Source organism: Cannabis sativa, chromosome 1 (assembly GCF_029168945.1).
Source record: "Cannabis sativa cultivar Pink pepper isolate KNU-18-1 chromosome 1, ASM2916894v1, whole genome shotgun sequence".
In the NCBI taxonomy this organism is placed as follows: Eukaryota; Viridiplantae; Streptophyta; class Magnoliopsida; order Rosales; family Cannabaceae; genus Cannabis; species Cannabis sativa.
Window position 1 is genome coordinate 539,864 of NC_083601.1, and position 60,511 is coordinate 600,374.

The 60,511-nt window shown below is 31.9% G+C and overlaps 6 protein-coding genes across 8 annotated transcripts; 2 read left to right on the forward strand and 4 right to left on the reverse strand.

Moving 5' to 3' along the window:
- Positions 1-3,460: 3,460 nt before the first annotated feature.
- LOC133029947 (uncharacterized) lies at positions 3,461-4,614 on the reverse strand. The gene is made up of 4 exons (XM_061101952.1): positions 4,252-4,614; positions 3,844-4,164; positions 3,651-3,734; positions 3,461-3,556 (listed from the first exon to the last, which is right to left on the reverse strand). Exons 1-4 carry the CDS (start codon positions 4,327-4,329, stop codon positions 3,461-3,463), a joined length of 579 nt encoding a protein of 192 aa, XP_060957935.1. The 5' UTR covers positions 4,330-4,614.
- A 422-nt stretch (positions 4,615-5,036) lies between these two features.
- LOC115708185 (uncharacterized) lies at positions 5,037-8,277 on the reverse strand. Its single transcript, XM_061101953.1, has 6 exons — positions 7,955-8,277; positions 7,270-7,859; positions 5,846-7,139; positions 5,659-5,749; positions 5,490-5,583; positions 5,037-5,332 (listed from the first exon to the last, which is right to left on the reverse strand). Exons 1-6 carry the CDS (start codon positions 8,275-8,277, stop codon positions 5,037-5,039), a joined length of 2,688 nt encoding a protein of 895 aa, XP_060957936.1.
- Positions 8,278-16,005: 7,728 nt separating this feature from the next.
- On the forward strand, positions 16,006-17,721 carry LOC115706609 (two-component response regulator ARR17). 2 transcript variants are annotated; one of them, XM_030634318.2, is made up of 6 exons: positions 16,006-16,154; positions 16,587-16,778; positions 16,909-16,991; positions 17,112-17,189; positions 17,293-17,363; positions 17,473-17,721. In XM_030634318.2, exons 2-6 carry the CDS (start codon positions 16,631-16,633, stop codon positions 17,567-17,569), a joined length of 477 nt encoding a protein of 158 aa, XP_030490178.1. In that variant the 5' UTR covers positions 16,006-16,154; positions 16,587-16,630; the 3' UTR covers positions 17,570-17,721. The 2 variants fall into 2 exon arrangements, with proteins under 2 accessions (XP_030490178.1, XP_030490177.1); XM_030634317.2 differs by having other exon boundaries at positions 16,017-16,778.
- Positions 17,722-27,664: 9,943 nt separating this feature from the next.
- LOC115705473 (glycerol-3-phosphate dehydrogenase [NAD(+)] 2, chloroplastic) lies at positions 27,665-32,676 on the forward strand. 2 transcript variants are annotated; one of them, XM_030632811.2, is made up of 9 exons: positions 27,667-28,207; positions 28,473-28,609; positions 28,711-28,816; positions 29,041-29,242; positions 29,379-29,466; positions 29,663-29,810; positions 30,058-30,207; positions 30,306-30,455; positions 30,562-32,676. In XM_030632811.2, exons 1-9 carry the CDS (start codon positions 27,869-27,871, stop codon positions 30,574-30,576), a joined length of 1,335 nt encoding a protein of 444 aa, XP_030488671.1. In that variant the 5' UTR covers positions 27,667-27,868; the 3' UTR covers positions 30,577-32,676. The 2 variants fall into 2 exon arrangements, with proteins under 2 accessions (XP_060958046.1, XP_030488671.1); XM_061102063.1 differs by having other exon boundaries at positions 27,665-28,207; positions 30,306-32,676.
- LOC115705474 (F-box protein CPR1) lies at positions 31,002-32,487 on the reverse strand. The gene has a single exon (XM_030632812.2). It carries the CDS (start codon positions 32,485-32,487, stop codon positions 31,252-31,254), a length of 1,236 nt encoding a protein of 411 aa, XP_030488672.2. The 3' UTR covers positions 31,002-31,251.
- Positions 32,677-39,107: 6,431 nt separating the features above from the next.
- On the reverse strand, positions 39,108-43,476 carry LOC115705457 (uncharacterized). Its single transcript, XM_030632795.2, has 5 exons — positions 43,099-43,476; positions 41,740-42,673; positions 41,239-41,334; positions 40,740-40,876; positions 39,108-39,609 (listed from the first exon to the last, which is right to left on the reverse strand). Exons 1-5 carry the CDS (start codon positions 43,368-43,370, stop codon positions 39,420-39,422), a joined length of 1,629 nt encoding a protein of 542 aa, XP_030488655.2. The 5' UTR covers positions 43,371-43,476; the 3' UTR covers positions 39,108-39,419.
- Positions 43,477-60,511: the final 17,035 nt, after the last annotated feature.

The following is a 60,511-nucleotide window of genomic DNA, read 5'->3' on the forward strand; positions in this document are numbered from 1 at the left end:
AAAAAGGAAGTTTTACCTATTGGTAACCTGATATTATAGGTAAAAGAAAAATATAACCACGATACAATAAAAATATAACCATGATGGTTACAATAAAAATATAACCATTAAATAGTTACCCATATATATATATATATTTATCGTAATCTTTTACTATGTATTGCTTCCGCACACAATATGTATATACTACAATATTTAAGTAACTGAATGTCACTAATTTTTAACTGAAATTTACAAATTTATAATTATACTAGAAGAAAGTTACGTGCAATGCACGTATATTTAGTTTTATGTTAGATGTTTTATAATTTAATTGAGAATGGTTCAATAATCATTAGGGTGTGTTTAGAAGTAACTGTGTAATTACTAGGTAAGGTAATTACTAGGGTGGTAATTACACAGTTTAGTAATTACAATATATTTTAAAATGCAAGTTGTGTTTGGATATGAGGTGGTAATTACATATGAATTTCTAATATCTTGTTTGGCAAAATAGTTAGTAATTACATGAGAAAACAATATTTTTTAGTAGGTAATGTTTAATATGAAAAGTTTTTTAGTAATTACACAGTGTAATTACATTCAATTCTCATGGAGGGCCATGAGAATTGGAGAGTGTAATTGGAACCCCTCAATTACTTCTAATTACACAGTTACAGTGTAATTACATGGTCAGACAAACATGCCAAATTGTGTAATTACCTCAAATTACACACAAATCCAATTACATTGTGGCTTTCCAAGCGCACCCTTAGTTTAAGAAAGAGATTTTGCTCTCAAGTCGATTCGGGTAGGGTTGTTCTTTGAAGAATGGCTACCTGTTCACCTTAATTGCATACAAAACTGATAATTTGCACATCGATGTCCTCTCTCTTTCAAAAAAGAGAATAATTTAATAAATAATTATATAATTTAATTTATAATCATAGTCTAATTGAATTGTTTTTATGAAGTGATTTATTCAAGAAAACAAATTTTTATTATTGTGTGGAGTTATTTTTATGTAAATTAAAGTAATTAAAATAATGTTGTTATAAATGTAGATATTGATTCTAATATGATAGTTCTAATGATTTAATATAACAATTAAAATATAAACATACATAAACATGTTTCTAAAATATAAATTGTGAAGAGGAAGAAGAAGAAGCAAATACAAATAATATCACACCTGCCAGTGATGATCCTTGCTTCTTAAGTTTTCTATCATCCAAGCAAGTTTTCTCTTTCATCTCTTTATTATTAATGTGATTGGTGCAATGTGGTGCTTCAAATTTCTTACTCATCCTTAGTGATTCCCTCAGGCTTTCTCAACTAAATTGGTTTTTGCTTATTGATGAGTTGCCACTCATGGCTAACTAACCTCCTTAACTTTCTTCTTCTTTTAATTCGAATCCTTTTCTTTCTCTTCGTCAACTTCCTCAATATCACCCTCCTCTTCTTTCTTCGTTCATTCATCCTCATCATCACTAATCTCCTTCTCGGTGGTCTTCTTAGTCCAAAGGTAAATTGGATAGCTGATGAATTCTAAATGCTTCTTCACGAGGTCATTAATTCTCCTCTCTTCCAAGTACTCTAACTGGAATAAGACAAACGACAATTTGGTTATATACTCCGTATAACATTGAACCAATTCAACAATCCAATAAATACCAAATCAACAAATCTTACCTGATCTTCCTTAAGAAAGAGAGTGATTTTGGTTCCTATGCCCAACTGCTCACCGTCGATCCCTGGTAACAGTGAAAGAGCCACCAGCCTGAGACTCTCAAATTTATTGCTCGTCGTTATTGTGCTGGTTGTCACAATGACTTTCTCAGCAACCAGGTAAGCCGAGTAAAACCAAACACCAAATTATCTGATCATGCTCACGTCAGCCCCGACTTGCAATGCCTCCACAAATTCTTTCGTCCCAAACCTTGCAATAGTTCCCAAATCCAATAAAAAAAGACGCCAACAGAAATAGTTAAATAACAATTTAAAAAAAATAAAAAATCCAATAAATCGTTCCTTAAAACAGAGAGTGTGGTTACATACCAGCTTTTGTCATCCTAATATCACTGTCAATAATTGAAAGGGTCTTGTTTGCCTTATCACGAACAAGCCTAATGAATAGTTCAATTTGCGCATCAAGCTTGCTCTTATCTGTTAAGCACCCAAACACTACAACATTCAGGAGCAATAGCGGCGGGCCCCTCGGCCGCTATTGCTCCAGATTTTGGCCGCTAAAGGGCAATAGCGGCGGACCTCGGCCGCTATTGGTCCGCCGCTATTGCTTGGCCGCTATTAATAGTATTAGCGGCCAAAAACTGGTTCCGCCGCTAATACTATTAATAGCGGCGGAGCAATAGCGGCGGGACCCCGCCGCTATTGCTTTGTGTCAGTTTCGTGTTTCGAGACTGACACAGGGCAATAGCGGCGGGGTCCCGCCGATATTGCTCCGCCGCTACAACTCCGTATAATAAAAAAAAAATATTAATTATTTTTAAAAATTTATTTATATTATATATAAATAAATAATTAAATATTTAATAAATAAATCTAATTAATATAATTAAAACAATTTAATTAAATATTTAATAAATAAATCTAATTAATATAATTAAAACAATTTAATAAAATTTATTAATAATTTAAAATTGTCTCCAAAGTAATTAACTTTAACATATTAATCCTAATAAACTATTGTCTCAAAATTAAACTAAATTATTACAAAACATAAATAAATTATTCATTAACATCTTCATTCAAGTCTCTAATTATGAAGTCTTGATCTGGATTATTTTCGGTACGAGTCCCCGAAGCCCGTGGCGGAGAAGGCACATACGCTTGGTCTGATGATAAACCCAGCGTCAAATTACCGAGCTCAGCTTGGTTGAAAATGGGAGTTGAAAAAAATTGGTTCTCCTGCGATGAACTCCCAAATAATCCAAAATCAGCAAAGTTTGAGCCGAGCGGAGGAGACTCTGACGGTGTTCGGTATAAGAACTGATTTCCCATTGGCGGAGCAGACTGTTGTTGCTGCTGAGGAAATTGCTGAGGAAAAGATTGGGGTTGCTGCTGCAAAAAATTTTCAAATTGCTGCTGTGACAAATTTTGGAATTGTTGTTGCGAGGAAGGCTGAAATTGTGGTTGCGTAGGAGGTTGTTGTTGCTGTTCCGGAGGAGCGGCATGACTCTGAGAAGACGAACCACCAGGCGACTGCGATTGACTATACGTTTGAACGAAATTGTCAAAGCGTGGGTTAAATATTAGGGCACGTTGTTCAGGCGTCAAATTACCCCCCCAAGTGGCACGCATAGCTGAGAATATATCTGCCATGGTGCTCATCATTTCAGTAGTTGGTTGGGGAGGCACCGTTGATTGAGTTTGAGGGATTGGTTTCTTTCCTTTGCCCTTGAGCCTTTTACCCACGCCTCTTTGATAGTCAGATCTTTGGCCTAGAACTGTTTCCATTACGTCAAACTGATAACCGCATCGTATTCGGATTCGGTCCAGTATCGCTCTGGGATTGTCGTTCCAGTCGCTTCCTATCAAGCTCCTTGATCAGTTCCTCCTATTTAAATCAAAATTATTAGAATATGTAATTAATATAAAATATAAATTTTAATAATAAATCATTTTAATCACTTACATAATCTTTTGCAAACTAATTCATTAACGAAAGTTCCAGACGGTTTTTTCACATGGATCTCCTTCCATGCGTCAACTACATGCTCTCCAGGAGTACCCCCCTATACAAATATAAACAATTAAATTAGTTTATTATAAGAAAAAAATATTATTAACTATTAAAGAATTTTTTTGTATGAAACATTTAACAATTAAAGAATTAATACATACCATTCCGTGGCGTATGGACGCCAACGATTTTGTGCCTTGCGTTGTTGGATATTTCATTAGTTGCCGATTCGATTTATTTTTAGTTGAACGATTCAAAAATGCCTCGCTAACGAACAATTCGCAAACCGGTTTCCAAGTCTCGGTATTCAAGTAGTCAGGGGGGAATTTGAGAACTGTGTCCCAATCTTCTGGTTTTTTGTAATGTTGTTTGAAATGCTTGTGTCTGAGCGTCTTTCGCTCACTATACCGCTCCGCCATCACCGAATATAAAGTCCCCATAAGTAGGTCTCGGTGGGGATTCCCATCGATATCAAAGTAGTACTATGTAATAAAATAATTTAAAATTATGTTAATTTGTAAATGAGGACATAAAATTATTACAACCTTTAATAATTAAAAATCACTCACTCTGATTCGATTGAGCACTTGATCCTTGTATTGTTGGGGTACATCGGAAAAATTTAGATGACCACCCGGGCACAACATGCTCACTTGTTGGCCAAGAAATCGAACATAATTGCTGGCTTCAGTGCCAACTACTTTGCCGGTTTCAAGATCTACCTCCACCGGTAAGGGCTTACCAGCTTCTCTCCTTTTTTTTTCGAGATTAGCGTTTGCGGCAACCCCACGAACCTTTCTGACCGGAGGTGGAACTATATATATTCGAGGGAAAAATTATTTTATTAGTAAATCATACATTCACTATCTATTTTCAGAACAATTGTAGATTTGAAAAAATATGAAAACCTGCTTCGCAAGACGACGGTACCCTAGAAGGATCGTGGGATCCCTGCCATCACCATCCCCACCGTGGTATGTCGCTAACGTAGCTGACATTTTACTTTACTTTGAAGACGGAAAAAAACGTAAGAATTCACAAATGTGAAACACATAATTGAAATATAAGTATTTAAAATGTCAATACGAAAGAAATTAAATATTCCTTTAATTGTAAAAAATTTTAGTAACGAATGTTTACAAAATAAAAGTTACACTGAAGAATCACTATCATTTCCATCATTCACTAAGTTTACATTTTCATCCTCTACATGTTCAACTAGTAAATCATCTACTTCTTCAAAGAACATAATTCTCATCCAGTTCATTATTCTCTATCTCAGAATCCACTAACTGATCGGACGATTCAACAATTACCTGGAGGTTCATTCGATTGCATAATCAACTCTCCAAGATCAACTCGTCAACACAAAATTGGCGTAGTTAGAATCACTAACAACATCTACATCGATCTCATCTTCGTTGTCAGTAATGTCCCAAATTTGTCGATGGCTAATATCTTCAACAACCTTCCAATCGCGACCTCTGAGTGGATCTTCAAGATAGAAAACTTGCTTTGCCTGGTTGGCAAGGATGTACGGTTCATCTTGATACCAATGTCCACGAGTATTTATACTAGTTATATTATTTTCAGTGATTGTCTTCTTTCTTAATGGATTAGTGTTATACCATTTACATTCAAACAATGACACTGTAAATGCACCAGTATAAGATATAGTGATTACATCTTCAAGTGTGCCGTAATAATTAAACCCTTCGTTCCAAAGAACAAGTAACACCACTATTTTGTGTCTTCCGCTTTTGGTCTCGCTTTGATGCAATAAACCGAACACCATTCACTACACAACCTTCGTAAAATGTTGCTAAGTAATCGGACCCGGAAGCGAGAGCGAGTAACTCATCACCATTTTGTAAAGTTCCAAGCTTGTGCAGCTCATATATCTAAATACATAAAATGTATTAATATGAGAGGAATATAAATGATTGAATTAAAACTTAACAATTTTGTCGTTATACCTTCTTGTGAAACCACGGACGGAAAGTTTGCCTATGCAATGCATCGTGATTACCATTCGGATTTTCATGCTTGATCTTGTCCAAATGTTCACTGTGAAGTATGATAATGTCAAGATACGATAGAAGGAGATAGAAAATAAAAACTAAAAATTTAATAAAATAATTTATAAAAATGTAACAAACTTACTCTAAGTAAGCTTGGATTTCAGGAGAATTTTGAAGAATGTACCACTCAGCTTTTTCACGACTGGTATGATCAAGAGGCTTGATAAGTCCGCTAGTTAAAGGACGAGATTGAGAATTAAAAACTGAGAGATAGCGACAAACGTAAGGCGCATCTTCATTTCGATCAAGCCGATTAAATCTTGTTTCACACCCTTTAAAGTACATTGAACAAAAGGTTACTGCCTCATCAGCAACATAACCTTCTGCAATTGACCCTTCAGGACGTGCTTTATTTCCCACATAATTTTTCAATTTTTTCATGTACCTTTCAAAAGGATACATCCATCTCATAAAGACCGGGCCACCCAATATCGCTTCTTCAGGCAAATGCAATACCAAGTGTATCATAATGTCAAAAAAAGCTGGAGGAAAAATCAATTCCATCTTGCACAATAACAGAATTAAATTATTTTGAGCATCCTCCATATCTTTTACATTTAGAGTTCTAGAGCATAACTGTCGAAAAAAATTACACAACTGAGTAATAGTTGTTGCAGTGTCACGAGGTAGAAATTTACGGACACCAACCGCTAATACTCGCTGCATAATGACATGACAATCGTGGGATTTTAACCCAATAATGTTAGACTCATCTGGAGAAACTTTGCTCTTTAAATTTGAACAGAAGCCATCGGGAAACTTTATTCCTTTAACAAACTGACAAAAAAGTTGTCTTTTCTCACGAGTCAAAACATAAGGAGCATGCGGTTTCATTTGCCTCCCATTTACATCTTCATAAATCCACAACGATTCCCTAATACCCATCTTCTTTAAATCATGGCGCGCATTGGTTGTGTCCTTTGATTTATCATTATCCAAGATGGTTCCTAGGAGACTATCACACACATTTTTCTCAACATGCATGACATCAATGTTGTGTTTTAAAATATTCGTGCTCCAATACTCCAACTCGTAGAAAATACTTTTTTTCCTCCAATTATAATTTTCTGCAACTCTTCTACGTTTCACGCCCCCAAAATTTTCATGATGTCCGGGAATTTGGGGTTCGAGAGCATTAACTTGTGATAATATTTCTTCACAAGTAAATCGTCTTGGAGGAGGTCTTCTTTCAACTTTACCATCAAATCGAGTATCCCTTCTCATTGCATGGTTACTTGGCAAGAACCTTCGATGACCAACATATGATGTCTTCCCGATCACTCGAATGGACGTCGTGTCTTCATTACAAGTAGGGCAAGCTTTATAACCTTGACCACTCCACCCAGACAAGCTACTACGAGCAGGAAAATCATTCACTGTCCACAAAAGCGCAAAGACGCATGGTGAACATTGAGTTGGTCGAACTATCTCTCGTTGCTACCCCATTATTCCACAACTCCTTTAATTCATCCACCAAAGGTCTTAAAAATATATCCATGTCTTTACCAGGAGATTTTGCACCAGGAATTAGGGTAGATAGCAAGAAATAATTATCTTTCATACATAACCAAGGTGGTAGATTATAGTTAGCCAACACCACTGGCCACATGCTGTATGCAAGACTCATGTTGCCAAATGGATTAAATCCATCAGCAGCTAACCCAAGTCGAACATTTCTTGGGTCCCTTGCAAAATCGGGATGTTTTGCATCAAAGTCTTTCCAAGCTAAACCATCGACCGGGTGTCGCAACACCCCATCATCTTTTGATTTTCCAGTATGATGCCATATCATGCTTTTCGCTGTAATCCTCGAACTATATAATCTTTTAAGTCGAGGTGTCAACGGAAAGTATCGCATGACTTTGCAAGGAACTTTTTTTCCTTTCCCGTTCTCGGAAGTAACCCAACGACTAGTTCCGCAAACTGGACAAGCCTCCTTGGATGCATTCTCCTTATAAAATAAGCAACAATTATACAAACAGACATCGATATTATCATAACCCAAGCCTAATTTCTTCAATCTCTTTTTTGCCTCGTAGTAAGTTGATGGAATATTATTTTCCTTCGAAACGCAAACTTTAAAAGCTTCAATAATTCTTCAAAGATGTTATTAGGAATTTTTCCCCTAACTTTTAAATGCAATAGCTTTGCTAAAAAGTTAAGAGATGAAATCCAATCACAACCGGGATACAATTCAGCTTCAATTTCCTCAAATAAGTCATCAAATTGTGGGTTTGTGGTTGGTTGTTCATCTTCTCCTTGTGCCTCAGTTGTCGAGGGAAAGAAATCTTCCAAAATAGGAATCATTTCATCCTCTGATTCAACATCGGCAACTGCTACATCAACGACGGCATCCTCAGGCTCCCCGTGATAAATCCACTTGTCATATCCTTGCATAAAACCTCGATCAAATACGTGTGCTCTAACCCTATCTATTTTTTCAAACCTACTATTTATACATCTCACACAAGGACATCGTATTCGTCCATCACAATCCTTATGTTCTGATGCCATTGCTAAAAAGGCTTGTAGACCATTCCAAAATTCATGGCAACCACGATTTCTGATTTTGGTCCAAGACTTATCAATTGTCGCCATCTACAATTTAGACGACAAATGAAGTATTAAATATTTAAATTTTTGTAAAGTTTTATGAAATTTTATGAGTACGAATTTTATGATATATTTTTAAATATAATTATTATTGTTCTTTATTGTTAATTTTTAAATTTTTGTAAAGTTTTATGAAATTTTATAAGTACAAAAGTTATGATATATTTTTAAATATAATTATAAATATGAATTTTGTAAAGTATTATGAAATTTTATGAATATAAATTTTATGATATATTTTTAAATATAATTATAAATATGAATTGTTATTGTTATTTATTATTAATTTTTAAATTTTTGTAAAGTCTTATGAAATTTTATGAGTACAAAATTTATGATATATTTTTAATTTATTTATAAATATGAATTATTATTGTTCTTTATTATTAATTTTTAATTTTTTGTGTTATTTTTATTATTTATAAAAAAATAAATTTATTTTCAAAATTTAAATAAATATCAAATAATTAAATTTTAAATGAATTATTATTTTTTGAAACTTAAAATTAGTTATAAAAAGTTAAACTAATTATATTATAAAAAAATTCATTTTACATATTACACTATAAAAATCCATTAAATTACTAAATTTTAAATTTTTAATTTTTAAATTTTTGAATTATTTATCATTTATATAAAAAAAATTTATTTTCTAAATTAAAATAAATATAAAATAACTAATTTTTACCACCATAAAAATACAAAAAAAATTATTTTTTAAAATTCAAATAAAAGTTAATCCATTTAATTTAAATTTTAATAAAAATTAAAAAATAAATCAAATCTTCTAATTAATCTTTTTAACTTTTAATATTTATATTATTTATTAAGTTAATAAAAAATTGAAATATTATTATTTAAAAAAATCTTTTTATGTATATATTAAGCTACAAACTAATATTTTTTTTTTCTAATTTTTTAAATTTTTTTCAATATTCTAAATTTGCTAAATTTACTTCTCAAATTTTAGCAAACTTAACAACAAATCAATTTAATATCAATAAAATCTAACATAAAATAAACAAATACAAACAATTACAAATTACTAATTACTAAAATTAATTAAAAAACCTACAAATAACAACAATACAATATACAATATTGTTACAATATATAAATTATATATACATTAACATATAATCTATATTTTCTTTAAAAAAAAACCCAATACTAAATATTTTATATACACAAATATATAAATAAAAAAAATAATATATACAAAATATACAATACACAAATATATACACTATTATATTACAATATACAAAATATACAATATACAATAATAAAAATAATATAATAGTGTATATACACAAATATATACACTATTACATTACAAAAATAATATATACAAAATATATAATATATATATATATAATGTATAATTTTTATACTTTACATAATAATACAATACAATATATATACTACACTACGATATACATATATATATAAACTGTTATATACAAATATATATATAATATACCTGCATTATATATATACCCAAAATATATATATACACAGATTTATATGTAAATATATATATACACAGATTTATATATATATTTATATGTAAATATAACCAATTTTATATACAAAAATATATATATACACAGATTTTTCTATATAAAAACCTACATTTATAAAAACCTACACAGATTATAAAAACCTACATTTTTCTATATACACAGATTTTTCTATATAAAAACCTACACAGATTATTTCAAACTTTAAATATATAACATTCAAAATTTAAATATACATTATATAAACCAATGTAAAACCTAAAACTATATAATAACAAATCTAAAATAATAAAAAAAAAATACAATACTTACCTAAAATAACCGGTGGTGCGTCGGGGTGGTGGTGCGTCGGGGTGGTGGTGCGTCGGGGTGGTGGTGCGTCGGAGATGGAGGCGGTGGAAATTTCAGAAATGGGAGAAGGGGAAAGGAGGAGCGGTTTGGGGAATTTTTTGAAAGAAAATGGAAAAATGGGGATGAGGGGTCTGATGGGGTATATATAGTGTTATTAGCGGCGGGGCAATAGCGGCGGACCCCGCCGCTAATAACATTTTATTAATATTTTTATTTTTTATTTTTTAAAATAAAATACTATTAGCGGCGGGGTCCGCCGCTAATACCCCGCCGCTAATAGTTTGAATCAAAATGGGCGGGATTTTTCCCGCCCACCTATTAGCGGCGGGGTATTAGCGGCGGACCCCGCCGCTAATAGTAATAGCGGCGGGCATTAGCGGCGGACAGCCCGCCGCTATTAATATTTTAAAAAAAAAATTAACTCAGCCTAGCAATAGCGGCGGGGGAGGGCCTCCGCCGCTAATACCCCCATTATTAGCGGCGGAGGAGCTCCGCCGCTAATACCCCCGCCGCTATTGCTAGGATTTCTTGTAGTGAAACCTGATCTTGTCCAATGCCTATAAAATCAAAGTGAACACTTAAATATCCGTTCGAGTTATCTAATCCAAATTATACAGATAGCTTCCATAAACATTATATGTAAATACATATATACACACATTTACAAACTTCAATTCTAATTTTAAGCACAAATTTTTAATTAGATAACCCTAATCTCAGTCACAGTTTGTGTTGGGTTTTATGCCCTAAATAAAACTTCATTTCAATGTAATCCAATTTTTATTCAATATCAATAAAGAAACAGAAGTATTTTTCATTCATTTATATGTTTTGGTTCATGTTATCAATTGCTTGTCTATTTGATTTATAAATTCATCTGAAACTCTTTTCACATACTTGATCCTGTTTATTGTGTTGTCAACACAGTGGAAAGGAAACATGACTATGTGAATAAAGATTCCTAGATTTATCAGACACGGGGTTTTACTGATATGATAATCTACAACAGAGTTTACTTGCATTTGGTATAATGCTATGTTCTTTCCAGAGCATTGGTTAAAGTAAAGCTCAGGTTGGGTGCATGAAGTATGCATCGGAAGGGACCGATATTGAACTTTAACATAGATTTCATTAAACTTACCGTAATATTTATTCAAGTAAATATCGCCTAGTTGATCCTAGATCAAATGATCTTAATCCTGATATGATTAGGCTCAATCTCAAGAGTGTTATTCGTGTTCTTTGATTTGTTAGTTAAGCCTACTTTTGGGTCAGGGTGATACGTACATTTTGGGAACACGGTAGTGCAATTGAGTGGGAGCGCTAACATAAATATGGAATCTATAGCTTCTATCTGGCGAATAGAAAGTAAAGGATGATTTCCTTCGAGCTTGACCAAACGAAAATAAATGGTGGAGTACTCATTTCACATAGCTGAAATATCATTTATACGGGGTTAAGTGTTTTAAGGATAAGATACATTGTAGGGTGTCACGGTAATCTAATACAGTGTAAATCATCCATATAGAGGATCATTGATCAAATTAGGGTTATAACAATGGATAACTAATGACGTGTCTATATGGTGGAACATATAGAGCGTTCTATATACTGAGAGTGCAATTTTAAGTTCTATGCGTGGATTCAACAAATAATTAATAAGTCAGTAAATTTAGGTTATAAATTCTTGATCTGCTTATTGGAAGCTCGGTTATATAGACCCATGGTCCCCCCACTAGTTGAGACAATATTACTTGTAAGACTCATTTAATTGGTTTTGATTAATCAATTATAATTCTCAAATTAGACTATGTCTATTTGTGAATTTTTCACTAAGTAAGGGCGAAATTGTAAAGAAAAAGGTTTTAGGGCATATTTGTTAATTAAGATACTTTGTATGGTCCAATTAATAAATATGATAAATGACAATATTATTTAATAATTATTTATAGTTATTAAATAGTTAGATTGGCATTTAAATGGTTAAATTTAAAAATTAGCGTTTTTGAGAAAATGAGATGCAGATATGATAAAACAGCAAAATTGCAAAAGTGAGGCCCAAATCCAATATGCCATGGCCGACCACTTTAATAGGGTTTATCATCTGATATTTTCATTATTTTAATGCCAAATAATTCAAACCTAACCCTATGTGGTATGCTATAAATAGATAGTGAAGGCTTCAGGAAAAATAGACTTTTTCACATCTTGTTTCCTTCAGAGAAAAACCTGAGCCTTCTCTCTCTATACCTAGCCGCCACCTTCACCTTCTTCTTCTTCCTTGAATAATTTCGAACCTCTAAGTGATAGAGTAGTGCCCACACACAACAAGTAATACCTCATTCATAGTGAGAAAGATCGTGAAGAAAGACATTCAACAAGAAGGAGATTCAACACTAAAGAAAGGAGAGAAAGAGATCCAGGTTCAGATCTTGATAATACTCTGCGGCAGAAAGGATACAAGGGTTAGAGATCTGAACGGAAGGAGACATTTTATTCCGCTGCACCCAATGTAAGGTTTCTCATACTTTATATGTGTTTAATTTTATAATCGTTTTAGAAGTTTATATTTAGGGTGTTAATCAACATACTTGTGAGTAGATCTAAGATCCTGGTAAAATAATTTCCAACAGTTTGTTCATCTGATAAATAATTCACAATCATCTAACATACAAACAAAGATATAATTTAAAATCAAACAATTTACATTTTAAATATATGAGTGCATGTAAATTAACATCAAAGTCATATATAAACTGTATGTGCGAGTGTGTCTGTGTGATTATAAATAAACAAACAAATATTAGAGCATCAGTAATAAAAGGAGAGAGAAAACGTACATCAGAGGAGTTGCTAATGAGCTCTCTTAGGAAAATCTCCTTATTGCTGTAGAAAGTGGGCAGATTAATCGATATAGGTTAGGAAAAAGTGAATGAAGGGAGGAACACGTTAATCGTAAGGAACAGTTATACAATGGTTAACATTCACGTTAACCTTCCGTTTATTTTTTTTATTAAAAGAAAAAGAAAATGTTAAATAATATTTAACAAGTTAAACCAAGAATTCTGTTACAGCCATATAGAATAGATTTGAAATATTTTAAAAGTGTTAAAAAAAATCACTCAATAATTTCTCATAAACCAAAAAATTCTGTGTTTGTAACCATTATTATTAAAAAAGAAAACTAAGGGTCTGTTTGGAAACAATTGTGTAATTACTAGGGTAGTAATTACACTGTATAGTAATTACATTGTATTTTAAAATACAATGTGTGTTTGGATGTCAAGTGGTAATTACATGTAAATTCCTAATATCATGTTTGGCATGATAGTTAGTAATTACACATTAAATTAATATTATAATATTTAAAAATAAATTTCATCAATTAATAATTTATAAATAAATAATAATCTCTTCATAAAATAAAGTCAAAACTATAACAATTTAGTAGCAAATATTTAAAATAATTTTTTAAGACTATCTAATTGGTCTTGCGTTCCATATATTTTGAGCTATTATATCTCTAAAATTAAACATATATTGCTTGTCAACATCTGTTGGCCCGTCACCAAGTTCTTCATCTGAATCTAAATCAAAATCAATATTGTTCAAACTTTCACAATTTCCTAGCTATTTCATTTTCCATGTCCTCTTCGAAAAATTCATCATCCCAATTCCACTTGCGAATAAAGTTGTGAAGTACACAACATGCTAATACAATCCAACCATATTTTTTGATGATTGATAGAAAAAGGGAAAGTCCGTACATTAAAAATAATTAAAATATCATATCAATTAATTAAAAATATCATATTAATTAATTAAAATAATTTGAATTTATTTTTGGTATGTAATTACACAGTGTAATTACACCCAATTCTCATGGGGGTATGAGAATTGGAAAGAGTAATTGATGCCTCCCAATTACCTCTAATTACACAGTTACTATGTAATTACGTGGCCACATAAACACGTTAAACTGTGTAATTACCTCCAATTACATCCAATTCTAATTCCCAGGTAGCTTTCCAAACGCGCCCTAAATAAAAATTGTTATAAAATATTGCAAACAGTTATCCTTTTTTTTTTAATTAATTGCCTTTATTGTCAATTACCTCTTCTAAAAAAGAAGTGTATTAATTTTTTCTTTATTTTTACATGTCACACCCTATAAAAAAAGTATAAATAGATTTTGATTAAATAATAAAAATACTTAATTGGTTGAACAAACGATAGATTTACTAAAAATAATGTAATATATTCCTAATAATTAATATTAAATAAAATTACAGAATGAAATCATATATATACTCGATCATAAAACTAATAATATTCTCTTAAAATCAAATATATATATATATATAAATCAAATCGAAATAAGTATCCACACTATCCACCGGAATAGTTTCTTTTTAAGGATCGATACCACTGCATAATCTCCCTGTATAATATATATATATATTTATATATCTGATCTTCTGAGATTCATGAGGTAGAGGCGGATCACAATTATTAGAAAGCAATTAATGGACTGTGATCATGATTCTCTTAATACGAATTGAACCTTCTATTAAAGTTCCGTACACCTTATATATACATGCAATGCATGATCATCCTATTCCTATATATTAAATTAATAGAAGAAACAAAAGTCAGACCATAAATAATTATAGTAGCAGTAAGTACCTACAAAACAAATTATCAATAATTATATATATATAATATCCCTATTATTTTTTTAATAAGAACAAGGGATTTTGTTTCCTAAACATGGTTTGTGTTTCTGCAACAAAGCCCAAGGGAGTGACGATAGCAAATCTAGTAGATTCTCATTCTGTACAGTTAGGCAATAAATTATAAGAAGATCAGGAGGAAGAGATTGTGAAAATTGTGGAGATAATATTGACAGATCTTTTTATTTCTTTAAAATATATAGAAATAATTAAGTTTTGGTCTTTTTTGACCAAGCTAAACCTTGGAACTAGTACTAGTACTAACTACTACCTCTACATATATAAGACAAATTTCATCTCACACATCTTTCCAACCACAAATCCTTCCACTCCTTTCCCGCCCTATGCTTTTTTTTTTTAATTTATTTTTACGGTACCTCTTAGAATTTTTGATACTTGCATGGATGGTTATAATTTTAATTTTTTCATTATGGCATATAAATTCTTCATTCTTCGTATGAATATACATTATATTTATCAATGGAAAAAATCCATTAATAATTACATATATTCTTCTACTTATTCAGTTGCCCATGTATGTAATATATTTTAATCGCCGTCTTATATTCCGATTTGATATTTGATTTTGATGCCTATACTTCTTTTAAATATAAATAATAATAAAAGGTCAAACCCTATCTCTACAAATAAATATTATCGGATATCGATATTTTCAAAAAACAAAGGTATGAATTGTTTCCCATTTTCAAAAATATAAAAGGATCTCTTAATTTTTTGTTTTTTTGAAAGAAAAAATTTGATTTTTATTGAGATATATAAAACAAAAAAGGGTTTTGGTATAGACATACAATACAAGTGTTGTTTAGTGCGTCACGAGATGTCTAAAAAGAGAAATAACAGATACTGATACTTACAAATATATTTGATTGTTTTGATATTTGATTCCACAAAGAGACAGAGATTTGATACGGCTGAAATAATAATATTAATATTCATAACAATAATAATAATAAAAATAATAATAATTGGACTGAATCAAATCCAAAGGGAAACCCAAAAATGATCACGAAATGTCTGTGAATTGGATATTTATTATCTTACTCAATTTTCTCTCTCTCTCTCTCTTTCTTTTTCTTTAATATGCATTTACTTACTTACTAGTCTTAATGTATAAAAACGAAAGACAGAGCAGAGCAGACCACATTATAAGGTTCATACATATCATGTGAGCTTTTCATTTTTAGGGTGTGCTTAAATTTTGTTGTCAGACCAAAAAAAAAAATTAAAAGAAAAAGGAAAAGGTTTTTTGGTCTGTTGGGTTTCTTCTATCTATTGTTTTACTGTGCTTTAGTATATAGTAGCTTTGTGTAGTAATATTAGTAATAAATTCGATTTGGCTGTAGTCCACTCTCTTTTTTTATATAAATATATATATAGAACAGTTATATAGCGTTTATGAATATATGTATAAAGCTTTTTTTCTGTTCTGGTTCTCCTCTTACGTGTTTAGCTTGCTTTCTTATTAATTGTTAATAATTAGAGGAGAGTTCGTTAGAGTAGTGGTGGGTCAAGTGTTGTTGAGTTTATTCTTCTTCTTCTTCTTCTTATCATTACTATATATACAAATTTAATTTCTTGGTAGGGCTTTTCTTAAAGGGGGTGTACATATATATATATTATATATATATGGGTAGTGGTGGTTTTTCTTCTGGTTCTTCTTCAATGGCGTCTTTAATGGAAAATGGAGACCACGTGCCTCACGTGTTGGCCGTAGATGACAATATTATTGACCGCAAACTCATTGAAAAGCTTCTCCAGAAATCCTCTTGCAAAGGTTTTTCCCCATTCCTATCTTGAGTTTGTTTTTGTGGAGTTTATTTTTATTTATTTATTTTTTTGGTGGAGAACAAAAAAAAAAAAAGATTAAATAAATAAAAAGTTGGATCTGTTTATGGATGATGCAGTAACAACTGCAGAAAATGGGCCTAGGGCTTTGGAGTTCTTGGGCCTAGGAGATCATGATAGACTAAACTCCCTGGAAGGCAATGTGAGTAAAAGTGAAAGATAATATTATTATTATGGTATAGAAAAAAAGAAAAAAGAAAATGCTAATTATTACATCAACAAAACATAAAATTAGTAATTAATTGGTAATTTCTGTTTGCAGATCTCAAAGGTGAACTTGATAATTACAGATTATTGTATGCCAGGAATGACCGGATACGACTTACTTAAGAAAATCAAGGTATTATATATCATATTTTCCAGGAATAATTACTATGTGGAAAGTTATTTATTTTTTTTATATTGAGCTCAATATGTGGCTATATTATTTTGGAGAATTACAGGAATCGTCAGTGATGAAGGAGGTGCCTGTGGTTATTATGTCATCTGAAAATGTCCCAACTCGTATTAACAAGTAAGTAGATAATTTTGTTTAGTAGTATATTCTTACAATATTAGAATAATGGTGTTAATTAATTTGGTTGGTTAGTTTAATTAAATAATAACTTGAACAAAACAAACAGGTGCTTAGAGGAAGGAGCTCAAATGTTCATGTTAAAGCCCCTAAAGCAATCTGACATAAAGAGACTGAGATGTCATTTGGTGAATTCCAGAGGCTAAAATTGAACCACCTCACAAACTGGAAACCATAGGAATTTGCTTTACGTTCTCATTATCTTTCTGCTAGACTTTTTAATTTTAGACTTTTTACCTCAAACTTTTTATGTGTATTAAGAATTTAATTATTAATCTCACACATTTTTTTTTTGCCATGTTTCTGTTGATTATTATGCGCTTGATTTATTTTTGTTAACTGTTTTCAGCCCCAATTTTTTTTTTTTTTTTTTTTTTGAAAATTTGGAACTTGAATTTTTGGGAGGGAAAATTTGATTTTTTTAAAAAAATTATTTTTCATTATTTTTTTGTAGAAACAAATTGTTATATAATATTGATACATTATTCATTACAGAATGGGCGAAGGAAAAATATTCCAACGAAAATCAATCATCATCCACCATTAAAATATTTGCACATTAGTCCAATGCCTTAAGGAAATTGGATACAAGATTTCAAAAGGGAAGAAACTCAGAAGACTTCAACAACCTTAAAAAACTTTACATCAATGCAATCTGAAATTGTTGCACATCTATCGAACAACCATTTTAGAAATAAAAAGATAATGAAAGCATTAATTAATTTCTTGTAGTTGAAATAGCCTTGAGCAATGATGGATATTAGCCACAATTTCTCTAGTAGAGTTTTCACAATTGTTACAATACTGACTATTTGAATCAGGAATACAATTTTGCATCTATCCTCTATTTCAGCCATCCTAAAGGTGGGTTAAACTATTTTTTTTTTTTTTTTGAGAAAATAGGCTCTTGCAATGATGCAAATGGGATTTTGTTGGTTGTTTCTTGAGCCCAAAAAATGTAAATAATGAGATCATTGAAGTATTCTGTTGAATAAGTGTATGAGAGAAGATGTGAATTGCAAAACTGCCACAATTCGCAATAAATTACCATTTTGTATAACCACAACAACTAAAATAATTTAAAAAAAGTGGAGTTCTATTAGACATCACCACCACACACCCAAAAACATCCTCACCAATGACAACTTTCGAAGGATTTTTACTTGGGTTACATCAATTTTAATATATATCTATATATATAAAAAGTAATTTGCGGCATAAATAGTCGTATTTTTGGCGGTAAAAATACCTTCCGTCACTAGTGTGGAACTTCCGTAGGTATCTGACCATTATGTGCCAGATTAGTGTCCACGTGTCACTATGTGATTAGTCCAGATCATTTAATTTTTAACTTTTATTTGTAAATCAATTTAAAATTAAAAATAAAACAAAAATAATTTAAAATCAAAATAAAATAATAAATATTTAATATTTATATTTTAATTAAATTAAAATAAAATAAATCATTAATTAAAACCCAAAAACTAAAACTAACAAAAGAAAATTGGAATTCATCCTCTTCATCGTCCTCTTCTTCTTCCTGCCATTCTTCTTCTTGCTGAAACCCTAATTCTAGTCTAATCTTGTCTACATCTCTATCTCATTTCTCTATCAAAAACCCTAATTTATTTTTCCCATTTTTCACAAAAATCAGACCAAGAAAAGAAATTTACTTCAATCATGGGTCAGTTTAACTCTTCCCTGGACATCCTTCATCGGAGGTTAATGGTTCTCCCTGCTCAGAGCCGGACGGAGCAACTTCGACCGCCTATGGCTCCAACAGACTTCACCACCTCGAAAACCCTTAGATCTGTATCTCTCACGCTCTTTTCTCTCTCCCTGCGGTATCCTTCTCTCTATTTCTCTCTATGCGAAATGTGAGGGAGATATGGGTGAGTTCGACAGAACACTTGGGTTTGGCGGAGATCTAGTCATCGACGGGAGCATTATGGTCTGATTTTTTTTACTGGATGTTCTACGCGGTTGGGTACTCAAACAATAAATTCTCTTCCAGAGACCTTTCGTAACAGAAGTGGCAAAGATGGGAGTTAGGACATGGAGGCTGGTGAAGTTAAACCTAAAAGTTTCTCCCATGAGAACAAGTGGAGAAACTTTCAAAGCAGAAAGCATATGTATGGGCTTTTTAGTAATTTATGGGCTGCCTATGGAGTTAAGGTTGCTAGAAATTACACCAAGAGATTAAAAGATGGAGAAGAACAAATGGAATCTCCATCATCCACTGAAGCTTTAAATGAGGCGCAGGTACTGATATTGATTTTACAGTGCATATGATTATTATGTATAACAACGTGATGGCAAATGTTGATCCTCACAAATAAATCAAATATCATATAGAGAACATGATAGGGTGTGATGGAAATTCCCCCAATTCATTAGGATTTTTTAGGAATGTTTATATTATTTTTTCTGGGTTTTTTTCATTATTATTCAAGTTTTTCTGGGTTTTCTTGGTGATCCGATTTTTTATGTCAATTTGATTTTGCTAGATAAAAGTTGGTGAGTGATGAGGTTTTCGACCGCATTTGATGTTGCTACAGGTTGAAGTGGGATTTGAGTAAAAAAATTTGGGGAAGAACATTGGATGAATTTGAATTGAGGTTAGAAATTTTCTGGGTTCGGAAGCAATGGATGAATTTGAATGAATATATTAAATGTGTTTAATTTTATTTTAAGTATGTCATTTAGTTTTTTTGATAAATTATGTTTAATTGTAATATAATTTTTACATTTTTGAATGATTTTTTTTAATTTTAAAATGCTTTTTAAATGTTTAAATTAATTTTTTAAATAAAATATATAAATTAAATGACGTGGACTAATCACATAGTGACAAGTGGACACTAACCTGGCAAATAACGGCCAGGTACCTACGGAAGTTCCACACTAGTGACAGAAGGTATTTTTACCGCCAAAAATATGGCTTAGGTATTTATCTGCTACTCGGCATAAAACTTAGGTATTTATACTGCAAATTACTCATATATATATCAAAATAATTTTGTTTGAAAACAATTCATGGGTTGAATAACATGAAAACATTTGTGGTCACTTTAAAAATGATAGTTCTCTGATAGCATCTCAACATACCGGTCCAATTTAACCTTTGATAATGAACTATGACAGTCATAATGTTTTTAACTCAACAAAAGACATTCATAATCACAAATACCAAAGTATTAAATCGGCATGGTCAATAAGTCTAGTAGTGTGGCAAGGAATTATGTTCAACATGTGATCAATTTAAAATAACATAATATCCTTATCAGTCCTCAATTTCACTGATATCGTGATGCTTAATGAATAAGCCAGTGAAATTAACCACACACTACTTAATTAATAAGTCAGTGTCACTAAATTTGCTTAAAAAATTAAGCCAACAAAATATCATTGTCATTAAGTAAATATACTTAAAATACAATAATCACAACAAGATATGAACTATATGCTTTCAATTCAATCCTTCTCGAGAATATAACAAAATATAATTGAAAACATAAACATCCAATAATTAAAATTATTGGCCCACAAAGTAGTTCATAACATCAACAAGTAAATTACATATAAATGTAATCTCAAATGATAAAATAAGAACTCCCACTAACCCAAAGGTGCAAAAGATTATAAAATACTCATATCAACAACATGTTTATTAAACAAAACGATACTTAATCATTTGGTTAGAGGATCTATTAACATCGACTTAGTCTTGCAATATTCTATCACAATGTCTCCTTTCTTGACCAAGTCTCTAACAGTGAGATACTTTATTTCCATATGTTTGGAAGCACTACTAATCTCATTATTCTTTGAAAAGAATACAACAATTTTATTATCACTAGGGGTGGGCATCATCCAATCCAATCCAATTGAACCGAACCGATCCAATCCAATTGGATGTCAATCTCAAAATCCAATTTAAAACCGATCCAATCCAATTACATTTATATATATTAAAAAAATATTTATATAATAAAAAATATTAAAAAATATAATATATATTTATTATATTTTATTAGATTTTTTTTGTATGTTGAATTTGTAACACTTGATTGTTTTGTGTATTTATTTTTATGATGTTTTGATCTATTTTATTACTTAAAAATGTTGTTGTTTTAATTATTTAAAACTTTTAGCTACATTACACTTGTAAAAATAGTATATTTATGAAGTATTAAACTTAAATAAAAGGTAATACTTAGTTTTTACGTATTTTTCTTCATATTTTTAAGTTAATATTGAAATTTAGCTGTGTAATTGGATATCCAATTAAAAAACTGATCCAATCCAATTAGTAATTGTATTGGATTGGATTAGATTTTGAGGTGTAATTGGATTGGATCATATCATGATTTTCTAAATCCAATTACTAATTGGATTGGATCGGATGAGGAAAAAAAAGGTTGGATTGGATCGGATGCCCACCCCTAATTATCACAATAGATTAGCATAGAATAGGAAATAGAATCAACTAGTCGTATCTTTAAAATCAAAATTCTTTAACTATAAAGCTTGCAAAGATGTCCCATAACATACGATAAACTCAACAACATATAGTAAATGATGTGATTAAAGTCTATTTAACACTTTTCCAAGAAATAATTGCATCAGCCAAAGTGAAAATACATCAAAAAATTGAATTAAAATCATTTACATAACCACCAAAATCTGAATCTGAATAACCAACAACTTGAAGATTGTCGACATGTTTATACACAAGCATAAAACTCTTCGTTCTTTGCAAATATCTCAAAACTTTCTTGGCTGCAACTCAATGATCATGGCCAAGATAAGATAAATATCTCCTAAGAACATCGACAATGAAAGCAATGTCAGGTCTAGTACAAACCTAAGCACACATCAAACTCCCTACTACACTTGGATATGAAATATTCTTCATTGCTTCTCTTTTTAAGTTGTTCTTAGGACATTGTTGCTTAGTGAACTTGTCCCCTTTTAGAATAGGAACAGAACCAACTTTACATAAATCCATGTTGAATATTTTGAGCACACGATTAATGTAAGCTTCTTGAGATAAGCCAAGAACGTTTCGATTCCTGTCACGATATATCTCAATCCCCAAAACATAAGATGCCTCTACAAGATCTTTCATATCAAAGTTGGTAAACAAAAATTTTTTGGTCTCATTTAGTAATGACAAATCACTGCTGGCAAGTAAAATGTCGTCCACATAAAGAATAAAAAAAATATGATGACTCCCACTAATCTTCAGGTAAATATACTGGTTAAACTTGTTCTCGATGAAACCAAACAATGTCACAATCTTGTCAAACTTCAAGTACCATTGGCGAGATGCATATTTAAGACCATAAATAGAACATTTCTGAAAAACCGTGTTTTTTGCAAATGTCAGTTGTATATAAGAAAATATAAAAACTGTAAGCGTTTGCAGCAGCAGAAAGTAATTCTGCTACAAAGAAACCGAACAAAAGTGTAATATAAAATATTTGCAGAAAAATAAATAACTTGACACAAGAGATTTATACGTGGTATCAGTGTTCTCACGAACACTCCTAGTCCACGGGGCCACGCCCAGAGAATGAAATCAATTAATAAAGTATCAAAATTACAAAGACAATTGACTTAAACAAGTTTAGACTCCCTCTAAAGTATTGCCGCAATCCTTTGTAATCCACTTTATGAATCTGACTTCTTGAAACACCTTCAAGCCCGAACTCCCTTCGTCTTTGAAGTGTGAGTGCTTACATCCTCCCGAAGTAAGGCTTTAGCAAGTCTTCTCCCGAAGACCAAGTGCTTACTTCCTCCCGAAGTAAGGCTTTATCAAGTCTTCTCCCGAAGACCAATCTCTTGTTCAGTCAAGTAGTTCTTCACAACTTCTAGGATAGAGTAAGAACAGAAATAGAACAACTAGAACCTAGGTGAACAACTAGGCTCTCACAAAACAAAGAAACACTCTCTTCTCACAAAAGATAAATGCAAAATATGAATAATGGAAGAGGTAATTCGAATGGTTGCTCTCTAGGCTCTATTTATAGATCATAGAAACCAAAGAGGCAACCACAAGATCGAATTAGCAGCTGAACAAAGACTTTCCAAAAACAAACACGATCTGCTACATCAGATTCGGTTGCTGACGAAGCAGATCTGCCCAGAAATGGGAAACTTGCTAAAATCGGGTCCGATCTTCTTTCAAAGCTTGATTCCTGCCAAAAACAGATTAGATATTCTGATTGTATCAAGATACAATCGAAATTAATAAGGAAAAGGCAATAATCAAAGTTTCCCTTAAAAGGACAACTTTCCAAAAGAGAATTTCTTCTCTTTTGAGAAGTTTTCAACAAAGGAAAGTTCAGCTGAAAGTGCAACTTTCCAAACAAGGAAAATGGCAACTTATAACCGAATAAAAGAGGTAAGATTTCGAAAATAAATGCATAGCAATCTTACCATAAAAAGGAAAAATTATTTTGTCACCTAACTTGCCAAAAAAGGACTTTACAATTTCAATTTGTATTATTTTGCAGTCGTTGTGCGACCTGGTTATGTATTTTGTATAAAAGTTTAGAAACGGGATCCCAGTGTTTGTAAGTGATTATGTAAACTATAAAGTTTAATATTTATTATAAAAGTTTTAATTTGACACGTTTTTCGAGAAAATTCTTTGATTAGCAAAGATAGCACTGTAATTGAAAAAGTACTGTAGCGTGCCTTAGCATTAGGACATTACATTGGTAGTGGTTGCTCAACACCCATTTTAACTTCAAAGGGTGTTGGCCATTATCAATCTTGCTCTTGAAGTAGAGGGTTCTGGAGGATCTTTCTCGGGACCTTAGTCCTTTGATTGATCACTCTCACTAATCAAGGCATTTTTTAAAAAAATTGCATTCTTTGATTCCACAATTCTTGTGCTATGAGATGGACAATAAAACTTGTAACCTTTAGACTTTTTAGCATACCCTATAAAGAATCTGCTTATGGTCCTTTAGTCCAATTTCTTCTCTTGTGGATTATATTGTCCAACTTCATATGGACATCCCCAAATGTGTACATGATTTAAACTTGTTTTCCAACCTTTCCATAATTCAAAATGAGTTTTTGAGAGTGCCTTTGTTGTAACTCAATTTAATATGTACATTGATGTCCTTAGAGCTTTAGTCCACAATGATTTAGAAAGATTAGAGTTGTTGTTAAGCATACTCCGAACATGTCCATTAATATTCAGTTTCTTCTTTCTGCAATACCATTTTTCTTGGCTGTACTAGGCATGGTGTAATGGCCAACAATCCCATTTTCTTCAAGAAACTTCGCAAATGGACCGAGTGCTTGTCCATCTTTTGTGTCAACCATAATTCTCTCCACCTCTATCTGATCTCACTATCTTGATTTACTTGTTGTATTGTTTTTCCACTTCTGCTACCTAATGGTTCACTTTTGTTATGAACTAAATAGAGAAACATGTAGTGTGAGTAATTATCTATGAAGGAGATGAAATATTTTTGATCATGTGAATCTATATTTGGACTACATATATCGGTATGTATGATTATTAATATTTCAGAAATCCTATGATTATTAATTTGAGAGAAAATTAAAAAATTATGCAAATGAAGAAAATGAAAAAGAACTCAAATATAGTGTCAATTTATCATGTTTATACTCTCCTATATATATATTGATTGATATTGATATAGATTGATAGATTATATATATAGGTGTTTTATTAAATAATAAAAAGTTGGAAACAATAAAAAAGGTAAAAAAAAAAGAAGAGTAAGAGATTATTATTATTAATTTAAAAGAGAAAGATAGATAAATATATATATATTGTTGAATAATGATAATAATAATAATAATAAGGTGTTATAAATGATGTGAGTTATAAAAATGAGAACACACTATAATTTAATGATACAAAAATACGTGGTTTGTATAATTAAAATGAGAGAAATAAGACAAAAAAATAATTAAATTAGAAAAAATGAGAAGAAAGATTAAGATAAAAAGATCATTTAGGATGCCACATGGAATGTTTTAAACCTTCCTTTATGTTGATATTGATTGATATGTATATTATAACTAAACTATAATGCATGTTTTTTTTTTTTGGGGGAATTACTTTTATATTATTTTTAACTTTTTTTTTTCTTTAAATTTACAGTTTGAATTGTATTGGTAGTTTCTTCAGTAGTTTTTATGTGAATTACTATGTAGATTTTAATTACGATTTAAGTTGCTCCGTTAATTACTATAAAAAATTTTGTGTGAAATTTTGTAAAAAAAAAACTATTTTAAAGTAAAAAAATCTTACATCTTACATATATAAAAAGAGCCAATATATTTACTATTCATTGAAAACGTCAACCAAAACGGTGCGTTTTTAGTTTTGAAGTATAAAAGCTAAATGGGCTTAACTGGGTTTGGTCAAACTTACCTGGCCCATACCACAAAAATTAAAAAATATATATATATATATATCTTGGAAGAATATTCTAACATGTAACCACTCACGGAAAAACCATGATTAACACCATGCATTAAACTAAATACAATGCATGCGGACCCAATTTTCGATGTTTAAGCATCTTAATCATAACAAAAACAAACAATAATAACTGTTGTAACTTGTAAGTTTGAGGTTGTACCTTGCTTGGTTGGTTTCTATAACTTTTGAGCATTTTGATGGTTACAGAAGACGATTCATATTCCATCTCAGACGACAATAAAAATTCAAATTTCAAATCTTGCTAATGCTCCAAAAATCTAATTTGGTAATAAGATGTTTGAGATTTTGCTGGGAATGGTTTATGAATTAAAGTCATTATTTGTGTTTTAGTAAAGTCTTATAATATTGGGTCTCTTTGTTATCATTGTTGTGACAGCCGCCGGTGATGGTGATTTGGTTCATGGGGCTTTTCATGTTGTCATTTTCGATCAAATTTGTAACCATTGTATCTTTTCTCTCGACAAGTTTGAGTAAGTTTAGCTTAGTTTAATTCATGTGATATTGTATATTCTCTTGAATATTGTTTTATTAAGAATAAAACAAAATAAAAGAAGAAAATTTGCTTAAAGAAAATAATTAAGTTTTAAATTTTTTTTACTTTTTCTATTGTATATTTGTCTTGAACTAGAAAGCTTATTTGGGATTCCCTCTTTCACTATATTTATATTAATTAGAATTATGTTTTATTTGAATTTCTTTTTAATGATGTTTGTTATTAAGAACATAGAAAAGCAGAGAGAATTACTTGAAATCTCTCGCTCTCTCTCTCTCTCTCTCAAAATTCTGTAGAAAAAAAAATTACATTCTAAACATAACAAATTTGTTCTGTGGCAGATGGTTAGCAACCACCTTCTCACCAGGGACCGCTTGGTGTGTAGAGGAATTAGGTTTCCCTTGCTGTCCTGTCCAATTTGCAACAATGGAGATGATACACATGCTAATTTTTTCTTTGATTGTGGTTATTCTCTAAGGATCATGCAACATATCAGATCTTATATAGCTGACTTCAAGTATTTGGCTTGAGAAGTTTATTGCATTTGGTGGAATAAAAATTTATGTATCTTTGAACAAAAAGTTATGTTAATTACTCATGTAGATAGTTGATAAAAACTCTCTGAAATATAGAATGTTATTTGTCAAGGGTGGGAACTATACCAGTAGAGATTTATCCATTAAAGAGATCATTTGTATAATGTAGTTGAGGGAGGGCTTTGGCCTGGGTGATGTTTAGCAGGTTTTGTGTAAACTTTGATGGTTTTTATTAATGATATCCTTTTCTTGATAAAAAAAAGTGAGTATTGCTAATTTTTTATTGATATTATCAGTGATACAAACATGAGTTGAACCTTATCTAACTGCTCTTTTATTTATCCGTGATGTCTCTCTTTTTAGAGTTAGATTAGATTTCTCCAATTATAATAGGTTGTTTGGTTCATAAAAGAATTAGATGATTTTGATTGTAAAATTTAATTATATATTTACATATATGAATTTAATTTTTGTTTTATTTAATTGATTATTTTGTCTTTTTTGTTAACTGATTTAAGAATTATTTGATGGAGCCAAATAATTATTTAGCAGTCGAACAAAAAAAAAATACCATTTCAAAAAAAAAACAAAAGAAAATATTATAATAATATGAGATGTATAATTATACATATCACACTCGTGCAACGCACGTTTAAAAACTAGTAATAAAAAAAATCCTTATTTTTGTCCATATTTTTTTTTACTGCAAACTCACTGGCACCATATATAATTTCCTTTTCTTTTTTATTTATTTTTTATTCTCATTGTACATCAAACACATGAAAAACAAGGAATATATAAGAGAAAAGAGAAGGATAATTAGCGAAGTGAAAATCTCACATTTCTTCTGGATACTCAAATTCCAAAACCAAATAACAAAACAGAACTCTCTCAAACGCCGTAGTCCGTACTAACAATGGCAGCCTTAATCTTGGAACCCTCATCGTCATCTTTCCTAAACCCCAACTTCCCTTCTAATTCCACCAATACACACCGTCCTTATCTTCCACTTACAAAGAAATCGACTCTTCTTCACCGCATCCACTCGCCCCCCGCCCCTCCACTCTCACTCCGTTGTTCAGCAACTCCTGCTTCGACTTCGCTTCCCGGAGACCAAGATCCACTTCCCGATTCCTCCTCGGAGCGTACAAGGGATCGCCGCAGAGCAGTCCGGTTGGCGTGGGAGAAGCTGGTCCGCTGGTCTCGTTCATGGCGCAACAAGGCCAAAACTGACGTTCTTGAGCGAACTAACAAGGTCTATTTTTCTTTTTTCAATGTTCCCCAATCTTTTGCACAGGATGGCTTCTTTTTCTTTTGTGTTTACATAATAAGCTGCCATGGTTTTGCCTTACATTCATTATGAGAGGTTCACAATTATAGTAACCTTATCGGATATTTGATATTATTATGTTTCGGTAGTAGCTATCATTATTAAAATATAGTTAATTTTCTTCAGTTCTTTGATTATGTCACCAAAACTTTGGATGTCTTATTCTTTAGTTCATGTTTTGGCCCTTTAGATTGTTGTGCTTGGAGGTGGATCTTTTGGTACAGCAATGGCTGCTCATGTTGCTGAAAGAAAGTCCCAACTGGAAGTTAACATGCTTGTACGTGATCCTCAAGTTTGTCAATCAATCAATGAGAATCATTATAATTGGTACACCCAAATCTTATGTCACAGTAATGTTATGCTATATCAGTGCATATACATTTATATGTAATGTGTGTTAAATCTTTTTCTATGCTCATCTTTCTTAGTAAATACTTCCCAAAACACAAGCTTCCAGAAAATTTAATTGCAACGACTGATGCTAAAGTTGCTTTGCTTGGTGCTGACTATTGCTTCCATGCTGTGCCTGTGCAGGTTTCTCACTTCCCTTATACTAATAATTTCAATTAATTTCTGCTTCAAATTTTCGAATAAGTTTATAGCAAACCCTCAATTCAAGCTAAGATAAAATTAAAATTTAGTTTACTTAAGGTAGTGCTGTTTCAGTCACTGCAAAAGTACTCATAGCCTGTTTTTCATATTACAACATCTTGCATAAAATATGGGCAGATACCTGAATCTGTCTATGGTTAGTGCAGTTCAGCTCGTCTTTTCTAGCCGGAATTGCTGATTATGTCGATCCAGGCTTGCCGTTCATATCCCTCAGCAAGGGCTTAGAGCTCAATACACTAAGGATGATGTCTCAGATTATTCCCCACGCACTGAAGAATCAGCGTCAACCTTTCATTGCATTGTCAGGACCTTCTTTCTCTTTGGAACTTATGAATAAATTACCAACAGGTGAGGTGGGGCATTAAGATTTATTGATTTAGCTTATCATCTTGAGGATTAATAGATTGCCTAAAGATTTGTTGAACAAACGTTGCTTAGGCCATGTTTAAAGATGTTCATCCTTCCCTTGTGTAATTCTTTTCAGCAATGGTGGTGGCATCAAAAGACAAGAAATTGGCAAATGCCGTTCAGCAGCTACTAGCTTCTGATCATCTAAGAATCAGCACTTCAAGGTATTGCCTCACATGAGATACCTTATGTTGTGTATCATTTCCTATTAACTAAGTTGGTTGGGATAAGCCAAGTTAGCTAGCACAATTGCATACTCCAATTCCTCCATATTTCATGACTCCCGTGTTAAATAATGCCAGAAGAATTATGTATGCATTTGAGTGGACGGGCCCAGCTCATAACCTCTGATAACTCCAGTGATGTCACAGGGGTGGAAATTGCAGGTGCTCTTAAAAATGTGCTCGCAATAGCTGCAGGAATGGTGGAGGGGATGAATCTTGGGAATAATTCTATGGCAGCTCTTGTTGCACAAGGTTGTTCTGAGATACGATGGCTGGCAACAAAGGTATCCCACTTCCCTAATGAATGGTTTGAAAATTTCTTCTTTTTAATTAAAGTTTCATTATAAGAAAGAACATACTCTCTCTGCAGTGTACCATTATATTGTTACTTAATTCTCATTTTCTGCATAAGCTTTGTTTACTTTGTCCATGGTTATTGGCTTTAGTTCTATTATTGCTCTGCTGTGGCCTTTTGCTTTCTCAATTCATTTTCTCGGTTCTCACAACTTCTTCTGTAACTAATTCTTGAAGATGGGTGCAAAGCCGACTACAATAACTGGTCTGTCAGGAACAGGAGACATCATGCTTACTTGTTTTGTGAATCTTTCTAGAAACAGAACTGTAGGAGTTCGTCTTGGATCTGGAGAGAGACTGGATGATATATTGAGTTCCATGAATCAAGTATGTATTTTGATTTGAGGTGTACAAAACATATTATTGATTATTATAAAGTACGATAAAAATTGTGAATTGTAACTTAAATGATTCATATTGAGTAGGTGGCAGAAGGTGTATCAACGGCTGGAGCTGTGGTCGCACTAGCCCAGAAATATAATGTGAAGATGCCAGTTTTAACAGCAGTTGCTCGGATTATTGATAATGAATTGACACCAAAAAAAGCTGTTTTTGAGTTGATGAGCCTTCCTCAGGTGAATCTTCAACCCCTTTGGTGATATACACTTTAATTTGTTTATTTTGTCTATCCTTTGTTTTTGAATTCTACCTGAATTGTTAGGATATCATATTCCACTGTAGGTTGAAGAAGTATAAACCACCGGCAATAAGATAAATGGGGTGGAAGCATTGAAGTCATATACCAGTGACAGTGTGTTACCATACATTCTTCTTCTTTTTTTTTTTTTTTTGGCTCGATAGTTTATGGAGCCATTCATTTACATAGATTAACGTTTCATTCTCTTATTCTTTCAACAACTCTGCTCTTCACGGAAAACTCGAGCAGAGTACAATTTTGCAAATTTTCTACAATATACAAGCTTTGAATTTTGCTGTCAACTTAGAATGACTACTTTATCTCAATGACAAAATAATTCATGACATTGAATAAGTCATTTCTTTACCATTGCAGAGCCATTTTTGTTATTCTTTTAAAGTTGTAAATTTCGGGTATCCAGATTCCATATCAAATGGCCACCACGGTGCAACATTCAAGGTCAAGAACAATAAAAAGTATAACATGTCACAACTCAAAACCAAAATATATACACATATTCATCATATGGTAGCACACCAAAGTTTATACTCCATAGTAAGAAAGCTAAAAACATTTACAAGTTTTGTGATAGTTCAGTTATCAGTCAGTTAGTCATCAGCAACAACAACATAACATAACTAGTGCCTTCCCACGTAAAAGGTCAGTCAAGATTTGATAGTTCTACAGTAAGCATTTCAATCACAAGCAGATGAGCAATATAAGGTAAAAACTTCTTATCTTTGTTTACTGCGGCTGCGACTACTACTGGAAGAGAGTCCACGCCTCAAGCCAAGAATCAGCTGCCTGATGCTGCTATTCGAGGAAGTGTCAGCTAGCCATCCTTCTTCTTCTTCCCCACTTGAGGATGAAGAAGTCGAGGCAGTGTTCCCATGGCCGAAATAAGGCGAAACCAAGCTATCAAAATAGGCAGTTTCCTGCAAATAATGCTCTGCGCCTCGAATTTCAAGCTGTGTGAAAGTGTTCTTAACTGGGTCATAGCTAAGAAACCCTTCTCCTCCTCCAACACTGATCAGCAAAGAGCCACTCTTGGTGAAGCACAGAGGCGTGTACCGTGAGCCATAGACCGATGGACTCGAGCCGTGTGACCGTGGAACTGTGATGAGCTTCGTCCAGGTTTTGTCATCTTTGGTTGCCCATATATCCACATAGCTCAATCTCTGACTATGAAGCACGCAAAGCTGATCTTTCAAAGTCCCAATCCACGAAATATTTCGGTTCAATTCATCAGCTGGCGGTGGCACCACGCTGAACTTCTCAAACGATAAATCGAATCGGAGAATCACACAACGAAGCGAATCGCCTTCTTCAGCTAGCCAGTACAAGCCGCCATTGGCGTTCGTGGCTTGGAACACATGCTCGACAAAATAAGGAGGGGTGTCCTCATCGGGGAGTTTCCTCCACGAATTGGATGTGACACTGAAAACCTCAACCTTGGGGACGAAATTCGGAACCTTTAATCGACAATACATGGAAGGAACCCTGACGATCTTGTAATCATCAGTGGAAGCATCAAACCCTAGACCGAAAACCTCCCTAGTGCTCCTGAAATTAGCAGGAATAGGCATTTTCCTGTACTCCCTGATGGAAGCGTTGTACAAGAGAAGAAAACCCTGAGATCCATCATTGACAACGCAGCAGATGAGACCATCGCAGTGACCCTTGACATAATAAGGGAAGTAGGGAAGCATGGGAAAATCAAGCTCCATAGCTTGTTGAGAAGCCTCGTTCTGAGGATCCATGGACAAGAGAGAATCCCCATAGCGAGAGAGAATGATACTTGAAGCCAAACCCAGATGGTAGTCGGATCGAATCCTGGCGAGGTGGGTTTTGACGAAGTCGGGACTGGTGATAAGACGACGCCATGACTTGGAAACGCACCTGAATCTGACCAAGGTTTTGACTGGCAGTCTTCTCAGAATCTCCTCAATGATGTCCACTGGAAACTCCATAATAATAATAATAATGGGTTTAGCAGGAACGGTGGCTGGGTTTGAGGTTGGGTTGTTCTCGCAAGGTAGTAGGTAGGTGGTTTCTTTTCTTTTCTTTTCTTTTTGAGGTGGGTTTGGTTTGGTTTCAATTTGTGGGTGTATTTTTTCAAAAACTGTGGGCAAAGTGGGAATGAATGGGTTGAGTTGGGTGCCTCAAAACAAAGACATGTGGTAGATAAATAAGTTATCTTTGAATGTGTGTAAAAAAGGTGGTACACATATATGTTGTTTTAGTACTATATATGTCGTTTTAAACTCTTTTTCTTTTTATAAATTTGCTTATAATTAATGAAGGGGGGGTTTGGTTTGGTTTGGGTGCGGAGTGGAGGAAATGAATATGAAACATTTGATTTATATTTGTTCATAATGGAGCAAATATGAAAATTGATTAATTTACGTACTGAAACTTTAGGAAGCTGGCGTTAGAAGTACGTAATTTGTGTAAAATCACCCATATGATACCTGAGTTGAGTTGAGTTGAGTTGAGTTGAGTTGAGTGCTTTTCCTTCTTTTTAATTTTCCTCCTTGCTTTTGTTTGGACTCTTTTTTGGTTCTTTTTTCAATTTTGCCATCTAAGCGCGTTATGTACCCTCAAAATTAAATAGAAAACGCGTTATGTAAATATGTGATTATCCTTTTAAAAAAAATGTGATTATTATCTTTTTCTTATTTAAATATATATTTATGTGATTATCTTAATAATGATAAATTTATAATAATGTTACACTAATTTTATGAGAATTACTAAAGGCACTCGTACACTTGTACCACATATTTTAATATAATAAGATTTGTCCTTCTTGAAACTGTGACTCTTTGTAGAGTATTAATTCTTAAATTTTTTTCAGCTGCAAAAATTCTCTATAGACTATATAAATTGTAAAAATTATTGTAAATATCCTTTTTAATTACATTCCACTAATTTTTTTCAAATAATTTATTAATCTACCACTAATATAATATAAATTTATTTCAATTCAAAAGTTCAAACAAAAAATAAAAGAATAAATATGATTTAACCCTTTAAACTATGACTTTGGTAGAATTTTATCCTCTGAATTTTTCTTTGTTGTAAAAATATCTCCTAAATTATAAAAATTGTTGCGAAAATTCCCATGCAGTTGCATTCTGATCATTTATTTAAATAATATATTGATATAGCACTAACATAACGTCAATCTAGCTCATTTCATGAGTCCAGCCAAAATAATTACATAAATAGTTGTATAATGATAAATTATGAATGTATGTCACGTGTTTATTGGATCACATCTAATGGATTTGGACTCAACCAATCCAATCCAATTATTTATTGAATATTGAATTTCGTCATCCGATCCAATCCAATCGAATTGAGTTATCCAATCCAATGGATGTATTGGATTGGATCGGTTTCAACCATTGGATGCATTGACTTATTTTTTATTAGATTGAATCGGATCCATCCAGTCTATTTTAGCTACCATTTAAGTTAATTTTATTAAAAAGAAAAATATATATAAAAAAAACATAATTTAAAACTTTATAATCCAACATACATAATAAATATTAGTTTAGTCCAATCTAATTCTCATGATCTCATAATAAAATTCGCTAAAAATAAAATTTATTTAATACGCATTGACAATTTTATTTGCGTTTAGATGGATGACAATTAATACTTTAGATCTAAAGTTTTTTTTTTTTCAATCTCATGTGTTAAATGTATATTAAATCAAATAATATATATTTTTAAATAAAATATATTAAATATACAAAATTATAAATGTATTTTAAAATTATATAAATATAATTGGATGGCAGTTGAATGATAATTTGATCAGTTTGGTCGGTTATCTATTGGATCGGATGTCCCATCCAACAACCGATCCGATCCGATTAGATTTTTAAAATTTACATCCGATCTGATCCAAAATTATGATTGGATATTCGATTCTATTGGATCGGTTGGGATTGGATCGATTGGTTGTAATTGGATTGGATGACCTTCTGCACACCCCTATGTATGTGCATTCTTAGAGCTACTGTTTGTATGTTTATCGTCAATAAACTGAATTTAATGTAGCTTAAAGCTATTAAATAAGCCATTGTACTACAATTATACTTGCAACTCATAGCCACATAAGCAAATTGTTTAGAAAAATGAGGAAATCGTAACTTGAGGGAATGTTTGCAACAATTTGCATAGTTCAGAGGGAATTTTTGCAACAGAAAAAAGTTCAGCGGGCAAAACTCTACAAAGATTATAGTTCAGGGACAAAAATCCTATTTATTCAAAATAAAAGCATAAATAGCAGTCTAATGATAAATTATGCAAATATGTATATACATTTTTAGAGATAATTGTTGTATATTTAATGTTAATATATTAAATTTTAAATAGCTTATAGTTGTTGAATAAATATTCTTACTGCAATTATACTTGTAACTCATGGTCACATAAGTAAATTGTTTTAAAAATTGAGTAGATTGTAACTAAAAGGAATATTTGCAACGATTTGAACACCATAAGAGAAAATTTTGTAACAAAACAAAGTTCAAGAAATAAAATCTATAAAAGTCGTAGTTCAAGATAAAAAATTATATTTATTCTTATAAGTATTTTAAAAACTATTAATCACTCCTAAAAGTATTTCCAATAGTGCATCATTTTACCTAATTGGTATGGAATTTTTTACATTTTTTTTACTCCAATAACACACCAAAATATGCACTAAATTGGTGTGCGCCAAATTATACACCATTAAGACCATCTCTATGTTGGAAGTTATTTTATCAGGATCTAGATATACTAACAAGTATGTTGATTATAATTCTATAACCTAACATCCTAAATATGAATTCCTAAAACAATGAAAATAAACACATTTAAAGTTTGGAAAGCCTAACATTGATGGGAGCGGAATAATAATGACTCATTCCATTCAGATCTCTAACCCTTGTTCCTTTCTTTCACAAAGTAATAACAAGATTTGAACTTGGATCTCCTTCAGGTATTGGATTCTTCACAGTCTTTGAGTACTTGACTTGATATGAGTGAGCATGTACTCTTAACTCTGGTTCGAATTGAATGAAGAAGAAGAGGGAGAATGATTTCAAAATTTTATAGAAGAAGGTTCTCAATTTTGTTATCTGATAGAAAAGTCTGAATTAGGTTATTAGAATGAGAGTCATCTTATTCCTTATATAAGATTTCTTCTAGGGCTTAAGATTTAAATTATATGGAATAAAAAAGATAAAATAATAGCAAAAAATAGCCATAGTGGTAGGCCATACATAGTGGGCCTCACTAGTTACAATTTTTCCATTTTATTCATATTTTCCAATTTCAATTCTATAAATGTCAAAACTATTTATTTAATAATTATAATTAATTATCAAATAAAATTTTCATTTAACTTATTTATTAATTAGACCTTACCAAGTCTCTTAATTAACAAATAAACCATAAAATCTCTTTTCTTCACAATTAAACTCTCACTTAAAGAAAATTTATAAATAAGACATAGTCTGATTTAAAATTATAATTAATTAATTAAAACTAATTAATTGAGTCTACAAGCAGTATTATCTCAACTAGTGTAGGGACTATGGGCCTATATAATCAAGCTTCCAATAAGAAGCTCTAGAATTTACCAACTAAATTCTCTAACTTATTAATTCCTCCTGACTCCATTATAGATTCTAAATCACACTCTATATATATAGAACGTTCTATATATTTCAAGATATGGATACACTACTAATTATCCATTGTTATAATCTAATATAGTCAAAGATTCTCTATAGATGATCTACATCAAGTAGAGATAAATTTACCGTTCTATCCTTCAATATATTTTATCCTTAGAACACTTAGCTAATTGTAAATAATATTTCAGTAAACTAATATAATTACTGAAATGAGACCTCAATCATTTATCGCGTTAAGCCAAGCTAAAAGGAAATCATTGTTTCACTTATAAATACTATAAATTCCATATCTATGATTAGCGCTTCTACTCAATTATACTATAATGTTCTTAAGATGTAAGTATTGAGCTGAACCAATTGGTCAGCTTTAATGAACAAGTCAAAAGAACACAAATAATACATTTAAGCAAGAACCTAACCATCTTAGGATTAAGATTTATTGACCTAAGATCAATGATATTAACTTAGATAGATATAACAGCAAGTTTATAATATCTTATCTGATTGTCAATATCGGTCCAGTCCGATGTATACTCCATACATCCGATACTAGCATACTTTACCAATGCCTTAGAAAGACATGACACTTATCCAAAGTGTAAGTAAACTTTATCGTTGATTATCATGTTAGTGTAAATCCAGTGTACTGACAAATCATTGGACAAAAAATTTTGAAACACATAATCATGATTATATTCCACTGTGTTGACAACACTATAATCATGAATAATTATATGTTCTGAATTTAATAGAATTTATACATTAATCATATAATCATGAAAGAAATCATGTGAACCATGCAACATAAAATGATTTCTGATCTTTTATTAATTAGTAAATTTAATTACATTGAAATGTGTTTTATTTAGGACATAAAATCTCAATACTCTAGTTACGCTAATTTGATGTAGAATATTCTACTTTTAGTACAACAACTCCAATGATTCACACTAAATATCTCATTAAATAAATATATTTTACTTAAGAGATCTCACATTTTATCTAATTTACAATAATAACCTAAAATAGCTAATTTATGATATAATAATATCGTGATTACTAGTAAAAATTTAAAATCTTAAAATAACTTAGTAAAATAAAATATTTATTAAATCAATTAAACATTATACATTTTTTAAAAGAGAAACTTCAATAAAATCAAACCTAATGTTTATTAAATTATTATTTTACTTAATGTTTATTTTTATTTATGTTGCTCTTTTTAGTTTCATAATTTAGTGTTATGTTATTTTTATTTTATTTAATATTAGTATTTTTGTTATTGTTACTTTTGTGATAAATTTTAATTTGAGGAGTAAAATATAAGATTAATTTTTAAAATAAATTAAAATAAGGGCTAGAATGCAAAAAAAAAAAATGTGTTTAACACCAAATTGGTGTAGACTGAAAATCCAATACCCTTAATATTGTAGAATTTGGTGTACGCTAATTTAGTGTGCTATTGGAGTGAAATAGTGTGAAGATTCCACACCAATTTAGTGAAATGGTGGACCATTAGAAATGCTCGAATAATGTTAGATTTTAAATATACACCAATTTGCTGTAAAACTTTTTTTTTTTTTTTTGCATTTAACTTATATTTTATTTTAAAAAAAATAATATTATATTTTAGTCCTCAAATTAAAATTTATTATAAAAATAATAATTAATTTAGAACATGAGCATAACTGAAAATACAAAATAATAATAACAAAAATACTAATATTAAATAAATAAAAACAACATAACACTAAGTTATAAAACTAAAAAGAATAACAGAAATGAAAATTAACATTAAGTAAAATAATCTTTAATAGTCAAATTGATTATTTGAGTGTCTTAGCCTTAAAAAACATCAAAATATTAGCTATACGAACTTGAAGTATTTGAGAATCTTAATATTCTTGAGATGGTTGGTATTGTTATTGAGTTTCTTTTGCATAATCTTTATTTGCTCATTTAAAAAATGATCACGTATACTATTTAATTGATTTAAGAAATATTTTATTTTACTAAATTATTTTAAGATTTTAAATTCTTACTAGTAGTCATAATATAATTATATCATAAATTAATTATTTTGGGTTATTAATGTGTATAATATAAAATACAAGATCTTTTAAATAAAATATATTTATTTGAGGAGATTTTTGATTTTAAATCATTAAAGTTGTTATACCAAATTGTACACTAAATTGGTGTAACAGTACATATCTGGTGTTTAGCAAAATTAGTGTCTAGTTGCAATACTGCGTTAGTAACTTAGTAGTAGGAATTCTTTAGTTAAAACTAGAGACTTACACACAATTACATAATCAAAAAACAACACGCAGCTTAGGTTTGCATATAAATATGCGGGTTAAAGAGTATTAAGTCAAAATCAAGTCCATCGGCTAAATTCCAAATTGACCTGATTAAAAAAATGATTTAAGTATCAAACTAATAAGCAGATCATAAACAAGTTGACATAAACCCCTTCATCAACCATTTATTAAATTAAATTGAAAGCTAATCCATGTTAAATTTGACTTCATCACGTTAAAACAAGTTGCATTATATATATATATATATATACTATATTAATATATAAAGTGGTTACCCCTGTTACAAGGCGAATCAAACCAATGAGCATTAAGTAACTCGTTTAGTTAAAATAATATCTCATTAACTAATCTGTGTAGTGAGTGTGTAACCTCTTTCCTCAACACCTACTCAATTATGTCATAGCTAAGCTATATCCAATGGAATGGTCCAATCTTTTCTTTTCTTTATGTTAACCAAAGGACAATGGTGTGAGAACAAAGCAGCTGGTATCTAAGTGGACGGCTGAGATCTGTTTGTCACATGATCATTAATAAAGCAAGTATACCATAACCATACCGCATCTCTTTTTACCTAAATAAAAAACTAATATTAATAGCTTTGGTCATGGGTTTTCACTTTTCAGTACATGAAGTTATCCCAAACCCCAAACCCAAAGGAAGCCTAGCTCTGTAAAATCTCTTTCAGTGGTGAAATTAATAATATGTTCTTTTTTTAATACCCCCATTGTTCCCACTTCCCACCTCCTTTTCATGCCTTTTTTTTGGGGGGTGGAAGGCCTTTTTGTAAGAGATATAAGCAAAGTAAAAGATGACATTCTTCTGTACAGGAACCTTGTTATATTAAGAGAAAAGAAATAAATATGAGAAGAGAATTCATTACTCCCTCTTGTCCTCTTCAAGATCTTCACTTAGTCCAAACACAAGGTGATCAGCTGCAGTTAATGTCTTCCTTTCTTTCCTTTCCACCATGTTTGACAAATCTCCAGCCACCTTAACTCCACTTCCAGTAAGTGGAATACCTTCCTCATCATCGAAGTCATCTCCAGTTTCCTCCGAATAGGCATATCTGAAACGGACACAGATCATATCAGTTACACAAAGTCTTTTAGGAATCCTTGACATGTAAAAGAGTATGATAATACTGAAATTCAAAATATCAATGATGGCTTAAAGACTCGCCAGTGTCTTGTAACCTATTAAATCTGTATCTTAATAGTCTGGTATTCAGCTGATCTCACAAAGTAGTACTCAAACACAAAATTCTTAAACTGAAAATTGGTACCAAATAAAGAAACAGCATATTTGGCAAAAGTGGCAAGGACAAGCTTTATTTGTTCCTCATTTATTTACATGTACACCCCTAAAATATGACGGGCTACAAAATATCAGAAAGCCTTCTTCTTCTTCTTCTTTTTTTTTTTTTTGGAAATAAGGATCCTCGCCTAACCTTACAATATTTGGGGACCAAAAAACTAGCAAGAAAGCCATCCTTCCTGATATATAAACCAGTCACTCAAGAGATGATAGGCAACGAGAGTGAGGGGCAAATTGGTTAAAAAATATAATAACGACAGTAGAGGGGTATATGGGTAGTTGTAGTATGAGAAATGGACGAGATGAGTTAGAGTAGTATATATAGTAATGGAGAAGGAATGAGAGAAATCAGGAGAGATATATTGTAATTAAGTTTTTGCTATAGGGAGAGTTAACGTTTCTCGAATAACTCACTGTTTTAGTTTGTTCTTATCATTGCCTTCATTCAATATCACATACCAGATCGGCTACTTATTTCCATGAACTTTTATTCTCAATTTTCTACATCTTGGCCTTTTATTATTGTCATTGTTTGAGGATCCTGATTGGGGCTTATCAAGAGACTAGTGAATGGTATAAAAAGTACAGATTAACATTCCCTCATAATGTGTGATGCGTCGAGGGATTACCTAGTATTAAATATCTAGTTATGAACAAAATTGATAAACCTTCAAGCTAGAATATGGTTCAAGTTCTCAATTTTATCTAAACACTGTTGTTCTTCCCTGTAAAGCCTTTTCTTTTTAATATAGATAAACTAATAATGATTTAGATCGCCGAAGTATTCAAATAACTATAATTACAGAGGCAAATGTTAACTTAAAGAAGAAAAACTCTTTTAGAAACTATTATCACAAGATGAAGTGAGAAATGAAGACATACCCTGTTGGATTATGTGATGGAGCCCATAGAACACATATCACTACCAAGATAATATAAGCGAGCAAAGTCCAGAAAGCAGCGATGATCCATGCTCTTCGCCACAGTTCGCTCAATGGGTCAGTGGCATTGAAGTACAACTAGAGCAACAAAGATCAATAGTTTAAACCTCAATTAGGTAACTCAGAGAATAAATCACTTTTAAGACTGATAAACAATAGAAACAGGATTTTCATATGCAGAAACTTACAGAAGTCATTGTCAAACGACCCCATTTCATTAAAATCGTATTAGAAGTATAAACTCCAACAAAATCAAAATATATATATATTTATATATATATATATATATTCCTTGCTCTTATCTTCTTTTTAGTTATAAGACAGTAAAAAGGAAATATGGTATCTTAAGAATATAACCACTTGCTATTTCCTGCTAGCTATAAGGTGTAATTTGGAAAAATGAAAATTAAAGGAAAAATATGCAAGATAGAAGTAAAAACCTCATAACCAATCCAAACAACAGAGAGAAGCACTGATACTGCAAGAGCATTGGTAAACTTTCTGTAGAGCTCTAGTTTGGCCATACTTCTTCGAACCTGTGCACAAAAGAGTCACATAGTGATTTTCACAAACGCAAAAAGAAAGGGGGGAAAATCAGGGAGGAAAGCATGCAGTTCAGTTAGATTTTGATTCAAGTACATGATTATATCATTCCTTTCAGCAAGTTTGTAAAGAAACAACATTCTAAGGATATGAGAATAAACCAAGGAAATTGTACTTGATCAAGTGTTGAGAAACGAGCTCAAGCAGCGGATAAGTTTTGTTTTCTTTCTCCAAATTATTGTGGTACTTTTATAACTTCCAAAAGAGTTTCAAAAGGAATGTCTGATGCATACTCAATCCTTTTTGAATGACATATTTCCATCTTTTGATTGTCTCAAACTAAAAGGGATAGGAATAAATATCAATCTCTTTAAAATGTGAAGGAACATCACAAGTACCTGAAGTTTCTCCAAAGTTTTGGATAATGATGAAAATATCCAAAGAATAAAACAAGCATCCAGCAGAGCTACGGGTAGCACCAGAAAAAGCCTTGCTTTCCCAGAAAAATCGTTGATATTCCCCAAATGTTCAACAAGTTCAAGTGCTTCAGAGGCCACAAAATACGTCAAAGCAAGGAGAATTAATTTAGAGGTTATGCTGCCCAGAGTTGGCCGTACGACACCATAGCCCAAAGAAACCATCAAGAGAAGAAGACGGGAGATTGTCTTCTTCACAGCAGTGAGGGTTACTGCCCATATGGTTATCCCCATTGGCCTGCTTCCAGTTGAATTGAAATTTGCATACTCGAAATACCAGAGGGCCATCTCACACATTCCAAGAGCAATCACAGCTGTTATATGGTAATGCAATTGGATTATATCTTTCCAATATTGTACAAAGCGGAGAAACCAAACAAGGCCTAGAACAAGGTAGGCGAAAGACATCAAGCCAGAAAATGTCATCAGCGGAGCCATCTTCCCCGGTAGGTAACCATCAGGATTCCTCCACACTGTTCTTCCACTGATGACCGTGCCAATGAGTTCTGGATCACAAAACATAAAATAAAGATAATACATTCCAGTACTGTTGATCTCAATAGTCTGAATGGGCATGGTAAGCTCTTCATTTTTCCCTTCAAAGAAAGCCTGGAGTCTTTTAGGTCCGTTTGGGTTATCTAGATTTTGATGAATGATAACCTCTCCAACCTTGCAGGAACTATCCTTTGCAAGTTCTGGAGTGCAACACAACGCATCCGAATTCAAGTAAGAACCCCCAATCTTATCCCTGTCTCTAACCTCAAGTATTATAGCCTCAACTAAGCCAGTCCTCTGCTGCATTGCATTCTTCTGCTCAGCAGAATGTTTCGTTCTTCGAAAGGTGACAGATTCAAACCTAAGTATAGAAAATGTCATTCAAGAAATTAAACTTCTAACAATATCATTTGCACTACAAGCCTCTTTGAGAAGTTTGATCAACTACAACATGGAGACTTTTCCATTGAATAGAACAATTGATCCTCATCCTTTATTCCATATTGAAACAGAAACAAAATACAAACCATACCCAGTAATTTCTAAAAATCAAAATTTTCCATGAAAACAAATATAACCAGTACATAACAGTCAATCTACTCAATCCAATCATTAAATCTTAGCATTAGCATTTAAAGTGACACTTCAAAAAAGTCAACTTTACCAAAATCCAACAAAAAATACAGAAAATAAAGAACAACCCACTTACTATTTTCCCGAGAACCAAACAGATCAAAAATACACACTTGCAATTGGTTCCTAAAGAAAAAAAGATTGAGTTGTTACCTGATGAAGGACTTGCCATTAATGGGTTTATCTTCAGAAACGAGCTTGTCATTCTCAGAGCGGGGTTTGGAAGCATAGAGACCCTCACTACCGCCATGGAAGAAGAATGAATTGGAGCGACGAATGAAAGATTCGGTGTGGTATTCATGGATCGAAGCACCCACTTGGAGGATTGAGCAGTAGCTCAGGTAAATGAAGGTAATCACGAGTATTTTATACCCATTTGGGAGATCACAACCAAGGATTTGATGATTCCTCGGAGTCTGACCCATCTTTCTCTTTGTCTGTTTCTAAGTTTCTCTCACAAAGCTTTGTTATGTGTTAGTGTTACAGGACGTCGTCGTAGATATTAGAATTTGGGTACTAATTTGGTGACAAACGACACTCAATCTCATTCTCTACCCAAATTTTATATTTTCTATTCGGAAAAATTACTATTATTCTATTATTAGTGATACTTAACACAAATTAAATTTTTAGTAATAAAACTTTTTAAATCTCACTTTTGTTAGTTATTTATACTTTTCGTTCAAAAGCTTCTGTTAAGTGACATAATGGACATGCCAAGAGATGTTAGTGGCAGCAAAATTATCTAAACTCTATAATTAGTGACACTTAACTACATAAACCAATTTTTTGTAGTAAAATCATTCAAATCTCACTTCTGTTAGTAATTTACTTTACTCCTTCCGTCCAAAAGATTTTATTCTGTGTCATGGTGAACATGCCACAGTGTACATAAGTATACATATGGTAAATTTTTAATGGTCCACATAATTTTAATTGATTAAATATTTTAGAATTTTTAGAATTTTTCCTCAAAAAAAAAAAAAAATTGAATTATAAAAATATTTTTTTTTCTTTTTTCTTTTTGCCTATTCTTCTCTTTCTTTTACATTTTTCTCCTTGTAAGCCTAATTTCCACCCGCACTCCCTCTCTCTTCCATTCTCCTTCACGCACAACTTCTGCAAGTCACCTTCGGCCACCTTCAACCCAAACGAACCCCAAAACCGACTTCCTAACCTTACACACCCAACCCTTTAGCCTCCCTCTAAGTCCCGAGATCCAACCTTTCTTTGAAGTTTCTCTTTCTCGCCTCAACCTCGCCGGATTTGATTCTCCTTCTCCTGTAACTCTTCCCCGATACCACTGCAATTGGAGGGGTTCACTAGGTTCGTTAGTGATTGTCCCTGGGTTCATCGTGGTTTGGTGGGTCCGTCTCAGAAGAAGAAGAAGGAATGGGGGAAGGGGAGATCTGGTTGTTCCACTCGTAGAGCACTTAATAGAGCCTTTTGAACGGAATGAGTAAATAGCTAACAAAAGTGAGTTTTGGAAGGTTTTACCACCAAAAAATCAGTTTATGTGATTAAGTGTCACTAATTATAGAATTCAGGTAGTTTTGCCGTTAATATCTCCCACTAAAAATTGCCACGTGTACACTTGTGTACGTTGTGGTATGTTCATTATGGCACTTGACAAAGCCTTTTAAACGGGAGGGGTAAATAACTATCAGAAATGAAAATTGGAGAGTTTTATCACTAAAAAATCGATTTATGTGGTTAACTGTCACTAATCATAAAATTAAAGTAATTTTGTCGTAAATATTTTTTTTTATTTTTTATTAATTAAATATGTTATCATTTGGAAAAAAAAAACATTAATATATCATTAAGTAAGTGTTTCATCTCTTTTTCATATGGAAAGAAATCCATTAAACTATTCAGACAAAGAAAAAAAGACTACTAAATTTAACTAAAGATGATTTGTATTAAAAATTATTGATAGTTTTAATGAGAAATATATCACTTTATTGAATGGTTAAAATTAAATACATTAGGTAGGAAATTATGTGTAGCACATTTATTTTATAGTATTCAATAAATTAATGAAGAAATATAACAGAATAAATAAAAAAATAATTTGAATCAATATTTGTAATATGTTGTTTATTAAAATTTTTTGGAAATAGAAAAATAATGATTTATTTTGTTTACTTTATATAAATTAATGAAGAAATATAACGGAATAAATGAAAAATAATTTGAATCAATATTTGTAATATTTTGTTTATTAAAATTAGGCTAATTAGTAATTTTTCCCTCTAATTTTGAAATTTACTAAATCGTGCCCCCTGAACTTTTTTGGCCGTTAAAAATTTCCCCTGAACTATTGAGATTGTTAAATTTAAGGACTTTTGTCTAATTTTAGTAAAAAAATTCTAACATGGATGAAAGTTCAAGGGGCATGATTTAGTACATATCAAAGTTTGAGGGGCATGATTTGGTAGATATCAAAGTCTGGGGAGCATGGTTCAGTACATAAACAATCACTGAAACTGAAACAGTAAAATTGAATGAAAATAGACAAAAGTCCTTAAATTTAACAATCTCAATAGTTCGGGGAGAATTTCTGACGGCCAAAAAAGTTCAGGGGGCACGATTTAGTACATGTCAAAGTTCGGGGGGAAAAATTACTAATTAGCCTTAAAATTATTTAGAAATAGAATGATAATGATTTATCTTGTTTACTTTATTAGGAATGTAATTGGAATATTTAAATTAACTAAATTACCTTTTTGAGTTAAACTACATTATATGTTAGTTATTTTTTAAGACATATAATTATAGTATATTCAATAAATTAATGGAAAAATATAATGGAATAAATGAAAAATAATTCAAATCAATATTTGTAATATGTTGTTTATTGGAATTGTTTGGAAATAGAATGATAATGATTTATCTTGTTTACTTTATTAGGAGTGTAATCAGAATGTTTAAATTAACTAAATTATCCTTTTGAGTTAAACTAAGTATATGTTAGTTATTTTCTAAGACATATTTTAAAGGATAAAATTATCATTATATATTTAAGGGTAAATATTATTTTAAACCCTGTGTTTTGTAAAAGTTATTAATTAGACTCTCCGTTTTGTTAAAGGACAAAATGGACCTTGTATTTTCTAAAATGGTACAAATAGAACCCTGAATTAATTTTTTGTCAAAATAAAATTTAATTATAATTCGATCTAAAAGTGCTATGACAAAATTGTTTACATTTTCTGTAACTGTTCGTATAAGGAATTGTCTTCAAGTTGGTTACATTAAATTATAAAGTTGTCAAAAATTAAGCTTAGGGTCCTATTTTTACTATTTTAGAAAATACAGGGTCAATTTTGTCATTTAACAAAACACAGAGTCTAAAATGGTATTTACCCTATATTTAATGTTAAAAAAAATAAATAAATAAAAGTCATTACCTTTGATGAAATTTCTTAGACAATTAATGAGAAAAATATTCTCTTTCTTTTATCCCTCATTTAATCAAGTTATCTCTTTCCTAATGTTAATAAATTGAGGTGAAATTTGGTAACACTTTTATTTTTAAATTTTTTAATCACAAAAATAAAAGTAAATTTTTGTTTTTGAAAAATAAAAATGTGTTCTATAACCACTTTTATACTTTAATTTAAAAAATAAAAATAAAAGTGTGTTCTGTAAATTTTATTTTTATCTGTTGATTTTATTTAATTAGGGTATAGGGATGAGGTCTGGGGTCGTGTCCAGGGCCGGGGCTGGGTTCGGGTTTGGGGGTTGGGGTTAGTGTGAGGGTTTGGGGGTTGGGGTTAGTGTGAGGGTTTGGGGTCCGGGTTAGGGACAAGGTCGGGGTCTAAGATCCAGGTAGGGATTTGGGTTTGGGGCTAGAGTCAAGAGTCGGGAACAGTTTCAGGGTTTGGGGTCTCGGTCTAGGTCTGGAGCTGAGGTCCAAGTTCAAGGTCCAGGTCTAATCTGTCGGGGTCTAGGGCCAGGTCGGGGTCCGAGATCTGAGTTTAGGGCCAAGGTCTAAAATCCAGGTTCAGGTTTAGGTCTGGGTTTGGGTTTAGGTTTGGGTCTGGGTTTGAGTTCAAGGTTTGGGTTCGAAGCGCCGTATCATATGCAAGTATACACAATTGAAATAAGTAATATAATAATAAATAAAGTATCGTTCCTATGAGGATTGATTATCAATTACCAATCAATTAATTCTTTAGTTCTATTTGATTATTAAAAGTTGTTGGACAGAAAGTAAATAAGACAAGACAAAGATTAAAATTTAATGAAATAACAATAATAAAAACAAGAATTATTATAATCTCCAACTATCCTTTATTTTACTTCCTAATGCAATTATCCAATTTCTCTTTTTCCTATTCAGGTGATAAGTTGAGTTAAGAAGTTTATAATCTTGTTAAGACTTACAAACCCAATCTATGAGAAAACTTTCTATATTATTATGGTAAGTTTAATAAAAAAAGATAGCATTAAGCATAACAGCTAATAAAATCATACAAACAACCTAGGTACTTTCGTCCTAAATCAATTTGCATCCATAACAATCAGAGCATATGAAAATCTCACCTTCTAAATTTTGATTCGAATTCATAGATAACAATTATAGATGGCCAGTAAATAATTACAAAATTAAAACATATTAAATGAAATTTATTTTAAAAGAAGAAGAAGAAATTGAACAACTACATCAATCCATAAAATAAATTCAAGTGGTTAACATAATAATCCTTAAAAAAATTAGCTACTAGAAGTGTAATACCCTAAGGTTAAATAACTGGATTAACGATCCTAACTAGATTAATTATGTATTAATAGGAAATTATATTACTATATGATTTAATATGTGAAACTAATATGAATTATTGCATTTTAAGATCCCGTTGGTGTGTCAGGGGCATTTTTATAATTTTGACCCAGGACGGGTAAAATCGTAATTTTATGATATATTGTGTTTATGGACTATATTATTATATAGTATGTTTATTCTGTCTTTCTGTAGGTGTTTCCTGACAAGTCGGCGCGGTATAGTCACAACTAGGTATTTTGGGCCGAACCGAGTTTGCGGCCCAAAATACATTTTTGTGATTTATTTATGGCATTTATGTGATAAATGAGAAAATGTGATTTATGTGTTATAATGTGTGTGAACGAAATGACAAATATACCCTTTTATGTAGTTATGCTTGTTGTAGGGCTTTATGGGCAATTTGGTCATTTGATCACATAATTCTATTCCAACAAAAAATCAGATTTTTCACCAAAATTGATTTCATTTTTTGAGTTTTGCTTCACCCTTAGCCGACCCTTTCTCTCTCACCCTCTCGTTTTGTAATTTCAACTATTTGTGAAGAAAAGCTTGGATTGGGTGTATTAGTGTGCGCTCTTGTGTAAGGTAATTGCTTTTGATCTCTTTTCTTGTTAATTTTTGGAGTTATAAGATGAGTTATGTTGTTCTTGATGTTCATTAGCTTTTTATTGCATGTTGATGAGAATAGTGTGATTTATAGTGTTTTTGGGTGTGTTGTTGCTATTAGGCTTATGCTTGATGCATCCTTGTTGTTTTGGGAGATTATAGCTTGAATAATGATGTTTAATTTGTGGGTTTAGCTTTAAAGGTTTGAATGCTTGAGTTCAAGCTTGTGAATTTTGAGTAATGGTGTTGAGTGTGTATCATGCTGAGTGATGATTATCAATTGGTTATTTTGAGCTTTGTGTATGATTTTTATTGGGTGTTTTGAGCATATATTCTGTGGTTGTAATGCCTGTAAACACCTTGATTTAGCATGAATTTTGTTTTTTATGACTTAAGGTGAAGTTAGGTTTGAGTTTGGGTATTTTTAGGCCTTAAAAATGAGATTTTTGGGTTTTTAGGACCCAGTCGCCGCAACCAGACTTTTGGTCGCCACGACCAAGTTTGATAGAAAGCATGCCTATTTTTACCGATTTTGTTTCGGCCATAACTTTTGACTCGAGACTCCATTTTGGACGTTATTTATATTAGTGGAAAGCTCATTTAGAGATCTATATGTTAATCTATAAATGGAATTCAAATTATGTGTATGTGAAAGGGAATTTGGAATTAACCCTATTTTTAAAATCTTAGGGATGTATGACTAGGATTACCAGTGCTTGCTCAGAAATACTTGGGGATTTAGAATCTCCACAAACTTGGATTACCAGGTAAGATAGTAAGCTAGCACATAGAGTTAACGGAAGTGGCGCTCATGTATGTTATTATGTGGATGTTATGTGAGAAACCAAGATTAGGGTTATTACCCTAAGTTTAGCGATTATGTGATCTAGAGTTATTACTCTAGTATTTAAGTGAATGTGAATGCAATATTATATTGTATATGTTGATATAAATAATTATGCGCTTAAGGCATAATTAAGTTAGACTCTATAATCGGTTTTGAGATAAATTATTCTAAGGCCTTATTGTAAATAAACGTGTGAGCGCAACACGTAGGTCTATGTCAAATAGACAACATAGGTAGTGGCATCAATATTTATATGAATTATGATTATGCTGCATATTGTTATTTATACTGTCTTGCTGAGCCTTGGCTCACGAGTGCTCTACTGTACAGGAAATGGTAAGTTTATTGTTGATCAACCATGAGATCGCGGGCTTTGTGGTGTATTGTATATGTTCAGGCCATATTAGACCACGAGGGTTGGGTCTACCAGAAGAAACATTTTGTAGTCTTTGCTTTTGCCACTTAGGTCGATGTGTAATGATAACTTGTAATATTTTGAAAAGTTTTAAGGGGATCCCAAAACTAATGTAATCTTTTGAAAGTCTTAGAAAGTTAATTAATTACAAGTTATAATTTTACTCTGTATTTGTCTTAAAGTTTAAATTTCTGCTCTTAGCTTTAGTAATCCCAGTTTAGTGGGATTAGCGTATGTTTAGTCACTGTTCGTGGTGTTCCTATTGTTAGGGCATTAGTATCAGAGCTTTGACCCAACCAGAAGTGTTGTCGACGAGGACGTCGAACCCTGTAAGGGGGTGATTGTGATAGTCAGTAGTCCCATGATCTGTAAGGGGAAATACCAGGTAAGCTGTGCAATCCCATACCACCTGGGAAAGGTGAATTGGGATGATTATGAGACTGTGTAGGTATGAGACTACATAGTTTAAGATGACTTAAATGGATTGATTGGTACTACCTATATCAACAAGATGCATCTTCTATTCTAGTAGCCCATCATGAAAGAACTCCACAGTTAAGCATGCTTGGCTTGGAGTAATTTTAGGATGGGTGATCTCTTAGGAAGTTTTCCCAGAAAGTGGGCGAGTGAGGACAAAGCACGCTAGAAAGACTCATATTGGTCTGTGGGGCCAGTCATCAGTCTAGGAAGCAGCCAGAGTGACATACTCGTGTATAAGAGTCATCATTTCGTGGGTGTAAGGGAGGGATTTGGATAGCTTACCGTATCTCTGTAATCTGATCCCAAAGTTATAGGGATTTCCTTGATGACTCACGATGCGATGAATTCGCTAAGTGTTGGCGTTCTGTGCGGATTTCCCACTGCTTGGTCTAGAGGACTTCGTCCGAGTGCATGTACGAAGTATCCTGTTCGGCTTGTGTCTTGCGAGTGAATACCTGGAGTCGATTCCACGTGTCACCATTGAGTGATGCCATGTCAGAGTGCAAAAATTAGGATAACATTGTTAGTGATAAATGGTTTAGAGGAATTGTTACCAGAATTGTTACCTTTTGGATTTTTGAAAAATTCTGTTTATTTCTAACAGATTTCATGTATTTTTGGAAATTCTTTATCAACAAGGCCATTTCATCATCAGAAACAATATTTTCAAAAACATTAAAATCAATACCTTTGCTTTTCTCACTCACAAAACTTTGCTTACCCTTTTTCTTGATTTGTTAATTCAACTCAAAAGTTCTTAAAGAACCCATGAGTTCCTCTCTTCATTTTGCCAAAGTCTTTTGCCTCTTCCATTACTAGCAATTTTGTGTCAAACTTGTCAGGAAGCACACGAATAATTTTCTGAACCAAGACAGATTCGTCTAATTTTTCTCCCAAGGTAAAAAACTCATTAGAAATATCAGATAATCTTTCATAAAATCCAGACAAAGTTTCAGTTTCTGACATTCTCAATTCATCAAATCTAGTTTGCAACATGGTAAAACGCGATCTTTTTACATCAACAGTATCTTCAAACTGAGTTTGAAGGATTTCCCATGCTTCCTTTGCAAATTCACAAGATGAAATGAATTTAATAAAGCCTTCACTGACACCATTAAAAATAGCATTTAAAGCCTTATTATTATAATTTTTTTAATCTTCAATAGTCCAACTGAGTTCAAGTTTTACCTTAGTATTACCTTTATCATCACTTACAGTAGGTTGCAACCAGCCTATAAGTATAGCTCTCCAAGCCTTCTCATCTTGTGACTTGATGAATGCTCTCATCCTGACCTTCCAATATGGATAATTTGACTCATTCAATAGAGGTGGTCGAGTGATAGAGCTTCCTTCTGCAAACAAAGACATCTCACACCAATTGAAATTCCGTATTTTAATATTTCCAGTTTTATTATTTAATTAAATGCAATGAAACTGGTACTGAAACAGTTTTTGTGTAGTTACAGAAAATAACTTTGTAACTCCAGAAGAAACCAAAAAACCAAGCAGTGAAGAAAAGTAAAAACACACAAGGTTTTTGTACGTGGTTTCAACAATCCTTTCAGATTGTTACTAGTCCACGGGACCACGCCTAGAGATAATATTAATTAGATAGGTCTCAAAAATATAAAGTAATTGACTTATGCATAAATAGACTCCCTCTTATTATATGCCGCAAGCTTGATGTATTCCACCTTCTAATCAAACCTTGTTAAAACTTTAAAATCTCAAACTCCCTTCGATCTCCTTGAAGAGTCCTTGCTCTCTCCCCATGCAAGACTTGAAAATCAATCTCCCAAAAGCTTTGTAAAACCTTCTCCTGAAGGTAGCACTGTTGTTCTTCTTCTTTGTAGACTTGAATACAGACTCAAGACAATAAAAAATACAAATAAAAAGAGTAAGAGTCGAACAAGCTCTTCTCTACAAAACAAAGACTCTTTTTTCTAAAGTTATGAGTGAAAATTAAAGATACAAAAGAGATACTAAACCTAGCTGCTATAAGGTGTATTTATAATCAATATACACCTTATTGATAACTCATACACGGTCTGAACAAGACCACAATCTACTAGAAAATTCCCTAAAATAAATCTTCAATTAGCCCAGGAATTTTCATTTTTGTACCTACAGAATCGTGAGCAGTAAGTTCGACTTTCCTTTTATAGAAAAGGAAAGTTTAGCTTTGGTTTTCTCCTCAAGAAATTTGATCAAGCAAAATAAGAAACTCACACAAGATCAGAATATCACAGCTGGTTAGGTAGAAAAGAAATGAGTAGCCAAACTTACCCTTTTTACCTTATTTTTCATAAATAGGAAAGCTAGACAACTTTCCTTCCAAAGATAGATTGCTTAATATTAAATTCACATATAAAATAAGGAAACCAATATTTACACACGGCTAAAATTAAAAAATAAATTAATAAAATATTTTTTATCAATTAAATATGCCAAAAATAAAATTAACACTTATGTTGAAAACAATTTAGTTACTTTTTTTAGACATTTATAGAAATTGTTCTATAAAATAAACTTAGGTAGAATATTATATATTAAATAATAAAGTACTTTTTAGTAACCCATGAAATTAGTTGATATATTGAATTTTGTTTAAGTGTAAAATTTGGTATGTTGAATTAATTATTCTAGGATTTTTAAGGTACTATTGTTTTCTTTTATGTTATTTTAGAAACTTGTGAAAAGTGTTTTATAAAATTAAAATATGGTTTAGTAATATTTAAATATGAAATAATTATATATGTATATAATAGTAACTAATTAAATTAGTTGGTATATAAAATTTTGTTATAGTTAAAAAATTGTTTTTTTAGTAAATTAAGTAGAAAAGAAACTAAAATGTTACTTTTAATTTTAGTTATCTTTTATGATAATGGTAAAAAAAAATATATGCTTCTCGTATGTTAAAATGATTTTCTTGAAAAATAGATAATGATGGTATAATTTTCAAGCTCAAATAATTATTAGTGTGATTAAAAAAATATTTAAACTTTTTTTAGAAGAGAAAAAGAAAAGAGAATTTTTTTTTTTAATATTAAAGAAAATTATGAATGTTTGTATGTTTCATAGTTAATAAATAAAAAAGAGAGAAAAAAAAAAGAAAAACTAAACAATTAGCCCATTTGTATTGATTTATGGGCTGCTCGTCTTTAGCATTTATGTGTACACATGTTTCAAAAAAATTAAAATACAACGGTATTATGGCTTAAATAAAAAAAAGTGGTATTTATGAAATTAATTTCAAAATTTTGTCCGTCAACGTAAATTTCTCATATTTTAAAGTGAAATCTAGGAATTTGTATTAAAAACCCTTCGCATAATATATCTATATATATATAGGCCATGGATTTAATCTCTCTATTTTTTTTTTCAGACCGGTCACTCACTTAATATAACTCATTTATTTAGTAAATTTAGACTTTCAGGAACTAACTTATATGTATGTGGAGCAATATATTCACATAGTGAGTAATAATTTATATCCAGAGTAAATATTATATACTCACGTGCTAATATTTTATAGTTAAGTTAGACAACGTCTTATTATATACTATTACTATAATAAAATTTATCAATAGTCGCAATATTATTAGCGATGGCCGAAATTGGCCCCTAATAGTGGTAGCATTAGCGGCGGAACCAGAATTCGCCGCTAATTCTACTTATTTATTTTTTTCTAAAAAAAAAACTATTAGCGGTAAACTCCGCCGCTAATAGTATTAGTAGGGAGCCCCACTGCTAATAATATTAAAAAAATAAAAAAAAAATAATCGTTAGAATTATTAGCGGCAGGGCATTAACAGGGGTTCCGCTGCTAATAATTGTATATATACCCAACCCCGACTTTCGGTACCTATTTCAGTACTTTGTTTTTGCTCGTAAGCTTTTTTAGACATAGTCAATTTTGTGAGTTCAATCTATGCCATTTAAAATGTCACGTTGTCGTGAGGTATAAAAACTAAATGATTGTGTTAAAGAATTAAATGTCTCAAACATATGATTAATTATAGAATTTTTTATTACTTACAAACACATACGTCATGATAAGATAGAGTTTATTTAAGGTTTAGTTCATAAAATAATATAATAATTTTCTTTTATAGAATTTGTTATAAATAATTTAAAATTTTAAAATAACTATAAGTAATTAATATTATATATTTTGAATTTTGCACTTAATTATAATATTTTCTTTAATTTCAACATTTTGAATTGTGATCGGGTCGTTGATTAGGGTTGAAATACCCTGTAGATAGTCAATGTAAGCATAAAATACAACATTTGGGTGATATGAACAGTGATCGATACCAATCTAAGCCTTTTGATTAGGAAAGTCAATAAGAGCATTACCGATTAGTGTAATAATTGTTAATCTAATTAGAATATTCTGGGTACAAATTTCCCTTATGCAATTTGTGGTAAGCGTATTTGCACATTAGTCATTTTAACACCCTATAAATAGAAGCTTAAGTAGTTAGAATTTTAGGAGAAAAGAGAGACGACAAAATTCAGAGAAAAGTAATTCACAGTTAACTGCCACCATGAATTGTTTATGTGTACACTCTTGAACACGCGGTATGTTTATATCGGTACACATAATATTTTTATTTCAAAATTTATTTTAAAATTAAATAAAATTATAAAAATAAAAAATAAAATATTTAAAAAATATTATAAATTTTGAAATAATTTTTTATAATTTTTAAATAATAATATTAGGTGTACCAATATAAATGTGCTACGTGTACAAGAGTGTACACATAAGTAGTCTATGTTGCTCATGGTATCCTTGCCTCGAGAGACTTTATTCGGGGTGAATCGTGCTGGCTGGTTGCTAATGGTAGAAATACGGATATTTGGCATTCGCCTTGGATCCCTTGGCTTAGTTGGAATGAATACATAGCTGCCTTCAATCCAAGAGTTCAATCGCCTAGAGTCAACTTGTTATGCAACTTCTTCAATGAGAGGGGGGAACTTATGACCGAGGCCATTACTGAGTGGTTCGCACCCCGTGTGGGGAATCAGATTGGGCGTGTGGAGCTGCTTTCTAATAGTGACAAGGATCGGCTAATCTGGCGGGATTCGATAGATGGGTCCTTCTCGATTAGTCAAGCCTACCTTTCTCGTATCAAGCCTCGCCTTGAGATAGGTTCTAATGTTTGGAAAGAGATTTGGAAGGCCCCTGTCCATGAACGAGTCAAGTTGTTTTGTGGAAGGTCTGTAAGGATATTCTCCCCTGTGGATCGCGTCTTCGAACAGTGTTTGGCAATGAATCTCATTGTGTTCTGTGCAATGATGGTGAGGATTCCCTTCCCCACCTCTTCTTCCTCTGTCCGTTTGCTAGAGCCTGCTGGTTTAGTAGCCCGTTTGGCATTCGAAGTGAGCGGCTGCTATTCTGTAACACCTTGTATATGGTTAATTGGATCCTCCATCCTTCTCCAAGTGTCTATCCTGGTACCTCGGGTGAACCCTCATTATCCCAATTTGCTGCCTACATGTGCTTCTCTCTGTGGAACTCTAGGAACCAAGTTTACCACAACGGCTCTTCATTGCGTCCGCAGGAGGTCCTTTCCAAGTGCTCGAAGCTTGTTAACAATTTTTTGGCTTGCAAGTTGAGACTCTCGGTGGAGAATTTGGAGGTTTGTGATCCTCCTTGTCTCCCTCAGCAGGTGTTGAAGGAGTTCAATTTCTACTCCGATGCTGCGGTGCGTGGTAGCTGGGCCTTTGTGGCTGTTGTTGTTTTCAACAAGGACGGAGTTTTCGTGGACGCTCTCACTGCCAAGGTGCGTGCTACTTCAGCGCTCCATGCCGAGTGTTTAGCTCTCTGTCATGCCTTCTCCTTGAGCCTGAAGTTGGATTCCAAGGAAGCTAATTTCTTCACAGATTGCTAACAATTGGTTAATGCTGTTACAAAATTTTCTATTCCTGTGTGGAACCTCTCTAATCTTTTTCTGCATTTGTATGCTTGTCTTAAAACTTCTTCTGGTTTAAGTGTTTCTTGGCTGCCTCGGGATGCCAATGTTGTGGCTCATAAGCTTGCAGCATGGGCTGCTGTGAACGATATTTCTTGGGCCTGTACTGAAAGGGAAGTAGCACCCTTTGTTGCTACTGGTTTCTAGTTTGTTTTAATGAAGTCTTCTTATGCATAAAAAAAAATTATTTACCAAAAAATAGATTACAAAGATCATTCATAAAAAATAAGAAGAAAAATACAATCAAAGCTAATAAAGATATGTACATATTAATAACAAAAATGTTAAAAGGTACATTAAGGTGTCAAACACCATAAATTAAAGGTAGCATACCGTTATTAGTGCATTTCAATATCAGTTCTTACAAATTTTAATTTAATAAAAGGTTTAGAAAATTGCTAACTAAATATTGTGTATCAACTTAGTATGGTATTGAGTACCTTAAGGTACTACATAACAATAATAATATAAAAAATTAATTATAAAAAAATATAGTACAAATATCATTCATAAAAAGTAATAAAAAAAATTCTAGCTAATTATTGAGTACCACATTATTATGTTATTGACCATCTTAAGATGCCAATAACAAGTACAAAAAATAATTTGTAAAAAATAATAAATAATATTAAAGATAAAAAAAAAGTGAAAAACGACAAAAACAAGTCGTTTTTCTTTCTTATCGTATAGTAGATTTGTATCTTACTTTTATTAATTATATTTAAATAATTGTTGAAAAAAAATTATATTTATACAAGGATATATTGATGTAAAGTTCACTTATTGACAATTATTCATAACAAAAAAAAAGAAAAGAACAAAAGAAAAAAAAAGTTACATAAACTTTTGTAATTATGCATTGGACTATTAATACTAAAAATTGATGCAAATACAATAATGAGCGTTAAAAATGATTACATACATAAAGTTTTGCAATTATGTGTTATTTTTTTATTTATGTAATTAAGATATATAATAGGGCTACTTTCAAAAATATGAGAAAAATTATTAAGGTTATGATAAATATAACATAAAAAATAAATGTCACTAAATATGGCATTATCTAACCAATCAAACTAAAAATATGGTTTTTTTCTAAAAAAAAACCATATAAAATATTAAAAAGAAATCTGAATTTAAAATTCATAAAAAATAAAAACTTAATTAAATTACCATAAAAAATATTAAAATTCCCTTCATATTTATTTTTTTTTTAAAAATAAAACAAATAAAACTATAGTGATTGCTGGAGTTGTCAATCGTGCCGGAAAAATCACCGAAAAAGTCGTTGGAGTAGCTGCCGATGCCGGAAAAGTCGTCGGAGTTGCTGCCAGCCTCGAAAAAGTCGTCAGAATTAGCATCGCTGGAAAAATCACCAAGAAACTGGTTTCGTAATGAAGAAACCGGTTTCTTAGTGGTTTTTTGGGTAATTTTACCGGTGATAATGTCAATTCCGACGACTATTCTGGAGTTCGATGTCGGTATCGGAAAAGTCGCCGGAGTAGTTGCCAGTGTCAGAAAAATTACCGACGTCAAAAAAGTCGTTAGAATTGGCATTGTCGCCAGCAAAATCACTAGAAAAATCACCAAGAAAGTGATTTTTTCATCAAGAAAACGGTTTCTTCACTAAGAAAGTGGTTTTTTCATCAAGGAACTAGTTTTGTTACACACCAATAATAAAGATTATGAAAACAAAACAAAAATGATATACACTGAAAATAATTGAAACCAGTTTCATCAATCAACCAAATAGAGAAAAAAAACACAAAAAAATTACCAAGAAATTGGTTTCTTGATGAAGAAAAGAAACCAGTTTCTTGGTGATTTTTCCGGTAATTTTTCCAGTGACAATACCAGTTCCGACGAATTTCTCAGAGTTTACTGTCGGTACTGAAAAAGTCACCGGAGTAGCTGCCGGTGTATTAGTCGTCAGAGTTGCTACCAACGCCAAAAAATTCGTCAGAAAAATCATTGGAAAAATACCAAGAAACTGGTTTCTTCATCAAGAGACTGGTTTCTTGGTAATTTTTTCGGCGACTATGCCAATTCTAATGACTTTTTTGAAGTTTGCTGTCGGTGCCGGAAAAGTCGCCGGAGTAGCTGCTAATGTCAGAAAAGTCGTCAGAATTGGCATTGTCAATGGAAAAATACCAAGAAAGTGTTTCTTCTTCAAGAAACCGATTTCTTAGTGATTTTTTCAGTGATTTTTTCGGCGACAATGCCAATTTCGATGAATTTTCCGGCGCCGGCAGCAACTCCGACGACTTTTCCGGCAGCGACCGCTACTCCGGCGACTTTTTTGGTACCGACAGCGAACTCCGATGACTTTTCCAGCATCAATGGCAAATAAAACTTCCTAAACAAATAAAAACATTAAATATGAGATTTGAAAACCTAATTACATATATATGACATATCAAATACCATAAAAAGACCTAAAAACAAAAAAATATCATATAAATTGGTCAAACTTAAATGTGCCATGTTTATCATAAGAACTTTTAGGGTTTGATTGGTTTGTGAGTCAAAAATTGTGTTTTTTAAAAATGTGTTTTGGAAACAAAAATTTAAATTTTGTAAGTGAAAATTTGTTTTTAAATATGTGATTGGTTGTAGTGTGATTTAATGTTTTTGAGTTTTAAAAAATTGAATATATGATTGGTTGGGAATCTCGAAATAAAAAAGTAAGAGAATAATTGGAGAGTTTTTGGATTCAATAATTTGAAAACACAAAAAACATAAAAATGGTATTTTCATTTTTTAGCCTAAAACTCAAAATAGTATTCAAATTTTATTTTTGAAAACACTCAACCAATCAAGAATTCTTAGGTGACCCCACCATTTTAAATTCTCATGTAATTTCCTCTATATAATACGTATCAAAATGAAGTTTTTCCTTCTATCATATTAGTTTTGGCCCAATTCATTTAGATTTTTACCACTTTTCATAACAGGACCATTTTTTTCTTTAATCTCCAACAGCTTCTCAAATGAAAATCTTTTGACAAGGAGACCCAACCCAACTTCTCCAAAATGATCTTCAAAAACATAAATAACAATAAATAAATAAATAAAAAATTATTTTTTGGTAAAAGATAAAAAAACATTTTAAGGAAACTTTTTTTTTTTTTTTTTTTTGAATGAAATAGCAACTTCATTGATTTAACAACATTCAGAAAACAAGATATCACTTAAATCAGGCCAGATATCGTGTTCTAGAATGCAACTACCAGAAATAAATCGAGAGTGCCTAGCGATTGCATGGGCAGCTCGATTTGCTGATCGTTTGACAAAACGTAATTTAACATCATGTAGTAAAGCTAATAATAAACGACATTCTTCTATAACAATGCCAAAAGTAGAAGACATCTTTTGGTTGCTTCGTATTGCTTGCACACAAAGAAGACTATCGGTTTCAAGCTCAGCATTTTTCCATGACTTGTTCTTTATCCAACTGAGCGCTTCCTTGATCCCCAAAGCTTCAATCACTTCAGCAGGGTAACTACCGTTGCAGTAGTTTGTTTTGGCCTCTATGAAACTGCCTAAATGATTCCTTGCCACTATACCATAGCCGAAACTGTTGTGTTGTGGATAAAGTGCCGCATCGACATTAATCTTGAGGTTGTTTGTTGTAGGTGGTGTCCAAAGCTCAGCCCCTTCATCACTATTATTGAATGATAGTGTTAAGAGAGCATTTTTATCTTGAGCTTTCCTCCAATGTTCAAGAGTAATAGAAGAATTGGTGATAACTTCTTTGACAGTAGGCTTATGTTTATTCCACACAACTTTGTTTCTAGCTTTCCACAATGCCCAACACAAGGTAGCTGCTCTACAAACAAAATCAGTGTCACCCGTGTGCTGTAGTTGTTCGAACCAGGAGCCAAAAGATGAAAAAGAATCCACCATGACAGGCCAACCGAAGCTAGACCAGCAAGCTTCTGCAAAGTTACAAGATAGCAGGGCATGCGTAATCGTTTCTGCAGCAGTAGAACAGACGGGACATTGAGACGATATTGGGACATGTTTCGTGACGAGATTCACACATGTTGGAAGAGTACCTGTTATAGCTCGCCATAGAAAGTTCAACACTTTCGGAGGTATTTTCAAGTGCCAAAATTTATGCCAAAAACCAGAGTTATTTGGCCTTGGAGTGACTGGTTTTTGTCTTTGAAGAAGGAGATAGGCGCTTTTAATTGAAAAATTACCAGTATTATCGGCTGTCCAAGACCAACAGTCGGGTCTAGCAGAGGAACTCAGCGGGATATCAAGTATTAATGAGGCTTCTTGTGGGGAAAATAAGTCCCTTACTACTTCAGCATCCCAACACATCAACTCAGGTTGGAAAAGAGAACTTACAGTGTGTGTGTGAAGCCCGGGATGAGTAGAAGTGACAAACTTGTTATTTGATGATGGAAGCCAAGGATGATCAAGAATTTTAG

What these genes read in the sequence shown, in the direction of transcription:
- LOC115708185 (XM_061101953.1), bottom strand. Translation starts at nt 8,277, where the DNA reads ATGGCATCAGAACATAAGGATTGTGATGGACGAATACGATGTCCTTGT. An exon ending in GAGGAAATTGAAGCTGAATT is followed by an intron (nt 7,860 to 7,954) that starts GTATCCCGGTTG and finishes ACATCTTTGAAG; the next exon opens with AATTATTGAAGCTTTTAAAG. An exon ending in GTCCGTGGTTTCACAAGAAG is followed by an intron (nt 5,584 to 5,658) that starts GTATAACGACAA and finishes TTATGTATTTAG; the next exon opens with ATATATGAGCTGCACAAGCT.
- LOC115705473 (XM_061102063.1), top strand. Translation starts at nt 27,869, where the DNA reads ATGGCAGCCTTAATCTTGGAACCCTCATCGTCATCTTTCCTAAACCCC. An exon ending in TATGAATAAATTACCAACAG is followed by an intron (nt 29,243 to 29,378) that starts GTGAGGTGGGGC and finishes AATTCTTTTCAG; the next exon opens with CAATGGTGGTGGCATCAAAA. An exon ending in TATTGAGTTCCATGAATCAA is followed by an intron (nt 30,208 to 30,305) that starts GTATGTATTTTG and finishes CATATTGAGTAG; the next exon opens with GTGGCAGAAGGTGTATCAAC.
- LOC115705457 (XM_030632795.2), bottom strand. Translation starts at nt 43,370, where the DNA reads ATGGGTCAGACTCCGAGGAATCATCAAATCCTTGGTTGTGATCTCCCA. An exon ending in AATGGCAAGTCCTTCATCAG is followed by an intron (nt 42,674 to 43,098) that starts GTAACAACTCAA and finishes TTCTATACTTAG; the next exon opens with GTTTGAATCTGTCACCTTTC. An exon ending in CCATCACATAATCCAACAGG is followed by an intron (nt 39,610 to 40,739) that starts GTATGTCTTCAT and finishes TGTCCGTTTCAG; the next exon opens with ATATGCCTATTCGGAGGAAA.
- LOC115705474 (XM_030632812.2), bottom strand. Translation starts at nt 32,487, where the DNA reads ATGGAGTTTCCAGTGGACATCATTGAGGAGATTCTGAGAAGACTGCCA.
- LOC133029947 (XM_061101952.1), bottom strand. Translation starts at nt 4,329, where the DNA reads ATGTTGTGCCCGGGTGGTCATCTAAATTTTTCCGATGTACCCCAACAA. An exon ending in AAGTGCTCAATCGAATCAGA is followed by an intron (nt 4,165 to 4,251) that starts GTGAGTGATTTT and finishes TTTATTACATAG; the next exon opens with TACTACTTTGATATCGATGG. An exon ending in CGTCCATACGCCACGGAATG is followed by an intron (nt 3,735 to 3,843) that starts GTATGTATTAAT and finishes ATATTTGTATAG; the next exon opens with GGGGGTACTCCTGGAGAGCA.
- LOC115706609 (XM_030634318.2), top strand. Translation starts at nt 16,631, where the DNA reads ATGGGTAGTGGTGGTTTTTCTTCTGGTTCTTCTTCAATGGCGTCTTTA. An exon ending in ACTTACTTAAGAAAATCAAG is followed by an intron (nt 17,190 to 17,292) that starts GTATTATATATC and finishes GGAGAATTACAG; the next exon opens with GAATCGTCAGTGATGAAGGA. An exon ending in GTCCCAACTCGTATTAACAA is followed by an intron (nt 17,364 to 17,472) that starts GTAAGTAGATAA and finishes CAAAACAAACAG; the next exon opens with GTGCTTAGAGGAAGGAGCTC.